Below are 51,061 nucleotides of genomic sequence, written 5' to 3' on the forward strand. Positions count from 1 at the left end.
TGCTGCAAATAACTCATGAGGAAACACTGCTCAAAATAAAGAGATGCTTCATGAGAAAGACCAACAGAAAATACAAAAGGAAGAAATGGATGCAAGCTGAGGAACATCGAGAAACAAATGAAGGCTTGCAAGTAATGCTTGATGAAGCTCTGGAGAGAAATAAAGAGTTTCTTCACAAGAAGACCAACAAATACAAAGAAATGGACTGCAAGCTGAGGTAATCAAGAAACAGAATGAAGCTGCAGTAATGCTTGATGAAGCTCTGGAAGAAATAAAGGTTTTTCACAAGATAGACCACAGAAAATACAAAAGAAGAAATGGATGCAAGCTGAGGAACATCGAGAAGCAAAATGAAGGCTTGCAAGTAATGCTAAGAAGCTCTGGAGGAAATAAGGATCCTCCAAGCAAGAACAACCCGTAGAGCAGAGAGACCTGCAGAGCAAACTCCAAGCCATGGAGGAAAAATACAAAGCTCTGCAGGTGAAGCATGACAAACTCTGCGCAAAGTCAACAGTTGCTTCAAGACAAGAAGCAAATGGAAATGAAACAGAAGAAATGGACTCCAAGCTTGACGAGATGGAGGAAAACACAGATTGCTTCAAGTCAGATAAAAAAGTGCACAGAAATAAAGAGTTCGTTCAAGAGAGAGAGCAACAAGGAATGCTCGAGAAAGAAACGGACCGCAAGTTTGAAGTCTTGGAGGAAAAATGCAAAATGCTCCAAATAACTCTTGAGGAAACACTGCTCAAAAATAAAGAGTTGCTTCACGAGAAAGACCAACAGAAAATACAAAAGGAAGAACAAGCTGAGGAACATCGAGAAACAAAATGAAGGCTTGCAATGCTGAAGAAGCTCTGGAGAAAATAAGAGATCCTCAAGACAAGAAACAAGAGCCCGTAGGCAAGAGACCTGCAGAGCAAACTCCAAGCCATGGAGGAAAAACAAAAGCTCTGCAGGTGAAGCATGACAAAACTCTGCGCAAAAGTCAACAGTTGCTTCAAGACAAGAAGCAAATGGAAATGAAACAGAAAAGGACTCCAAGCTTGACGAGATGGAGGAAAAACACAGATTGCTTCAAGTCAGGCTTGATAAAAAAGTGCACAGAAATAAAGAGTTCGTTCAAGAGAGAGAGCAACAAGGAATGCTCGAGAAAGAAACGGACCGCAAGTTTGAAGTCTTGGAGGAAAAATGCAAAATGCTCCAAATAACTCTTGAGGAAACACTGCTCAAAAATAAAGAGTTGCTTCACGAGAAAGACCAACAGAAAATACAAAAGGAAGAAATGGATTGCAAGCTGAGGAACATCGAGAAGCAAAATGAAGGCTTGCAAGTAATGCTTGAAGAAGCTCTGGAGAGAAATAAGGAGATCCTCCAAGACAAGAAACAAGAGCCCGTAGAGCAGAGAGACCTGCAAGAGCAAACTCCAAGCCATGGAGGAAAAATACAAAGCTCTGCAGGTGAAGCATGACAAAACTCTGCGCAAAAGTCAACAGTTGCTTCAAGACAAGAAGCAAATGGAGATGAAACAGAAAGAAATGGACTCCAAGCTTGACGAGATGGAGGAAAAACACAGATGCTTCAAGTCAGGCTTGATAAAAAAGTGCACAGAAATAAAGAGTTCGTTCAAGAGAGAGAGCAACAAGGAATGCTCGAGAAAGAAACGGACCGCAAATTTGAAGTCTTGGAGGAAAAATGCAAAATGCTCCAAATAACTCTTGAGGAAACACTGCTCAAAAATAAAGAGTCTTCACGAGACCAACAGAAATACAAAAGGAAGAAATGGATTGCAAGCTGAGGAACATCGAGAAACAAAATGAAGGCTTGCAAGTAATACTCGATGAAGCTCTGGAGAAAAATAAAGAGATCCTCCAAGACAAGAAACAAGAGCCCGTAGAGCAGAGACCTGCAGAGCAAACTCCAAGCCATGGAGGAAAATACAAAGCTCTGCAGGTGAAGCATGACAAAACTCTGCACAAAAGTCAACAGTTGCTTCAAGACAAGAAGCAAATGGAAATGAAACAGAAGGGGACTCCAAGCTTGACGAGATGGGAAAACACAGATTGCTCCAAATCAGGCTTGATAAAAAAGTGCACGGAAATAAAGAGGTGCTTCAAGAAAAAGACCAACAGAAAATACAACAGGAAGAAGAAAAACTTAATCTCCAGAAGAAAAATCAAGCACTCCAAGAATTGTATAACGAAACGAAGTACAAACAACTGTACTGGAAGGAGAAAAGAACAACTGGAAAACAATGCTCAGCGATCAGAGTAGCATCAATGAGATGCTGAGAAAAAATAGCGAACTTGAGGAACTTTCTAAGATCTTGAAGTACAAAAACACTGAAATCCAGGTGCAAAAGCAAGAACAACAGAAAACACATAAAGACTGCAGTGTAGACTTCAAGAAATCCAGAAGAGAACCAGCAGCTGGAAGACATGCACACAGATGTGCACAAGGCAAGGGAATAGAGGAGGCAACAGTTAAAGAACTGAAAGACAAGCTTAAAGAAAAACAAGAACAATTAGAAGACATGGTGAAAAGATGCAGCAAACTTGAGAAAGAAAACACAGAAACAATGGTGAGCTGAAAACCTCATCATTGAGAAGAAAGTGCTCGTGAAGAGTATCGAAAAAGAAGAAAAACGCTTCCACTGGTTCTGGAGGAGGAACACTGCTGCTTCTCACCTGATGTAACCTCGTCTTCCTCCACCTCTATTCCATCTTCATTCCCCCCTTCCCCTTCCCCCCTCCTTTTTCACCCTCACCCCCGACCAGTCCCGGCAGTTGACTGCCCCCTCCTGAGCCTGGTTCTGCCATAGGTTTCTCCTTCACTTTAAAAGGAGTTTTTCCTATCCACTGTCGCCTGGTGCTTGCTCAGAGGGGATTGTTGGGGTTTTCTCTCCTCTCTCTCTTTCATTCTTTCTATCCCCCCTTTTCCCCCCTTCCCCTTCCCCTCCCTCCTTTTTCTTTTTTCACCCTCACCCCCCGACCAGTCCCGGCAGTTGACTGCCCCCTCCTGAGCCTGGTTCTGCCATAGGTTTCTCCTTCACTTTAAAAGGAGTTTTTCCTATCCACTGTCGCCTGGTGCTTGCTCAGAGGGGATTGTTGGGGTTTTCTCTTCTCTCTCTCTTTCATTCTTTCTATCCCCCCTTTTCCCCCCTTCTACCTTTTCCTTTACCCAATAAACACAATTGGTCACATTTTACATATGTTTGAAAAATGTCTTCATTCAACAATAATTCATCTTAGGTATAAAACAAGAAATAGGTAATAGGTTCATGTGTGTTTGTGTGTGTGCATAATATACATACTTGTTTCCCAGAAAGAATTAATACTAGATGGATAGAGACAGGTTTTAAAGACTAGAAATGAAAACATGTGAGTCCTGTCTTTAAATAAAAATATATAATTCCCTATATTCCTATCTATTCAAACAACGGTAGTAAGTAACAAAGTTTCAAATTTGTCTTTCACTTTGACTTTCACTAATGAAGAAATTTATTTCTATGATCTTACTCCATGGCCAGGTTCATACATGTGAAAGTCTCCATCCTGTGTCCTTCACTTATCTTTATCCAAGGTGTGAACTGTTCACAAATGTAGGACTCTTAATTTACTAACCATGAACAAGAGGTCAGAGGTCAAATGTGGCACGATACCTTAAATCTTTCTATGATACTTTCTGTATGTGGACCGGAAATGGGCAACACCGCATAGTCTGATTTCTTTTTTCAAGTAAGGAGTAAAGTAAAGGATTACTATTGCAAAAAGGTCATTAGATTACTGTTACTTTCCCGTAAGCAGGCTACATTACTGCGTTACTAATCCTCGTCATTTTCTTCGTGAGAGTGTCTCATGACAATGACGTACGAGCATGCGACGTCCGTGGCAGCAACAGACGTGTGTAGATCAACAAAGGATAATATGGAGTGCAGGAGAGAGTACGACCATGCAGGGTTTAAAGCTTACTTTGAGTTTGATTCCGTAAAAAGAGACAAAAACATTGAAAACATACAGTAGTGAAGTTCTTAGCTCCCTGTTTTAGTTTTGTTGTCGTCCTCCCCGGTGTTCCTCTGACTCTCTTGGTATTTGATGCATGAATGCTTCCTCGGCTCAGCTCCCGTCCCCACACCCTGCCGACACTTTTTAAATACTTCCATCACACCAACAGGCACTTTAGAATCACCAATTGACAAGCATGTCTGTGGACAGGCTCAAACCGGAGAGGTGATCAATGGACCACAGCGCTGCACACCCCTGGCAACTTTGGGGGTAAAGCCACTGGTTTGTGGTGGTTGCCAGGTGAAATCAGGGTCTGCTGCACCAAAAACATAATTGTGATTGCTTTGGTTGCAGTCAGATTGCCATAGTCATCTGCAGTTTGCATGTTGGATGCCAATTACTCACAAAGCGGTGGGAAAAGTTGGGTTTGGTTTAGTTTCGCTCGCCCGGCTCGCTGTCCTGGTCGCTGGCTGACAGCTGCAGCGTGGTCAACTTCTGAAAAATTACATTTTCTTATGTTGCAAGTCTCAAATCTTGATTGCCTGGATCCATTTAGTGTTTTATCATATGTGCTTTAAGCAGTAAATCTCAGGTAAAATGAACTGTTCTATCTGCCGGGAAGGACACAAACACAGACCCAAGATAAACAAAGACTGGATACAGTCTTTATATTATCTGCATGTCGTTTGAAATCTACAAGACATGCTGACTCCATGTCTGTGTAGGTTCCTAGTCAATCAGGTCATGGTTGTCTTAAGAGAGGCAGCTGGACTCCTTTAAAACATTTCACTTCTCATCCAAGAGGTCTGTACAGCTTGAAAAACAAAAAGGTGGAGAGTCCCAGCTATTTAAACCCTAGTGAAGGTTGTTCTCTATGGAGGTGGTAGCTGACCTACCTACTATTAATCATGAGCTAAGGTTTGAAAAACCACATGTGTCATTACCAACAGGGGTTCCAAGTAAAACCACTGGCATCATGGGAGAGTGTCTGCGTCTAAATTTCACTCTTTCATGGATGCCAGCATATGCTTGTCAAATAAAGCCTGATTTTAGTTTAGTTTTCCTTCTATAAATAGAGATATTTCTAAACTGGAAATGTTCAAACTTCAAACTGGCGCAGAAAAACAATTCAAAGGGTATCCGGTCGTTAAGTGATGAGGTGACGAATCCTACTTCCGGGCCTAAAGTAGTCTGCGTGTAATATGGCTTTTGTGTTGTTTACATGTTTAATGTTTTGGATTTTCTTCTATTTAATCTCAAAAAGCTCCTAAAACAGTCAGTGATCACTGTTGACCTCCCTCGGCTTTTATTACCGCTAATCATTTATTTAAGCTCAGTTTTTAAAACCTTACGATATAACTACAGCACAGCCCATGCAGCAGTATATGAATGACTAACCGCGTATTGTGGATGGATTATCTCAGTTGTTCTCCTGGCTGAAGTTTGGTCCGTTTATAGCATCCTGCCATGCGATTACATTTGTTCCTGACCACTGAGAACCCTCATGTTAACTTGTATCGAGTGGAAAAAAAGTTAGCTTGTTTATATTATGCTAACATAGCTGTGTTGCTAGCGGTCACGTAGCACATCATTATATACCAGCTAGCCAAACTTCAGTAACCCTACAAACGTCACTGCTGTTTAGTTTTCTGTCTTCATTTATGTTGGAAGTGATAGCAGAGCTGTACGTTTTAATTTGTTTCCGAAACCCCGCAGTCAGGACATGCTATACTGTATTTAGATGGAAGCTAGCGAGCTAACTTGCTGCTAACTTCTAACTCCGTTAAATCCCATAAATTCCGTTTTCATGGATGCCTGGATGTTAAACTCAATTGTTACACCTGGTAGAGCAGAACGCTGATCATTTTATTAAAGATGAAAGACTTTAGACAGTTTTTCAACTCTCAGTAATGCAATAGTGATTGTTGGATATGCACCTGCAGCGGAGTTTAGGCCCAGACACGGCTAGTGACGTCAGACTTAACGACCGGATTAAGTGTCTGATGGTTCAAATTACCTTGAAGGATGATCATTGCAGTATAGTGCAAAATGAAACACTGCATGTACATATTATACTAGAGAGTACCTGTGTGTAGTATGAATAACATAACCACCGCACCAGAGGTGTAAGCACCTTTTGCAAGGCACTCAAGGAAACCAATGAACAGCCTCAAAAATAAATGAACAGGTGGAGATGCAGACTGTATTTGCCAGGGCTGTGCAGAGACGTTTATAGGGGCGGGTGCTCAAAGCTAAAAAGGGGCAAATTGAACCAGGCTGAATAACAACAACACACATTCATCAAGAATCTAATATGGGATCACATCATATTATATCACTGTTGTGAGGCAAAGCAAACATAGCCTATGTTTTACCTGATGGGTACAATGTTGCTGTTGAGGGGTTGCTGCTGCTCCTGCTGCTGATAGTGCTGGAGGGCAGCGCTGTGTTGATCTGAGACTGTAGACATTAAAAAGTCCATAGGAGAGATGGTAGCTGATTAAATAAGTGTCATTAGATAATAACAAAATGCAAAGATTGGTGACAGCGCTTGGAACCATAAGGCAACAAAAACCTGAGAAATAAACTAGACTCTGCCTGTGAATCACTCTTTGCCTCTCTTCCTCCTTCCATCCCCTCATCTCATCTATCACTCTCCACTTGCTGTCCATCTGAGAACAAGGCACAACTTGCTATTGCAATAAACTATTATTTAATTATCTACACTTAACAACTCTTACACTTAATCTATAATAAAATGATGACAGAAAAATGTTATAGAAGCAAAACATTTCAGTTGTGCTTATTATTATTTTTATACTGGAATACCTCTCCAACAACTGGTACATGTGTTAATGTTACCTGTGCTCTTTGTAATCCAGCTGCTGAGGGATCCACTGCCTTTAGTAGCCTCACACAGCTCCTACTGTTTCCTCCTCATGTCCTTACCAGCCATGTCTGGACAATGTTATATTATGAGTAATAATTTAAAAATCCATATACATAAAACACACACAGTGACATTTTAGACCTTCTTCAGAATACTGTATATACTGTGGGCACAAGTTTCCATCATGGTGCTGATCCAGAATCCTTCCCTTATTATTTATTACTAGAGCTACAATAATAAAGCAATGAGGGGAAAAAAGTAATAAATTTGAAATAATGTATTTACGATGATTCCCATTGTTTCACTATCCACTCTGTGCAGGCAGAAAGCTTATTACATTTTTAAACTGTAGAGATACAATAATTTTGCTGCTGTAAAATCAGCATTTTGTCTTATTTAAAATATAAATCTAATATAATCTGTTTCTTAATGTATGTTCTTTAAAATACAGTGTGTTTTTTAAATATTATAATTATAATAATCCATTATTATGTGGACATGCACATTAGATCGTTTTAAGTGAAATATAAGCCCTCCAGAAAGGCAGGAAAAGCCCTGTAACTTACTTTAAAACTAAATATGTTCCCTAAAACGGTGGACAGAGCTACAGACCCATGACAGCCTTACCCAGTGAGCCAGCAGCTATGACCAGCACTACTTGTGCAGTAAAGGACAGGTAATGTTTGTTGCACTGTTGCACACACAGCACGCTCATTTGTTTCAGTTCGTCAGTTGCCACAAGACAGCTTACCAACGTGTACGTAATAAGCTAATACTCCTGTGTGCTTTAGACTACAGTGTGCGCTGTACACCTGCTTACTGGTTTTGTCGCATCAGTCTGTGTGTCTGAGGTAATTTGTGTTTCTCCTACAGCTCCGGACCGCAAAAAATGCACATGTTCTTTGTGAGCTCGTTCCCGGCTCGTAACCAGTGCGTTCTGCCGTCAAGGGCGATCATTGGTTAATGGTGATCATGTGACTGATGCAAGCCAGATCCTTTTATTTAGCAAAACTGTGATTAATAGTTAAATATTATTGTTGAGGGGCACAGACAGGACTCCGCACGCACACACACATTAAAAAAAAAAAAATTAAAATCTTTTTAAAAAATTGCCTCAACAAAAGGGCACTTTGGGCACCCATCAGGAAAGGGGCGGGTGCTCAAGCCCCTTCTGCCCCCCCTCTGCACGTGCCTGGTATTTGCAGATTACAGCTCCACCACAAATCAAACTTCCATATTACAGCGAGACTGCTCAGCAAGGAAAAATAGTCAATCTCAGTAAGACTGAATGAAGACAGACTAAAAATTAATTGCAGGCCCACTTTAGTGTTTAAGTAGTACAAGAAACAAACAAACAAGAAAACATCCACAAATATTTCTGAAAATGTTTTTTTTTTTAAATTTCAAATATTGTATAGCAAGAAAAAACTGCAAATGTCAACACATTTTTTTCTCACTCTTAACTAACTGAAGCCTGTCATTGACTACCAAAAAAACAAATTGGTACTCTCTTTATGGCCAGACACATGCCAGCACTTTTAATTTTGCTTCTATTTAACAAAATAAAAATGCAGACATAAGTGTACACATTAGTTTTTGACTGCTAGTGAAAATTGTTTTCTTTACAAATAACTCTCTCGCTGAGCTAACACAGCCAATCCCTCGGACACGTCCTGGTGGCTTTTCCTTGTCTGTATTTTACAGTTACACATACTCAGGAGATCCAGTGAGATTAATTCTAGGTAATAATTATACTGTAGTTCACCCTGCAGCAATATCACTTTCAGTTACCTGGTACACCAGGTACAATAAAATATGCTATTTTATAACTAAATCACAGATTTGTACTCTTATGTGGCCTTCCCAAGTTTTACAGCTTCATTAGCAACATCTCACTATCATGACAATCCTTTAACCACTAAACGACAATGAAGAGTGATGAGGAATTGTTTACGTGTTTTATGAAAGTACCTACAATACTAAATTATACTACAAATAAACTGCACAAATTTTAAAATGTATTAAAAAAAAATCCAATTTAAATTTTCAAAATTAAAAGTATTCATTCAAGTGAAAAATTCCCCGCCAGTGTTATTCTGCATTATCATGGGCTCAGCTGAAATACTTACTATGTTTTTGTAAATCCAGCTCATTAAATGTGGGCCTCACAGACAGCAACTAAAAACATATTATTTTATAGAATATGAAGAACAGGCAACAATTTTCCAATCTTCTACAGTGCCCACTCCCAACGTCAGCGCCATGGTGGGGACTTTTGAGAGGTCGCCATCAAAGAATCGGGCATTGGCCATAATGGTGTCCTTCGCCAGCGTCTTCACCCTGGTCCTGGATACCAGACTTGAACCAGGCTCATTAAATGCAATGTGGCCATCAGGTCCAATACCTGACACAGAACAAGAAGAGGGGGTTTAATTGCTTTGCAATCATTTATTACAGGGCAGAAGAAAATAAATGTGTGGCTGACTGGCTGCAGTATTTTCACTCTTATCTGTGTGCCCTCCTGACCTCCAACAAACAGCTGAATCCCCCAGCAGCTGTTATCTTCTTCTCAAAGGCATCACACTCTGCCTGCAGGTCGGCAGCGTTGCCATCGAGGATGTGCGTGTTCTCTGCTTTTATATCTATGTGCTTGAAGAAGTTATTCCACATGAAGGAGTGGTAGCTCTCAGGATGATCTCTGGGAAGTCCTATAAAAGGAGTTTATGACAGGTTCTTATGCAAGACCAGAGCTTGGAAGAGTCCCTCACTCTGTATGCTTAATGGCACAATAGAGAACAATCAGGACCTACCTACATATTCATCCATGTTGAAAGTCTTCACGTACTGGAATGATAGAGCTCCATTTTTGTAGTATTCAATCAGCTTCTTATAACAACCTAAAGGGGTGCCTCCTGAAGACGGGCAGAGAAAGCAACAAAGGAGTGAGAGGAGGAAACGTAGGCTGCACATTAAAATCATGCAAATCTAAATACATGTGCTAAATGCTACATCACAGGGTTGCACGTTGCTCTTACCTGTAGGGAGTCCCAGAGTGAAGTATTTGTTGGGGCCAGGGCTGAACTGCAAAATCTTGTTTCTAATGTACTTTGCTGCCCATTCGCTCGCCTGGTCGTAGTCATTCAGGATGATGAGCTTCATGGTCCTGCAGAAGCCAAAATAGTGAGAAATGAACACGTTGCTTGTCTAAACAACTTCAGAGTCTAAGAAGATCGGCTCAAAACACTCCTTATCAGACTTTAGACTCATCAATAAAAATCAGTCACAAACAGAGCAGTTGGAGCTCCGAGGTTTCCGAGTGTCGGGGGAAATCTCCCAAATAGAAGGCTGCCAAAGTAAAACAGAGACACAGTGAGACAATATAATCAATCACATGTACATGGGTGAACGTCTCAGAAGAGAGTCACACAGTGTACTTCTTTATTCGTGCATTTATAGTCACTGGTGACAACAGTGAATATGTCTATTCATAGGCAGAGGAATGTTAGTGCGTAGGGAGTGAAGATAAGAGTGGTTGAGGTGTATGTGTGTGTGTTGTGAGATTCAGAAGGACGCAGCCCTTCTTCTTGTTAGAGAGCGCAGATAAAAGTATCCAGCTCTCCTCTTCCTGCTTGTTCAGCTATTATCGCTGTGAGAAAGAATTTATAAAACAGTCTTGTAGTGGACAACAGTCTAAGTCATCAAAAGGTCAACATACAGTATTCTATCATATGCAAACTTATATCATTAAAAGCTTATACTGACTACTAAGTACAATTTTCCATTGACATTCCCTCCTGTTGTCAGTATAACTTTCAAGTGAGATATCAGTATGTAACATCTTGTTGTACAGTTTCTACACCATCATTAATCACACAAAGTCTTCATGCTCCAACAGGTCGGGGTCATCATCATCATCATTTGTCACGGCTATGTATGCAGCAACAGTGGAAACAATTATACAGTTAATCATGAGTTTTAGACATGGCAGGATACATGTTACAAAAACACAAAATAAAAGTGAAAATACAAAAAGGGATAAATAGAATAAATAAGAATAAGAATACAAAGGAATTGCAAGTATTTCAAGTATTTCAAGTATTGAAGTCTACTGCACCGTTGGTTTTTAACAAAAAGTATTGCACAGTGAAAAGGGAGTAGTAGTCTTTTTAGCAGTCACTTGTATTATTTACATAATCCTGATTTTGGGCCTGCTGGATCTGTCTCAAGGCGTTCAGGGCATCAGTCATGTTTGATGAGTGTACATTGTCTGATGTGTGTATGTGTCATTTCTCACTCAATCAACAAGTGCACGTCTGATCAGGTGTGTGTTTCTCTTCATTTTGAGTCAGTGTGTGTAGATGTGTATGTTTGTGTATGTTGGCGTGTTTATCACTTTCCTGTTCTGGTGTTTTGGGTAAACCACGGCCTGAAGCGTGCCCTGGGGTCCTGTGGCTCAGGCACGTGCAGAGGGGGGGGCGGAAGGGGCTTGAGCACCCGCCCCTTTCCTGATGGGTGCCCAAAGTGCCCTTTTGTTGAGGCAATTTTTTTAAAAAATTTTAATTATTTTGTTTTTAATGTGTGTGTGCGTGCGGAGTCCTGTCTGTGCCCCTCAACAATAATATTTAACTATTAATCACAGTTTTGCTAAATAAAAGGATCTGGCTTGCATCAGTCACATGATCACCATTAACCAATGATCGCCCTTGACGGCAGAACGCACTGGTTACGAGCCGGGAACGAGCTCACAAAGAACATGTGCATTTTTTGCGGTCCGGAGCTGTAGGAGAAACACAAATTACCTCAGACACACAGACTGATGCGACAAAACCAGTAAGCAGGTGTACAGCGCACACTGTAGTCTAAAGCACACAGGAGTATTAGCTTATTACGTACACGTTGGTAAGCTGTCTTGTGGCAACTGACGAACTGAAACAAATGAGCGTGCTGTGTGTGCAACAGCGCGACAAACATTACCTGTCCTTTACTGCACAAGTAGTGCTGGTCATAGCTGCTGGCTCACTGGGTAAGGCTGTCATGGGTCTGTAGCTCTGTCCACCGTTTTAGGGAACATATTTAGTTTTAAAGTAAGTTACAGGGCTTTTCCTGCCTTTCTGGAGGGCTTATATTTCACTTAAAACGATCTAATGTGCATGTCCACATAATAATGGATTATTATAATTATAATATTTAAAAAACACACTGTATTTTAAAGAACATACATTAAGAAACAGATTATATTAGATTTATATTTTAAATAAGACAAAATGCTGATTTTACAGCAGCAAAAGTATTGTATCTCTACAGTTTAAAAATGTAATAAGCTTTCTGCCTGCACAGAGTGGATAGTGAAACAATGGGAATCATCGTAAATACATTATTTCAAATTTATTACTTTTTTCCCCTCATTGCTTTATTATTGTAGCTCTAGTAATAAATAATAAGGGAAGGATTCTGGATCAGCACCATGATGGAAACTTGTGCCCACAGTATATACAGTATTCTGAAGAAGGTCTAAAATGTCACTGTGTGTGTTTTATGTATATGGATTTTTAAATTATTACTCATAATATAACATTGTCCAGACATGGCTGGTAAGGACATGAGGAGGAAACAGTAGGAGCTGTGTGAGGCTACTAAAGGCAGTGGATCCCTCAGCAGCTGGATTACAAAGAGCACAGGTAACATTAACACATGTACCAGTTGTTGGAGAGGTATTCCAGTATAAAAATAATAATAAGCACAACTGAAATGTTTTGCTTCTATAACATTTTTCTGTCATCATTTTATTATAGATTAAGTGTAAGAGTTGTTAAGTGTAGATAATTAAAGAATAGTTTATTGCAATAGCAAGTTGTGCCTTGTTCTCAGATGGACAGCAAGTGGAGAGTGATAGATGAGATGAGGGGATGGAAGGAGGAAGAGAGGCAAAGAGTGATTCACAGGCAGAGTCTAGTTTATTTCTCAGTTTTTTGTTGCCTTATGGTTCCAAGCGATGTCACCAATCTTTGCATTTTGTTATTATCTAATGACACTTATTTAATCAGCTACCATCTCTCCTATGGACTTTTTAATGTCTACAGTCTCAGATCAACACAGCGCTGCCCTCCAGCACTATCAGCAGCAGGAGCAGCAGCAACCCCTCAACAGCAACATTGTACCCATCAGGTAAAACATAGGCTATGTTTGCTTTGCCTCACAACAGTGATATAGTATGATGTGATCCCATATTAGATTCTTGATGAATGTGTGTTGTTGTTATTCAGCCTGGTTCAATTTGCCCCTTTTTAGCTTTGAGCACCCGCCCCTATAAACGTCTCTGCACGGCCCTGGCAAATACAGTCTGCATCTCCACCTGTTCATTTATTTTTGAGGCTGTTCATTGGTTTCCTTGAGTGCCTTGCAAAAGGTGCTTACACCTCTGGTGCGGTGGTTATGTTATTCATACTACACACAGGTACTCTCTAGTATAATATGTACATGCAGTGTTTCATTTTGCACTATACTGCAATGATCATCCTTCAAGGTAATTTGAACCATCAGACACTTAATCCGGTCGTTAAGTCTGACGTCACTAGCCGTGTCTGGGCCTAAACTCCGCTGCAGGTGCATATATCCAACAATCACTATTGCATTACTGAGAGTTGAAAAACTGTCTAAAGTCTTTCATCTTTAATAAAATGATCAGCGTTCTGCTCTACCAGGTGTAACAATTGAGTTTAACATCCAGGCATCCATGAAAACGGAATTTATGGGATTTAACGGAGTTAGAAGTTAGCAGCAAGTTAGCTCGCTAGCTTCCATCTAAATACAGTATAGCATGTCCTGACTGCGGGGTTTCGGAAACAAATTAAAACGTACAGCTCTGCTATCACTTCCAACATAAATGAAGACAGAAAACTAAACAGCAGTGACGTTTGTAGGGTTACTGAAGTTTGGCTAGCTGGTATATAATGATGTGCTACGTGACCGCTAGCAACACAGCTATGTTAGCATAATATAAACAAGCTAACTTTTTTTCCACTCGATACAAGTTAACATGAGGGTTCTCAGTGGTCAGGAACAAATGTAATCGCATGGCAGGATGCTATAAACGGACCAAACTTCAGCCAGGAGAACAACTGAGATAATCCATCCACAATACGCGGTTAGTCATTCATATACTGCTGCATGGGCTGTGCTGTAGTTATATCGTAAGGTTTTAAAAACTGAGCTTAAATAAATGATTAGCGGTAATAAAAGCCGAGGGAGGTCAACAGTGATCACTGACTGTTTTAGGAGCTTTTTGAGATTAAATAGAAGAAAATCCAAAACATTAAACATGTAAACAACACAAAAGCCATATTACACGCAGACTACTTTAGGCCCGGAAGTAGGATTCGTCACCTCATCACTTAACGACCGGATACCCTTTGAATTGTTTTTCTGCGCCAGTTTGAAGTTTGAACATTTCCAGTTTAGAAATATCTCTATTTATAGAAGGAAAACTAAACTAAAATCAGGCTTTATTTGACAAGCATATGCTGGCATCCATGAAAGAGTGAAATTTAGACGCAGACACTCTCCCATGATGCCAGTGGTTTTACTTGGAACCCCTGTTGGTAATGACACATGTGGTTTTTCAAACCTTAGCTCATGATTAATAGTAGGTAGGTCAGCTACCACCTCCATAGAGAACAACCTTCACTAGGGTTTAAATAGCTGGGACTCTCCACCTTTTTGTTTTTCAAGCTGTACAAACCTCTTGGATGAGAAGTGAAATGTTTTAAAGGAGTCCAGCTGCCTCTCTTAAGACAACCATGACCTGATTGACTAGGAACCTACACAGACATGGAGTCAGCATGTCTTGTAGATTTCAAACGACATGCAGATAATATAAAGACTGTATCCAGTCTTTGTTTATCTTGGGTCTGTGTTTGTGTCCTTCCCGGCAGATAGAACAGTTCATTTTACCTGAGATTTACTGCTTAAAGCACATATGATAAAACACTAAATGGATCCAGGCAATCAAGATTTGAGACTTGCAACATAAGAAAATGTAATTTTTCAGAAGTTGACCACGCTGCAGCTGTCAGCCAGCGACCAGGACAGCGAGCCGGGCGAGCGAAACTAAACCAAACCCAACTTTTCCCACCGCTTTGTGAGTAATTGGCATCCAACATGCAAACTGCAGATGACTATGGCAATCTGACTGCAACCAAAGCAATCACAATTATGTTTTTGGTGCAGCAGACCCTGATTTCACCTGGCAACCACCACAAACCAGTGGCTTTACCCCCAAAGTTGCCAGGGGTGTGCAGCGCTGTGGTCCATTGATCACCTCTCCGGTTTGAGCCTGTCCACAGACATGCTTGTCAATTGGTGATTCTAAAGTGCCTGTTGGTGTGATGGAAGTATTTAAAAAAGTGTCGGCAGGGTGTGGGGACGGGAGCTGAGCCGAGGAAGCATTCATGCATCAAATACCAAGAGAGTCAGAGGAACACCGGGGAGGACGACAACAAAACTAAAACAGGGAGCTAAGAACTTCACTACTGTATGTTTTCAATGTTTTTGTCTCTTTTTACGGAATCAAACTCAAAGTAAGCTTTAAACCCTGCATGGTCGTACTCTCTCCTGCACTCCATATTATCCTTTGTTGATCTACACACGTCTGTTGCTGCCACGGACGTCGCATGCTCGTACGTCATTGTCATGAGACACTCTCACGAAGAAAATGACGAGGATTAGTAACGCAGTAATGTAGCCTGCTTACGGGAAAGTAACAGTAATCTAATGACCTTTTTTGCAATAGTAATCCTTTACTTTACTCCTTACTTGAAAAAAGAAATCAGACTATGCGGTGTTGCCCATTTCCGGTCCACATACAGAAAGTATCATAGAAAGATTTAAGGTATCGTGCCACATTTGACCTCTGACCTCTTGTTCATGGTTAGTAAATTAAGAGTCCTACATTTGTGAACAGTTCACACCTTGGATAAAGATAAGTGAAGGACACAGGATGGAGACTTTCACATGTATGAACCTGGCCATGGAGTAAGATCATAGAAATAAATTTCTTCATTAGTGAAAGTCAAAGTGAAAGACAAATTTGAAACTTTGTTACTTACTACCGTTGTTTGGAATAGATAGGAATATAGGGAATTATATATTTTTATTTAAAGACAGGACTCACATGTTTTCATTTCTAGTCTTTAAAACCTGTCTCTATCCATCTAGTATTAATTCTTTCTGGGAAACAAGTATGTATATTATGCACACACACAAACACACATGAACCTATTACCTATTTCTTGTTTTTATACCTAAGATGAATTATTGTTGAATGAAGACATTTTTCAAACATATGTAAAATGTGACCAATTGTGTTTATTGGGTAAAGGAAAAGGTAGAAGGGGGGAAAAGGGGGGATAGAAAGAATGAAAGAGAGAGAGAAGAGAAAACCCCAACAATCCCCTCTGAGCAAGCACCAGGCGACAGTGGATAGGAAAAACTCCTTTTAAAGTGAAGGAGAAACCTATGGCAGAACCAGGCTCAGGAGGGGGCAGTCAACTGCCGGGACTGGTCGGGGGGTGAGGGTGAAAAAAGAAAAAGGAGGGAGGGAAGGGGAAGGGGGGAAAAGGGGGGATAGAAAGAATGAAAGAGAGAGAGGAGAGAAAACCCCAACAATCCCCTCTGAGCAAGCACCAGGCGACAGTGGATAGGAAAAACTCCTTTTAAAGTGAAGGAGAAACCTATGGCAGAACCAGGCTCAGGAGGGGCAGTCAACTGCCGGGACTGGTCGGGGGTGAGGGTGAAAAAGGAGGGAGGGGAAGGGGAAGGGGGGAAATGAAGATGGAATAGAGGTGGAGGAAGACGAGGTTACATCAGGTGAGAAGCAGCAGTGTTCCTCCTCCAGAACCAGTGGAAGCGTTTTTTCTTCTTTTTCAGATACTCTTCCACGAGCACTTTCTTCTCAATGATGAGGGTTTTCAGCTCATCCATTGTTTCTGTGTTTTCTTTCTCAAGTTTGCTGCATCTTTTCACCATGTCTTCTAATTGTTCTTGTTTTTCTTTAAGCTTGTCTTTCAGTTCTTTAACTGTTGCCTCCTCTATTCCCTTTGCCTTGTGCACATCTGTGTGCATGTCTTCCAGCTGCTGGTTTCTCTTCTGGATTTCTTGAAGTCTACACTGCAGGTCTTTATGTGTTTTCTGTTGTTCTTGCTTTTGCACCTGGATTTCAGTGTTTTTGTACTTCAAGATCTTAGAAAGTTCCTCAAGTTCGCTATTTTTCTCAGCATCTCATTGATGCTACTCTGCATCGCTGAGCATTGTTTTTCCAGTTGTTTCTTTTCTCCTTCCAGTACAGTTGTTTTGTACTTCGTTTCGTTATACAATTCTTGGAGTGCTTGATTTTTCTTCTGGAGATTAAGTTTTTCTTCTTCCTGTTGTATTTTCTGTTGGTCTTTTTCTTGAAGCACCTCTTTATTTCCGTGCACTTTTTTATCAAGCCTGATTTGGAGCAATCTGTGTTTTTCCTCCATCTCGTCAAGCTTGGAGTCCATTTCCTTCTGTTTCATTTCCATTTGCTTCTTGTCTTGAAGCAACTGTTGACTTTTGCGCAGAGTTTTGTCATGCTTCACCTGCAGAGCTTTGTATTTTTCCTCCATGGCTTGGAGTTTGCTCTGCAGGTCTCTCTGCTCTACGGGCTCTTGTTTCTTGTCTTGGAGGATCTCTTTATTTTTCTCCAGAGCTTCATCGAGTATTACTTGCAAGCCTTCATTTTGTTTCTCGATGTTCCTCAGCTTGCAATCCATTTCTTCCTTTTGTATTTTCTGTTGGTCTTTCTCGTGAAGCAACTCTTTATTTTTGAGCAGTGTTTCCTCAAGAGTTATTTGGAGCATTTTGCATTTTTCCTCCAAGACTTCAAACTTGCGGTCCGTTTCTTTCTCGAGCATTCCTTGTTGCTCTCTCTCTTGAACGAACTCTTTATTTCTGTGCACTTTTTTATCAAGCCTGACTTGAAGCAATCTGTGTTTTTCCTCCATCTCGTCAAGCTTGGAGTCCATTTCCTTCTGTTTCATTTCCATTTGCTTCTTGTCTTGAAGCAACTGTTGACTTTTGTGCAGAGTTTGTCATGCTTCACCTGCAGAGCTTTGTATTTTTCCTCCATGGCTTGGAGTTTGCTCTGCAGGTCTCTCTGCTCTACGGGCTCTTGTTTCTTGTCTTGGAGGATCTCTTTATTTTTCTCTAGAGCTTCATCGAGTATTACTTGCAAGCCTTCATTTTGTTTCTCGATGTTCCTCAGCTTGCAATCCATTTCTTCCTTTTGTATTTTCTGTTGGTCTTTCTCGTGAAGCAACTCTTTATTTTTGAGCAGTGTTTCCTCAAGAGTTATTTGGAGCATTTTGCATTTTTCCTCCAAGACTTCAAACTTGCGGTCCGTTTCTTTCTCGAGCATTCCTTGTTGCTCTCTCTCTTGAACGAACTCTTTATTTCTGTGCACTTTTTTATCGAGCCTGACTTGAAGCAATCTGTGTTTTTCCTCCATCTCGTCAAGCTTGGAGTCCATTTCTTTCTGTTTCATTTCCATTTGCTTCTTGTCTTGAAGCAACTGTTGACTTTTGCGCAGAGTTTTGTCATGCTTCACCTGCAGAGCTTTGTATTTTTCCTCCATGGCTTGGAGTTTGCTCTGCAGGTCTCTCTGCTCTACGGGCTCTTGTTTCTTGTCTTGGAGGATCTCCTTATTTCTCTCCAGAGCTTCTTCAAGCATTACTTGCAAGCCTTCATTTTGCTTCTCGATGTTCCTCAGCTTGCAATCCATTTCTTCCTTTTGTATTTTCTGTTGGTCTATCTTGTGAAGAAACTCTTTATTTCTCTCCAGAGCTTCATCAAGCATTACTTGCAAGCCTTCATTCTGTTTCTTGATGTACCTCAGCTTGCAGTCCATTTCTTCCTTTTGTATTTTCTGTTGGTCTTTCTTGTGAAGAAACTCTTTATTTCTCTCCAGAGCTTCATCAAGCATTACTTGCAAGCCTTCATTTTGTTTCTCGATGTTCCTCAGCTTGCAATCCATTTCTTCCTTTTGTATTTTCTGTTGGTCTTTCTCATGAAGCATCTCTTTATTTTTGAGCAGTGTTTCCTCATGAGTTATTTGCAGCATTTTCAGTTTTTCCTCCAAGACTTCAAGCTTGGAGTCTGTTTCTTTCTCGAGCATTTCTTGTTGCTCTCTCTCTTGAATGAACTCTTTGTTTTTGTGCACTGTTTTCTCAAGCTTGATTTGGAGCAATCTGTGTTTTTCCTCCATCTCGTCAAGCTTGGAGTCCATTTCTTTCTGTTTCATTTCCATTTGCTTCTTGTCTTGAAGCAACTGTTGACTTTTGTGCAGAGTTTTATCACGTTTCACCTGCAGCGCTTTGTATTTTTCCTCCATGGCTTGGAGTTTGCTCTGCAGGTCTCTCTGCTGTGTGGACTGTTGCTTCTCTTCTTGGTGGATTTCTTCCAGTTTTTCCAGAGCTTCGTCAAGCTTCTCTTGGAGCTCCTGATTCTTCTTGACCATGTTTTCCTGTTTTATGCTCTCTTTTTCTCCTTTTGGAGCAGATCTTGAATTTTTTCCAGAGCTCCATCAAGCTTTTCTTGGAGCTCCTGATTCTTCTTGAGCATTTTATCCCCTTTAATGCTCTCTTTTTTCTCCTTTTGGAGCAGATCTTGAATTTTTTCCAGAGCTCCATCAAGCTTTTCTTGGAGCTTGTGATTCTTCTTATCTTGGAGAGCCCATTGTTTCTCCTCAATAATACTTTTCCTTTCCTGAAGCTGGTAGGATAATTTTTCTAATTCAGCGCTCTTTCTCTCATTTTCTTCTGTCAGGATCTTAATCTTTTCTCTGTTCATAAGATTTTCATTCTCCATTTCTTCCAATCGCTTTTCCTCTAATTCTACCTGTTCATCCCAAGGAAGAGAGCTCATATAAGGGTCTAGGGACTCATACCATGGAATAGAGCTGGGGTCAGCTTCTTGTCTTTCTTGCTTTTTCTGAGACATGTTGGAGTCTGTATACCGTGACTACGAAAGGGATCCAAATGTTTCGAAATGCTTTACTGGTGAACGTTTGAGCGCTGCTAACATAAGTGCTGCAAATAACGGACTAAAGTTGTACATCCTCACCCCTATTTAAGGATTCATGAGGATCAAAGCTTCAAAGGATCAAAGCTTTAGAAGCCCGTGACATCAGAATTCCATAAGCCAATGAGGTTGTCACATGACATTTTTGAATGAGGTCATGTTTTTGTATGAATTTTTAAATAACATCAACATTCCTAAGCCAGTGAGGTTCTTGCATGACTTTTGAATGAGGATAATTCTTTTGTGTTAAAAAAAAAAAGTGTAAAAGTATTATTGCAATAACATAAAAGTGAGTAAAGAAAGTAAATAAAAGTACAGTTTTATTTATATAGCACCTTTCAAGACAAATTCATTGTGTCTGAGTTGTATTGGTAACTCGTTGAAGTGTTACTGGGTATCATAACTAGACAGTTTGCGCATACAGTGAGTAAAGCATTGGGTGGACTGAATCAGGTTAAATTGAATCGATAGAACTTAGAAAAACTAAGTAAGCTGGAAGTTTTGCTTCTCAGTGCGGAAGGATGAAAGATGTGTTTTGAAAATGCCGCGTCACTACCGTCCTCCTCCCTCTCGGATCAGTCCGCATGTTCACGGTGCATTTTTTATGGAATATGTTGAGCAAACCTGGAGAAGCGTCAGCTCAAGATATTATTGTTGTCATTGCTGTGGATTTTTACCTGATACACTGACTTGGTGAGTAAATGTTTACTCTTATTCAAAGTGATTTTGTGGCTTCTCTTAGTTTAGCACCAGGTTTAAAATCTTGCTAGCTAGTTAGTGTTAGCCTAGCATTGCTGCTGCCGCTGGGCTCATGTTACTTAAAATTAACACCACAGCCTTAAAAACCTTACATAAAACTATGTGGTGAAATTTTCTGTTGATTGTTTGAAATAAATAAGTGAGATAAGAGCCCAGACAAAATTCTTCGGGAGGTGCAGCCGTTAGGGGTGGGGTAGGTAGGTGTGGGATGTGGGGGGTGGATAACAGAGCTCTTCGAAAATGTGGAAGCACTTTTGCAAATATGTGATATTTTGATAAATTAAGTAGATATTTGAGCATTACATAGCTACATTGTCTCCTGAAAATATCTTAAAAGGTTATTTTGTGACCCAGAAAGGGTAGTCTGGGGAAAAGGAGGATCGCATTTGTCGCTGCGGTTGTCGGAGCCTGTGCGTACTTGTAAGCGCGGCAATGGCGGAGGAGCGCCGCTGAAAAACTTATTACTTTTTCTGGGTCACAAAATATACTTTTAAGATATTTTCAGGCGACAATGCAGCTATGTAATGCTCAAATATCTGCTCGATTTATCAAGACATCACATATTTGCAAAAATGCTCCGACGTTTTCGGAGACGTCTATTTTCTTTCATGCTTTGTGGCAGCTTTAGAACATCTGTGGCATCTATTAATGTCAAATCTAGCCTTTATTTAACAACATAAGCAAACTCTATGTTACAATGATTGCACAGCCATTAAGGATCAAATCAGTTTCTGAAAAATGTTCTGTTTTTTCTCCCTCTGCTGGCTTCTTACTGTCTTTGAGGCTCGGGACCAGCACTCCTGCTGTTGGACAGAAAGACATCAACTCAGTGGTAAGTGTTTTGGTTTTCCAATATATTAGCAACTGTCAGTGACATTTATATTAATCAGGCTGAACTTTAATCATACTTTAGATCAGCCTGTTTTACTTATTGTTTTATTTGTGCTTTGGTTTGGGGAAGTTGTTTCTTTACTGATTTTTTCCTGTCTTCTGTTATTAGACTTGAGAAAATCTGTTTTGTGCCCAAATCCTTTTGCACATCATTAGAATGAAAGTTATTGGCCATGTTTGCATAGCCCTTTAGTCATGATGCTTTCATGACATTATTGTGTGTTGGGTGGTGGTCACGGCTATCCAGACTGACAATTTGGGACATTGAATGTCACCTCTCCGGTGGGGAGGGAGCCTGAGATTGTCTAAATTGGAGTCTGTTCTATACCAAATGCAGAAAAAAATGTTTTAAGAAAGCAATTAAGTTCATGTTCCAAAAAATATGATTGTTTGCTTGCAGGACAACAGGAGAGATGAGTCCTCCGTCACAGATGGTGTGGTCAGTGAAGATGGTCGCCTGCAGGTTCAAGCTCATTGCATCTCCAACCCACATCCACTGCCACTGTACTTAAGGGAAGTTAAAGACTTTCTTCTGCACCTACATTTGGATCACCTCGATCCATGACAGTCATTCAGGCAGTAATGCCTGGACTGGAAACGAGCCATTCTTAAAATAATACAACATTCCAGCTCATGTGTTGGAATGGAAAACAAATGTGTTGTTTAAATTGGAGACTGCACTTGTGACAGAACAATAAATATTTTATTTTGATTATATAAGTAATGTAAGTACAAAACAAACTGTGGTAGACCTAAACTTATTTTCAGAATAATTACATCTGAGACTTTGTTTCATTGTAAGATTATAACAGTGATGGCAATATAATTGTTTGTTGTTCAGCAGAACAGTGTCCAGTATGTTGGCTGTTGTACTTTGTTGTGTTTGAAAATAAAAGTTGGGCTCATTTTAACATCATTACAAAAATTGTTGTTAATTATTTTTAATCATATTCAGGTTACCACAAATTGTTTTTTCATTTAGTTGAACTTAACATGTTTGTCAGTAGGTAAACAATTAGTATTGTACAGTCAGAAATATCAAGTTATTGTTAATACTGCAGACTTGCAATGTATAAGTTGTCCTAACAGTCATCTTAAGTAAGCTTTACTTAGTTTTTTTGAGGCAACGAGTTTCCATAATTTTTTTGAGTTCTGGGAACTAACAAGGCTGTACAGTGTACTCAAAATGAGTAAGTTGCCCTAACTTGGTCATCTTACGTAAACTTGATCCAATTTTTTTGAGTTCTGGGAACAAATGAGCTTGTACAGAGTACTCAAAGTAAATAAGTTGTCCTAACTTAGTCATTTTTAGCTAAGCTTTACTCAAGTTTTTTGAGGCAACGAGTTTCCATAATTTGAGTTCTGGGAACTAATTAGATTTTACAGTGTGGAGTTCTATCGATTGTATTGATCAGAGAGTTAGAACAACAACTAAAGGAAACTTTCATTAATCTGAAAGGAACTAATATAGGTTAACAGGTAGCTGATACAAATCTGGATTTAAAACCATTTTTGGTTTGTTTGTTTTTCGTTTGACTCCTTGTTTTATTCAATATTGCAGTTTATATGATAGTATTATGGGTTTGTTAAACTGTTCCACGTGAAAATGTTGGGAAATGAAATATCACGGGTGGAAATCAATGAAAGTGGAAATTCAGAAGAAATTCTGTCCTTTTCCTCATTACTGCACATCATAAATAACTATGTAATGTGTCTGTTGCACACTTTGTATGTCAGGAATAACCATAAATGTGTTGTCTTACAAACGGCTGTATCAGGTCTTTGCATCCACAATAAGCGAGGATAACAGAACTCCTGGAAAGCAAAAAAATCTGGTTCTTGTTTTTAAGACAGTCACCTTTAGTTTCACGCTGAGTGATGCTGGATTGTTGCAGATGAACCTGATTATGTTTCCCACTGGGTTTTATACTTCAGAGGCAACACAGAGTAAAGAGAAGCATTGTTATTTCAGTTTAACTTTAGTCTCAGTTTAGTTTTATCCCCTTGTAAATTTGATAAGAGCCAAATTGAGGAAACAAACTCAGTGTGTGGCCAGAAAATGCCATGGTGGCTTACAAACACATGTCAGAACAAAATATGAAGGATAAGACATCACACGTATAACGGAAAGAGACGCAGAAGAATTCATCTCTGAAATTTCTCACTTTATTGAACTGGCATTTGCCCGAGACCACCGGAATTGGTGGGATGGACACAAAGAAAATCAGAGGTAGACAAAAATCCGTCAGGAGGGATCAGGAGAGAACAACGGTCTGCCAAGCCATTCCCTGCTTCAGAGTTTTGTAATTTTGCACCTGCTGTCGCTTTAATATTAAACTAACGAGGTTGAAATAGACTCACAGTGGTTTCTGCTTCTTAATTAGACAGATTCATATCCCTTCATGTGCTTCTGTCTTCTGTGCTTCACTGTCTGTGATCATGCTCGAGCTCATCTTCAGTCAGTTATCTTCTGTTTGTTTCCTGTTTAAAGGTCAAGGATCCCACCTTGACCTTGCCACCTGCCTGCGTGCCATGGACGCCCAGGTTTGCAAATACAATAACTTGAAAACGAAGCAATGTTGTATTTTCAAATTGATACCATAGATACATCTAGTACAAGTCTCGAAAAAGTTTGCATCTTCGTAACCTTGACCTCAAGGTCTGATGCCAAGTCTTGTCACTTGAGACTGAGGTGATGCAGGATTTTGAATTTTTTTCTATATGTGCAGCTACTAAGAGGCTGAAGGATAACACTGATATTTTTATATTTTCATGGAGCTGCTCTCAAAGCTTTGTCATCTCACCTCAGTTCCTATAATTCAGTCCTGGTCCTGCATCACAGTGTGTGGTGTGGAATAAAACTGTGACAGTGTCAGAAATTTAGCTTGATCATCTGAGCGTAGCTGCTGCTGCTACTAACCAGCAAACCGAAATGCAGCATGTAGTGATGCACTGACGCTGGCCCCTCTGTGAAAACCCGGCACACAACCAAACAAATTTGGACAGCAGGAGCCGGCGATGTGTGCTCTAACTTCTGACTGAAGCAAGGAGAACACTGGATGGACAGACACAGCCAAAGATTTAGATTTCAGGTAGTAGGCATTTGGTACACTACATGCATAAAACCTGGTGTCCTTCCCATATTTATTAAATCCAGGTCTCACAGTGTGGTGATAATAAATTCTGTAGAAAGTGAGTAGGCATTTAGGAAACAAATATAATTAAACTATTTGTGATGTTTAATAGCCATAAAGTGAGAACAGCGGACACTGAAGAGAACGTTTTCTAATTTATTACCTTTAATTGGACCCCAGCAGAGGGCTGAAACATCAGGATAATTCAGGTGTGTTTAAATGAGCTGCGTGTTTGCTCAGCAGAACTCTGGTCGAGCAAATTATGTTTTAAAAAGTGGCAGCACATCCTGCTCTGCCTGAATATTCTCCAGCAGAGTAAATGTGTCTGTGTGAAGTGCGAAGGAGAAGCTCCATCAATGTTTGTTCCGAAATTAGCCACTCCACCTGCACCTGCTGGCTTGCACACCTCATCGCAGTGCAGTGCTCAGGTTTGTTTGGTAGGCACTGAAAATATGTCACATCGTTCATTTATTCTCAACCTGTGCTGTGTTTGCGCTGCAGGTAATTAAGTCCTGGGTGTTTTATCACTGAGCCAAATTATCATACTGTTACACTCCTGTATCTTCTCCTGAGTGCTGGAGGGGAAAGCAAAGCCTGACCATTACCATCTTTTGGGGAAACCTGCAGTCAGCTGAGACTGAAGAAGTCACTTGGATGAGTGACGAAACGTTTCTCCCACTGAAAACGCTACGTCCAGATGAACAGAATTAACTTTTGGAGATTGACCATTACCAGTTTATCATATAGGCAGGAGACCTTTGGCCCAAGAAAAGTATTAATCCATCTGAACTCATTAATATTTGTAGGTACAGCTGTGTTCTGGGATATCCTACACTTCCATGTGCAAACATGGATAGCCTGAGATTAAGAAAGGATCAAGAAGGTGGTCCCATGATAGTGCAGTTTTTGTTATGACCTGCAGGGGGAGGCAATTTCCAGACAATTTCTTACTGAGTTTCATTTAATACAACACTATGTGTCAGTTACTAATTGTGGCCCTCTTTATTTATTTAGGTAAAGCGGGCCATGCTTTACAGCATCATTACCCTGCCTCTAACTTAGCAGTGTGCAGTCAAAATGTGGCAAGTGTTCAGTGTTATAAATATCTCCCTTTTGATTCAAAGCTGAATTTCAAAGCAAACACTGAAGCTGTGTGCAGAAAGGGGCTCCTGTGTTTAAGAAGGCTTTTTTGTTTCCACGTTGATGAAACCATGATGGTTTTATTTCACCGTGCTTTTAATGAATCTGTTTTGTCCTTTTCCTTGGTGTTGTGATTTGGATAGTTATCTGAAAAGAGCAGAAACTATCTCAGATCGTTAAGTGGTCTAAAAGGCTGATTTGAGGACCACAGCTGAAATTTTCTGTACACCAGACAGTTACAGCGGTCAGCTGGTTTAATTTTTCTTGATGATCCTTCACACATTAAAAATCGTTTTCTTCCTCCCGGACAAAGGTTTCTGGTCCCAAACTGTAAAACGACAAGATTTAAAAAGTCACATTTGTGGATAATATGATGGCCAAAATTAATGTTAAGTTTTGTTGTCAGTATTTTTTGCTGTACTTTTTTGTTTTCTGTTGTTTCTTCAATTCATGAGAACAAATCTAACTACCGTTACAAATTAAATACCTGAACCTTAAAATGTTCAAATCAAGGATTCCCAGCACTTTAATTCCGAACTCAGCGTCCACATAGAAGTAATTGGCAAATTGAAAAAGAAGGTTGGTTGCAAAGTGGTTTGCAGAAGAAACGGCTTAAAAAACACAGCTGATATGAACTTTGTTTGAAATCGTTTATTATATATCTGGCATTAGAGGTGAACATAAACACTTATCTAATGTCATTTCAGCTCTCAATGCCACCGTGGCTGTTCAGAGAGGAAACATCAGTCCTGGTTTCTCAGGTTCTTAATCCTGATCCGCCTCAGAGCACGTCAGGTAATATCTGCAAGGGATAGATTTTCTCCAAAATGAAATACTCTGTTTGAAGATGAGATCATGTCAGAAAATCAGTGTTGTTCTTCTTTTATATGCTGAACAGACTGGATCGGTAATCACACCAGCAGAGCCAGGAAGTGTGGTTCCCAGGGTTCAGAGCTGGACGGCTCCCCTGTTGCCTCTCTCAGCGGGGATCAGTCCAGTCTGGGCCTGCTGCAGGCCATGTTGGGTCAGGTGGAGCTGGATTTGGTTGCACTGAGCCCTGATACAGCAGCAACATCTGCACAGAGTCCCAAAAAGCACAGGACACAAAGTCTCACTGGATTTTCTGTGGCCTTGGTCTCTACACTGGGACGTTTGGTGCACATCCTTAAAAAGGTACTGCCGGATATCAAAAAAGGTTTTGTCACACAAGCTTTTGGAAATTATTATTCAAACTAAAGATAATCCATGCAGGCTTTACTCACATAAACAAAAAATAAGAGCGTGTTATCATTGTCACTGCATCTTTTAGCTTATATCCTATAAGATAAGGTTATCTTATCTTATCTTATAGGATATAGGATACACTCATTTCTTATTAAATGTTGGTTTTATTTAAAAAGTCATGTCATTGATGGGGATGCAAGGAGACATGAATTCCAAGTTTCAAATCTTTAGATAGCAGCAAAAGCACATTTTAGAAATGCTTGATCTGTAAAATGTTTGTTACTATTACTGATTTAGCATCACTAATGCTGAAAGTCTCATGTAAATATGCTGAAGCACAGTTCTTATCTTTTTCAGGGGGTCTTCACATTTGTAAATAAATAGAATCAGTTTTTAAATTTTAGCGCAGGTTTACTTTGTTGCAAATATTTGCAGTCTGCTATATGTGTTTAAATCACTGTCTGCCTGTAATGTGTTAGAGGGAAGATGAAGCTCAGAAGGAGGCACAGGAGAAGAGAAAACTGGAGGAGGAGCTGAAAGAGCAGCAGAGGCTCATTGATGCTCTCACTGCTGAAACCATGACTCTGAGAGAGGAGGCTACAGCCCTGCAGGTGGGACTGGGCTTAAGTTATTGTTAGTCCAGCTATGCTGATAAATCATGAGTTGGTGACGATGTGCCTCTCAGGCAGGGTTACAGCAGCGGACGGCAGAGCTGGAGCGGAAGTTGGACACAGTGGTGTTGGCGATGGGAGGGCTCGGACTGCTGAGTGAACACAGTGGCCAAACCCCACACTCTGAGGTTAAAGTTGCAGGTTTGTGCAGTCTGTCTGTGTATATTCTGTCCTGAGGAATTTGGTAAATGGTGAACATGGTTTATATTATATTATACAGGCTGTCAGTCTGCGACGGGTGCTGAGCGAGTACCTGTTTCCTCTGCTGTCCTCCTCTCACCACCTCAACAGCGGGACCACTTTCAGCATGTTCCTGGTAACTTTCTCACTTCCAAAATTATTATCTGATTTCAAATATTCACCCCAGAAATGATTCACCTTGAGGCGGCTAACTTTTGTTTCTCGTTCTTCCACAGCAACTTATCCTGCGCCACCGCACCAGCAGCTTCCTGCTGTCGATCTCCTGCACTCCTATGGGGACCTCCGCGCTCACAGCTCAGACTCTAGTCTCAACAGTCTGCCCCTAGTTCAGCTTCCCTCTGCTTCCTCGCTATCGCTGACCCCTGACCCTCTTCGCTCACAGAGGTCTCCGGGCACAGTGCTAGCTGAGATTGCTCAGCTGAGCAGAGAGACCGATCTTATCAGGGCTCAACTCAGCCAGGCAAAGGGCCTCGGGTCAGGGGTCAGAGAATCGCTCGACAGTGGCAATGAGAGAAGAGGGTTGAGCTGCAGCAGCACCGGGAGAGTAACACCTCAGAGCGCTGCAGAGAGCAGGATGTCTGGGTCCAGCTGTAAAGAGAGGTGTAGCCAGCATGTGTGGACTCCTGAAGAACAACAGCTGACTCAACAGGTGAGATTTAAGGTGTTGTTTGAAGCTCTCTGAGAGGAGCTCACCTTTTAGAAGTGGAGTAGTGGCTGCTCTTATCCTGCCTTCATAGCGTGATGCGACAGGTGTGTCGAGGAATGAACTGCGCTGAGCCTTTAGGTGGCCTACTCATTCAGATATAGTAATGATTCAAATACAGTGTGTGTCTTGTTTTTTGTTGGGGTTTTTTTTTTTTTTTGCTTAGGCAACATCACTCAACACTTTCAGTGCAAACAGTGTGGAGCAACGCCTCCTGGAGCTGAACAGGCAGAGCGCTGCAGCCCGAGGTCGACTACTGGAAATAATCGAGCAACAGAAGCAAAGTGTTTCAGCCAGAGTCTCACCCTCTGTCTCCCTGATCCCAGCTTCTACCTTCAGCCCGAATCCAGAATCCAGTGGGTAAAAGCAACATGTCGCTGTCTGTCTGGAGCACACATGACAGTTTAAAATCATTACACCTCATCTTTTGCAGCGGAACGCCTGGAGGCATCAGAGCTGCTGCCTGAGCGGGAGCTCCGGTCACACAGTGGTGGCGGTGAGGGTGAGAGGAGGTGAGTATCAGATCGACTCAGAGAGGGATGTTATGACAAAGAACAGCAAGGTTCTTTTTCCCATTTCTTTTCCAGCACCTTAAACAGACACAAGGTGATGATGTCAGGAAGAAGAACTGACTGAAGATCACATGATGTAGAGGATTAATTATCTTTGCTGCAGGTTTGCTGGCTCTGATGCATCTTCTTACAGTTTTGGAAGATAAACTAGGGATGGCAAAACACAGGTACACACACGCACAGATATCAGTATTTGATGAAAGGTCTGCCCCTCACAAACTCCTCCCAGCTGACCCAGTTATAATGAGTTTGGTGGTAAAGATGTGTCGATAAAATTATGAACCAAAATTTTTATCCATATTCTGTTTACATTTAAAAAATATTGCTTATAGCACCATTTAATCTATTTAATAGCAGTATTTCAAAGCCTGAACTTATTTCAACATGAAATACTATCACATATAGATTGTCTGCAGTCAAAAATCCAGTGTAACCTAAATTTGTTCCAGTATTATTCTTGAAGTGGTTTTAGCTGCGACACAAACAGTAAAGGCTTTAGAGTGAAAGTTGCTTATTTTTCTGGAATTGAAAACTCATTTTCTATCTTTAGGGTTAAGACTGGAGTAAAGCCGTATCCACGCTGTACTGTTTTTAATCAATGCTTGTCTTGGGCACTTCAATCAGGCCGGTGTGAGAACACTCCTTCCACATCACTACAAACACACGGACTTTGCAACAAAAAAGTTTTGTTGCTCTGCTCCTCCCAAACTCCTCCGATCTGCTCCCAATAACTGAGATGTCATATAAGATGTATAAGGAGTGTACATGAGTTTCAAATGAGTAATAAAAAAAACAAAAGTCAAAGTAGAATGGCTACACCACATGATTTCCCAGAAACCATGTGACTTAAGTTTCACCTTACTGATAAGCTCATTTATACACAGCCTACGATGGATTGAACAGCTGTTTCCAACAAATCTGTACAGCTGTGGACAAAAGTTGTCAGTGACACAAAGTTTGTTTTGCAGTTGTTTTTCTTTTGTTTTTTGTTTTTTTGTTTTTTACACCTAGTAAATTAGTTCCCAGAACTTTAAATAAATTATTCAAACTTGTTGCCAAAAAAAACTAAGTAAAGCTCATTTAAGATAACTAAGTTAGGGCAACTTATGATGTTGCAAAGAACAAACATGGGAAATTCAAAAGTTTCAAAACCTTTGTTTGTTTGTTTTTAGCAAATAAATGTTAAAAATTGTTTTAACAGTGGTGCCAGTACTTTGGTCACAACTGTACTCACTGTAATCAAGTGTTAAAAGGTGCAGTACAGACTCTACTATTACCTGAGTAATTAATAAATCTCACTTTAGAAGACCAAAATCTTTCATAGAAAGATCAGCCATTGTTTCATGTTGAAGATGTTTGAAATAAACATTCTAGGTTCGAGACCATATTGCCATTGTCATATAAATTTACCTGTTATTATAATAAGTTAGATAGGAGATAACATTTCAGACATAGATATCAGGTATGCGTACATGAATGTCCATGTTAATTAAATGTACAGAACTGTGTGGAGAAACGAGAGAAAATCCATCCTAACTAAAGTGAGTGAGGGATGTTTCTGTGTTTGCAGGATGGTAAATAAGGTGTGACACTTTGGAACATTTTTATTCAGAAATAAGATACCAGCACCCCACATAGCAAAACTGGTATTGCCCGGATCTGGCCCACACAATGTGCCTACACATGGCCCACATACCGCAAAGAATGATGGCCCTTTGGTGGCCCACACATGGGCCAGCTGCAGACACACTGGTGGTCCTGTGCTGGTCCAGCTTCAGCTCTGGCTCCAGATGTCAGCCTAATGTGTACCTTAATCAAGCCATGTAATAACAACATGTGCCGGAACATAATAGTGCAAAAGGAACATGACGAAATGACAAGACGTGCTTCCTAACTACATTCGTACTCTTGACATGCAAACTGGAGGAGCCAGGGATCGAACCACTAGCCTTCCAATTAGTAGGTGACCTGCTGTACCTCCTGATCTACAGCCAGCCTGTGGTAGATGTGCGTAAACCCTCACTAGGTTTTGGATAAAGTGTACACTCACAAACCTGTCAAATCTGCATTTAAAACGTTGGCTACCATAGCAGTATAGTATTGCAACATGGCATTTGGGTCTTCTAACTAAAATAAGAAAATAGGAACATAAATAGTGCCTCATTGCCAGACCTGGCCCACATCTGGTTGACATACACCCAGCCATAACACCAGTCAGTCAGAAGTGACAGCTTGACACCAGATCCGTGCCAGACCTGCATGCAATATGGGACCCTTTATCACAGCTCCCAACATTAATGTGACAGCATATTTAACCTCCCAAGACCTGAACTCTTTCATGGCATGCATTTTTAACTTTTCTTTGCTATTTGGGCTGATTGGGACCTGATGAGTGCAAAACAAAGAATAACCAGATTTTTGTTAATCTGATTTTTGTTTTGAGACAAATGAGATCCACATAAGAGGACATTTGTTATAAATTTTGATAGAACAGTATAAAGTCCTCGTAAGTGGCTATCAGGCCCTTGTAGAGCAAAATTTAGTATTTTGGTCTAGACAACCCAAAATGTGATGTCCACATATGTGGACGCCAGGTCCTAGGAGGATAAATATAGTTTCATATCATATCAAATTGTTACACTAGTACAACTTTAGCATCATTGCTCTTCACAAATAATAATAATAAAAACAAATAAAATTTCAATTATTTCCTAAAAAACTGACCTTAAACAAAAAAAAAGAAAACAAAAAGAGAAATTGTAAAAAAAAAAAATTAAAACTAAAAACAAGAAGAAAGCTACAGAGGAGTCGAAAGACACCTGTGTGTTTAATTCCTCCACATTGGTGTCACAATAAATGACTCTGTCTCATTTAGAAATTAAAATATTCTCTTCGCAAAACAACTTGTTCCTCCATCATCGCCATCATTTCATCTCTTCTTCCTTGGCACTGCTGCCCTCTTCTGGTTACAGTAGGTCAGTGGTCACTGAGAGGAGCTGTGAGCTGTTAGTCTGCTGACTAAAGATTCGTCTGTGTTAAACCATTAATCACATTCTAAAATAATCAACCATACTTTAAATGCTGTTTAATGTGGCACCTCGTATTGTCCATTATCAACTTTGCACATTATACTCTGTAGAAGAAGAGTGTGATGTAATGTGAAGTGGGCAATGAAGAGTGTTCTACAGTTCATATCAACCATGTCAATGAAAGTTAAATTCTAAAATAAAAACAAAACAATAAACCATGAATGTATTTTCTACCACTTCTTCTAGGATCCTAAGCACAGAAGCCCAGCTCCTCACAAATATATAGACCAAATTCAATTCAATTCAATTCAATTCAAATTCTTTATTGTCCCACAGGGGGAAATTTGTTTAGTTTAGCAGCAGGCAACAATAAGAGTAAACAAATCAATAATATTTAAATAATAAGGACAATAATAGTAATAAAGAACAGATGTCTGTACAGAAAACAGGTGTCTGTACTGGTCACCCTACAGAGAAACAAGAAGATAAGGACAAAGATGCAGACTGTTTGCTTCATGTAGCATTCCTATTAATCTTGACCAGCTTTTTATAAACCTCTCTGTCTTTTTTGCCCTCCTATGTTATTGAGCTTCTCTATTGTCATCCTGCCTGGTGATGGACGAGTTCATGCCTATCTCCTATCTTATTCTGAGCCCATGGATGCAGCCATACCACACAGGACACATGACCAGCACACACTCTGAGTGTGTTTCTATACCCAGTTTACTGAAAAAATGGAAATACCCAACAGTGTGTCTGTATAAAAGTCAGTTCATATCCAACATCTACACCCACTTATACTTGTAAAGCTGCAGAGAGCACAGCACATGCTGAATCTAAATGTAGTTCGTTTCAACGGTCTTTAAGGATATTTAAGGACAAATAAAAGGCCTGGAATGGATTCAAAAGCTCAAAAAATGTTTCAAAAATTAAAGAGATCAACATTTTGATCTTACTCCTCTGTTTTTCACACCAGTACTCCTTACTGGGTAGGTAGATTGGGTCTATGATCATGCTGAATAAATCGATTATTACAATTCAAAAAACGCGGAAAATTGGTAAAACAACAATAGATAAGTAAACGGGACTTCGTATTCCAAAATCATTTTATTTTCATCAGCTTTTTTAATCAATGACGCCTTTTAGCAGCACTTTTTATACATGAACATTTATAAGATTAATTTAATGAGTGTCTGAGCCTTAAAATGAACCCTCACCATAAAGATGCAGAGCTTATTATTTTAACATTAATATCAGAAACGTAATTGGTTATTTTAAAAACTGCAAACAATCTTAGTTTTTCGAATATTTCAAAAGCTTCTTTCACCCATCGGCAGCTGTTGTTTGGTCGGGAATGTATTTTGGGCAATGATGAAAGGTTGGAGTGGACATAATGTGCAGATGCTACTGTTTAGACTTTTAGATCCTGGGAAGCTGAGAGGGCGTTTGTGCAACAGCAGACTCATTCTTTTTGTTAAAAGCTCACAATAATCGTTCAAAACTCTCGCGTAAAAGTAAAAAAAGGACTGGCCTTTGGGACACAGCTTTTTTTTGGTCATTAAAGGGCGCTGTGGAGCAACCCGGTGCCTTTTGTTTTCTCAGCTCTTGGACTTGAAGTTCAGTTTTCGTCTCTTCCGCGGTGCGCGCTGTTCGCCTCCAGCAGAAGTCACATGATCCATCCAGATCCGTGTGCTCGGACTGAAATCTGGAAACAGTGGAAGGTAACGCTGGCTGCATTAACTAAAGACTTTTTTTAGGTCAGTAAATGTGAGGTTTTGGTGACACTGCGCGGGTGGGTAAAAACTGTGAGTGATTTGCGAGTTTGCTCGGTGTCAATGGAAAATTGTACTTAGTAGTCAGTATAAGCTTTTAATGATATAAGTTTGCATATGATAGAATACTGTATGTTGACCTTTTGATGACTTAGACTGTTGTCCACTACAAGACTGTTTTATAAATTCTTTCTCACAGCGATAATAGCTGAACAAGCAGGAAGAGGAGAGCTGGATACTTTTATCTGCGCTCTCTAACAAGAAGAAGGGCTGCGTCCTTCTGAATCTCACAACACACACACATACACCTCAACCACTCTTATCTTCACTCCCTACGCACTAACATTCCTCTGCCTATGAATAGACGTATTCACTGTTGTCACCAGTGACTATAAATGCACGAATAAAGAAGTACACTGTGTGACTCTCTTCTGAGACGTTCACCCATGTACATGTGATTGATTATATTGTCTCACTGTGTCTCTGTTTTACTTTGGCAGCCTTCTATTTGGGAGATTTCCCCCGACATTTCTTGGTCCTTCGAGCCAGATGAGACAGCCTATTTAAAGCAGCTCTCACAGAAGGCGCCTCACCAGGTCCCGTCGGTGCGAGAAGCCCACGTTGAAGTCTGCCGGCAGCTCACGCACTAGGTGTGTGATAAAACCCAAGAGCGTGAATTCGGGTCTTGGTCAACGTTTTACAAGCGGTCCGCACCATCGGGGGCTGATCAGGTGCATCTGAAGAAACCAGCGCCAAGGTAAGACAGACTACTTTGAGATAATAAAGGTTTGCGCAAAAACGAAACTTAAAAGAAAATAGACTCGTCCAAGAGAGACTGGAAGCATTAAGCTCGTCTTGAGGACTGGTAGTCAGCTCGCCCGCAGAGGGTTGGAAGCACTAAAATAAAGATTGAGCTCGTCATAAGTGATTGGTAGCTCCCCGAAAGGGTAAAATAGGCCTAGCTCGCCCACAGTGGCTGGAAGCAGTACGCTCGCCTTAAGAGGCTGGTAGCGTGAACGCGCGTTGAAACTGTCTGTCTTTTATTGTCTATTTTTGTAGTGGAATAAGTTGATTTTTACAGCACAATAAGGAGGCTGAACTATTCCACTGATTTGTTTACTGTTGGTCGCTGAAGTACTGGTGAACTGAGAGGAAGGTCGTGTTTTATCACATAAAGTCGACACTGCTTTGAGAATAGCTCAAAAGTAGAAGGGCGTGTCAGCCACCTCTCTCTGTTCTCGTGCCAGTGAAAGCGCCGCAGGTGTGTGTGTGTATTACTAAGCGCTAAAAGAAGCATAAACTAATAATGGGTAATAAAACAACAAAACTCACTGCTGACGAGCAGTGGTTAGAAAGAAATGTCCAGGCGCCGGACAAATTAGTGCATGTAGATGGAGAAATCCTAAGAAAACAAAATGCCCGACATGGGAGGGAAAGTGTAGCCCCTCCGCTTTAACAAACTAAAAGAAACCTTACAGGCAGAAATAAATACTGAAAAAGATCCAAAAAAGAAAATAAAACGGCTCTCAAGAGCTACAATATTTTTAAGGCAATAAAAGAAGGAGAAATGTAGATTTTAAGGAAGAAAGAAGGGACAGGAATGATAGAGATAACCGTTGTTATAACTGCCGAAAAGAAGGGCATTTTGCAAGAGATTGCAGGAATAGAAGTGAAGACCAGAGTAAGTGACTAGAACGGGAAGGGGAGGGAGAAACTGAAATCTTCAATATAGAACAGTTACTCCTAGGATCTGAGCATAAGCCCACAGTAACCATCCATGTCAACGGTCAACCAGTGACCATGCTTTGTGATACTGGAGCATGCAAAACAGTATTAAACCAAAAGCCCAAAAGCTTAAAGTACTCAAGTGATACCTTGATAGTTAAATCTGCATCAGGGCACACCAGTGTGAAATCATTAACAGAAGGTTTAACAATGAAACATAGTTAGGATGAAGACCATGCCCAGAATGAATAGAATGAAAGAAAATACATAACTCACACAAACACATATTAAATGAAATAGAGAGATGTATAAGGTATATTAAGGTTTTGTCATTGTTCAGCCAAGGAAAGTGTGTGAAAAGGAAAATGTCTCCAGCTTGGGAGGGGGTGAAACTGCAGATCACCCCCATCCCTCGATGGATGCAAAATAAAATATAAATAAAATATTGTAATATACTATTGCTGTTATATAAAAAGATAATAACATTAATAATAACATAATATTAATATGAAGAGGCACCTCAGTCAGTTATGATGTGAGGTGGAAGATTGTTAAAAGTAGTCTGATTCAAGCTTAAGGTTTGCTCAAACTCAGTACAATGATATAGGAGATGAAGAAAATAAGGAAATAACTACACTAATCAGGTGCATAGAGACACTTGACCTGCTTGTAAACCTGTCATCTTAGATGAGACTTTGTTAAGATGAAGAGCAAACCTATACTAACAACTAATGAGCCAAACCCTGTATACAACAGCTAAAGCTACAAGATTGAGAAGCTGAATTAAATATGTGGACACTACCAAGCTAATGAGGAGCGGTGACGTGCATGGAGATGCTGGTTTTGCTCACTACAATTGTATAAATAGAGTTTGAATTCATTACTGTGGATGTACAGTGAGTGACCTCTATATATCTTGAAAAGCATGTCTGAAATACTCGTATGAAAGCATATTTTGAGTGATTTTAACTGTGTGAATGCTGTGAGTAGTAGGTTTTGAGTGATTGGGTGTGATTTGTACAAAAATAATAAAACATAAATAATAATAACACTACAAAGGTTCATAGTAGAGTGTGTGAACAAGTGGAAGTTTGAGAGAAAAGGCAGTGTGTGTGATGATTCCTGATGTCTGAAAGAGCTCAATTTAAAAGTGTGTGTGAAATAAAGGTGTATCGTTTTTAGATCAAGGGATTTAGATTGTTTTTAGTAGAATTAAAGAGGGTTTTTAGACTATAAATACAATGAAAGACAGAGTCTGCAGAAACAGGAAATGTGTGCCTGTCGGTGACAGGAAACCGTGTGTGTGTGAGGAGATAGGTTGAATTTAGAACTCAGTGATAAGATGCATGAATTAAACCGTATTGTAATAAATACTTGCAATGAAGAAAGCAGCTTACACTCAATTAATATGAACGCAAAACCTTGATGCCATAGGCAATTTGTTTTTGTTTTTGTTTGTTTGTTTTGTTGGGTTGAAAAATGAATAAATTTGTGATCATACTTGTGGATCACAGTGACACATAATGATTAGGCATATGATTTACTAATGCAGATGTAATAACTTTATTCTAAAATTCAAGGAGAACAAACAAGAACAACACCTTCAGTTGTGTATTGTTGTTGTTCTCTGTGTAGTGTGCTGAGTTTTGTTTTTTGTTCCTTTTTTTGAAATGTTGCTTGAGTGATGAGCACTGTAACTTCTGAAGTAGCTCTCACCATGTGTCCTTGATGATGATAAGTCCAGAGCCAGCTGAGAGCTGGGTTGTCTGTTTTGTTTTATGTGACAAGGATGAAAATTAAAACTTAGTTTCTTGTTTTGAAAAAAAAAAAGAAGAAAAAAAAAAAAAGAGAGAGGTTTGTGTTTCTCAGCCAAGAACAACTACAATTTCATTTTCTGTTTTGAGACAGGATAATAATAATAATAATAATAATAATAATAATGATAATAAAACAAGAGTGATGTTTTGTTTAAGTGGTGAAGACAGCTAATACTGCAAAATACCATTTAGTGCATGATCTGCGAGCAATATATGAAATCATCTTATTTATCTTTAATAAACTCCAATTATGGAGACCGGAAGTCACATGCTTAGGGCACACCCTCAGGTGAAGGCAGAAAGCTACTAAACAAAGAAAAGAAGCCATACAAAATGCGCCACAGCCACAAAACTAAGTATTCACATTCTTTCTGACTCTTTGTGAGCCTGAGTTATGACCTTGGCTCCCTGTTTTTCTGCTTCCACCAAGGTGGGGGTGACGCTCCCGTGGCATGTGCTCTGTTCTCTTTACTATCACAAAGAAGAAAAAAAGAGAGAGAGGCCCCTACTCTCTGAATACAATATTCTCTTCATAACTCGGCAGTATGAAATGTCATGAAACAGTGTAACTCACTCACAGTAAATCAGCAGTATAGGATAATACAAACCTATCTAATAATCTAATGATCTTCAAATTCTTTTAACTAAGAAGTGTGATGCAAACTAAAACTACATACTGATTACACAAGAAGTATGATGTGGCCTACAGCAGTATCATGATTCACTCATTTTGATTACAGGTATAATGTAATATATGACAGCATAATAATCTCACAACTGCTACAAGCACATTTGCCTTTCTTAACACACGCGAGTGAAAGGCAACTGTTAAGAAAATGCCCTTTTGGGTGAGACAGGCCCAGAGGCCCTGCATGCAAGCGTACTAACACACATACATGCAATGAAGAGCAGCTTACACTAGAGCACACACTATATGTGCGCCTCTATATCTCACATTGGTGCTAAAACAGGAAAAACTTAATAGTTTTGTTATCAACTGCTGAATTTACCCACTACTGACATTTAACTCTCCAGCTTGCAGGACAATAGGTGAAACGTTTGTGAAAACAGAGAAGGAAAAATAAAGACACAGCTGAGAGTCTGGTATGACCAAGCAGTAATCAGACAATAAATTTAGTTGGTAATACAATAAATTGTGAGATGCTTTCTGCTTGATTGATGCAACACAAGTAATTTACTGTATGGAGGAAATTCTCTTTTGTGATAATCTTTTGAACGTGCATTTCTGTTGACCTGTCAACTTAGCGCATTATAAGCTGATATGCAAATTAGTTGATTGATATTAGATTTGAAAAAATAACTGTATTATAAAATAAGTGAATAAGATGTAACAACGGTTGAAATTAGTTTTTGTTTCTAGTGTGTGGAGAAGGTTTTATCATGGCACACATCTGTTTACATGGGAGGAAACTCCTCATGTGATGCGACATTTAGCAGTTTGCAAGTGTGCAGCACATCAGAAGAATGACTATGAAATTACAAAGGGAAACAATTTTACTGACAAAGGATGAACAAAAAGCAGCTCCCACAGCTGAGCAAAAGAAATGGCTGAAATGCGGAGCGCAACTAAGAGATGACTTGATGATTTGTGAAGGAAAACCAATACTTCCAAAATCTCTACACAAAACAGCAGCCTTAGTGACACATGGAGTTACTCTCCATGCGTCAACAGGAGGGATAGGAGATATAATCTCCAAAACAGTTTTACACTCTAAATTTCGAAACTTCAGCAAAATGCTTATGTAACCATTTTATTCCAACATATGGCATCCCCACTCTGATAAGATCAGATAATGGGACACACTTTGTCAATGAGGTAATCAGCAAAGTCTCTGAAGCACTAGGATTCAGCATCAAAATCACTGTGCTTATCACCCGCAAAGTGCAGGATTAGCGGAAAGAACTAACGGCACAATAAAACAGAGACTTTGAAATGTATGGAAGAAACAGGAAGGCCGTGGCCAGAGTGCATAGGCCTAGTAAAAATGTGGATGAGATTAACACAAGGTTCACAAAAACTTACGCCTTTTGAAATCATTTATGGCAGACCATTTCCACTGCCAATCACAAGTGAACCTTTAGATAAATCAATCAGAGAGACCACACTAGCAGAATGGATGTCGAAGCTACTAGAAAACAAAGATATTGTTTTGAACAATAAACTGCCTTCTGAATCTTCTCCAGTATCTTGCAGGTTGAAGCCAGGTGATTGGGTCCTGATTCGAGTTCTCCAGAGAAAGAATTGGAGCTCGCCCCGCTGGGAAGGCCATACCAAGTGCTTATCACCACACCAACCGCCTGTAAGATAGCAGAGAGACCATCTTGGATTCACCAAAGTCACTGCAAGAAAGTGGTGACAGCCCAGACTCATAGACTCCAGCACCCCTACCTTCTGGTGATCTACCTGGTGAAGAGAGGGCTGATTGGGTATATCCCGCCCTCTACTTCTCGCCAGTAGTCTACTCACCGAGGATCTAGGTGTGTTTGGCTGTCATGAAGACACTCGCCGTCCTAGCAGTTGTCCTCCTGCTCCTAGCAGGACTCCTCGCACTTTTCGAGGACAATAAAGAATAAAACACAAGCCAAACGTGCCGCCAGCTTTTCGGGTGTTGGCTATCAGCATAATAAAATCATCATCAACGAGACAAGCTCATCTACCATCTACTCGCTTAACTTCCTTAGTATCTTTCAGGGACCACCCCAACACGAGATAATCACCATTGAAGACGCTGGACTTGACAATGGAACGTGTGATCAACTTTTCTGGATCAACTTCAACGTGACGAACCGGAACACATCCATTCACTTCCCAGTGTTCTTGGACCAAACCCCAGGAAGAACCACTCCATGTGCTACCGACAAGACAACGGTAACAGACCGCTGGGAAACACACTAATTGTAATCGGACCGCTGGAAACGGAGAAGGTGCCCCTGTGAACACAGCCACCCCTCTAATGGCACCTACTGGGTGCAAGGAATGGCCTGGCTGTGTGGACGACGTGCCTATTTCATACTGCCCCAGGATGGACTGGCATCTGCGCCCCAATCTTCATCTCTGACCACACCTTCAGAATAACTACGGGAAACGCCACGAGGACTCGACGACGAAGAGATGTCTCTGCAGTGCAGCCACAGGACCCCAGGGCACGCTTCAGGCCGTGGTTTACCCAAAACACCAGAACAGGAAAGTGATAAACACGCCAACATACACAAACATACACATCTACACACACTGACTCAAAATGAAGAGAAACACACACCTGAACAGACGTGCACTTGTTGATTGAGTGAGAAATGACACATACACACATCAGACAATGTACACTCATCAAACATGACTGATGCCCTGAACGCCTTGAGACAGATCCAGCAGGCCAAAATCAGGATTATGTAATAATACAAGTGACTGCTAAAAGACTACTACTCCCTTTTCACTGTGCAATACTTTTTGTTAAAACCAACGGTGCAGTAGACTTCAATACTTGAAATACTTGAAATACTTGTAATTCCTTTGTATTCTTATTCTTATTTATTCTATTTATCCCTTTTGTATTTTCACTTTTATTTTGTGTTTTTGTAACATGTATCCTGCCATGTCTAAAACTCATGATTAACTGTATAATTGTTTCCACTGTTGCTGCATACATAGCCGTGACAAATGATGATGATGATGACCCCGACCTGTTGGAGCATGAAGACTTTGTGTGATTAATGATGGTGTAGAAACTGTACAACAAGATGTTACATACTGATATCTCACTTGAAGTTATACTGACAACAGGAGGGAATGTCAATGGAAATTTACTTAGTAGTCAGTATAAGCTTTTAATGATATAAGTTTGCATATGATAGAATACTGTATGTTGACCTTTTGATGACTTAGACTGTTGTCCACTACAAGACTGTGTTATAAATTCTTTCTCACAGCGATAATAGCTGAACAAGCAGGAAGAGGAGAGCTGGATACTTTTATCTGCGCTCTCTAACAAGAAGAGGGCTGCGTCCTTCTGAATCTCACAACACACACACATACACCTCAACCACTCTTATCTTCACTCCCTACGCACTAACATTCCTCTGCCTATGAATAGACATATTCACTGTTGTCACCAGTGACTATGAATGCACGAATAAAGAAGTACACTGTGTGACTCTCTTCTGAGACGTTCACCCATGTACATGTGATTGATTATATTGTCTCACTGTGTCTCTGTTTTACTTTGGCAGCCTTCTATTTGGGAGATTTCCCCGACACTCGGAAACCTCGGAGCTCCAACTGCTCTGTTTGTGACTGATTTTTATTGATGAGTCTAAAGTCTGATAAGGAGTGTTTTGAGCCGATCTTCTTAGACTCTGAAGTTGTTGACAAGCAACGTGTTCATTTCTCACTATTTTGGCTTCTGCAGGACCATGAAGTCATCATCCTGAATGACTACGACCAGGCAAGCGAATGGGCAGCAAAGTACATTAGAACAAGATTTTGCAGTTCAGCCCTGGCCCCAACAAATACTTCACTCTGGGACTCCCTACAGGTAAGAGCAACGTGCAACCCTGTGATGTAGCATTTAGCACATGTATTTAGATTTGCATGATTTTAATGTGCAGCCTACGTTTCCTCCTCTCACTCCTTTGTTGCTTTCTCTGCCGTCTTCAGGAGGCACCCCTTTAGGTTGTTATAAGAAGCTGATTGAATACTACAAAATGGAGCTCTATCATTCCAGTACGTGAAGACTTTCACATGGATGAATATGTAGGTAGTCTGATTGTTCTCTATTGTGCCATTAAGCATACAGAGTGAGGACTCTTCCAAGCTCTGGTCTTGCATAAGAACCTGTCATAAACTCCTTTTATAGGACTTCCCAGAGATCATCCTGAGAGCTACCACTCCTTCATGTGGAATAACTTCTTCAAGCACATAGATATAAAGCAGAGAACACGCACATCCTCGATGGCACGCTGCCGACCTGCAGCAGAGTGTGATGCCTTTGAGAAGAAGATAACAGCTGCTGGGGGGATTCAGCTGTTTGTTGGAGGTCAGGAGGGCACACAGATAAGAGTGAAATACTGCAGCCAGTCAGCCACACATTTATTTTCTTCTGCCCTGTAATAAATGATTGCAAAGCAATTAAACCCCCTCTTCTTGTTCTGTGTCAGGTATTGGACCTGATGGCCACATTGCATTTAATGAGCCTGGTTCAAGTCTGGTATCCAGGACCAGGGTGAAGACGCTGGCGAAGGACACCATTATGGCCAATGCCCGATTCTTTGATGGCGACCTCTCAAAAGTCCCCACCATGCGCTGACGTTGGGAGTGGGCACTGTAGAAGATTGGAAAATTGTTGCCTGTTCTTCATATTCTATAAATAATATGTTTTTAGTTGCTGTCTGTGAGGCCCACATTTAATGAGCTGGATTTACAAAAACATAGTAGTATTTCAGCTGAGCCATGATAATGCAGAATAACACTGGCGGGGAATTTTTCACTTGAATGAATACTTTAATTTTGAAATTTAAATTGGATTTTTTTTTAATACATTTTAAAATTTGTGCAGTTTATTTGTAGTATAATTTAGTATTGTAGGTACTTTCATAAACACGTAAACAATTCCTCATCACTCTTCATTGTCGTTTAGTGGTTAAAGGATTGTCATGATAGTGAGATGTTGCTAATGAAGCTGTAAAACTTGGGAAGGCCACATAAGAGTACAAATCTGTGATTTAGTTATAAATAGCATATTTTATTGTACCTGGTGTACCAGGTAACTGAAAGTGATATGCTGCAGGGTGAACTACAGTATAATTATTACCTAGAATTATCTCACTGGATCTCCTGAGTATGTGTAACTGTAAATACAGACAAGGAAAAGCCACCAGGACGTGTCCGAGGGATTGGCTGTGGTTAGCTCAGCGAGAGAGTTATTTGTAAAGAAAACAATTTTCACTAGCAGTCAAAACTAATGTGTACACTATGTCTGCATTTTTATTTTGTTAAATAGAAGCAAAATTAAAAGTGCTGGCATGTGTCTGGCCATAAAGAGAGTACCAATTTGTTTTTTTTGGTAGTCAATGACAGGCTTCAGTTAGTTAAGAGTGAGAAAAAATGTGTTGACATTTGCAGTTTTTCTTGCTATACAATATTTGAAATTTAAAAAAAAAAACATTTTCAGAAATATTTGTGGATGTTTTCTTGTTTGTTTGTTTCTTGTACTACTTAAACACTAAAGTGGGCCTGCAATTAATTTTTAGTCTGTCTTCATCAGTCTTACTGAGATTGACTATTTTTCCTTGCTGAGCAGTCTCGCTGTAATATGGAAGTTTGATTTGTGGTGGAGCTGTAATCTGCAAATACCAGGCACGTGCAGAGGGGGGGCAGAAGGGGCTTGAGCACCCGCCCCTTTCCTGATGGGTGCCCAAGTGCCCTTTTGTTGAGGCAATTTTTAAAAAGATTTTAATTTTTTTTTTTAATGTGTGTGTGCGTGCGGAGTCCTGTCTGTGCCCTCAACAATAATATTTAACTATTAATCACGTTTTGCTAAATAAAAGGATCTGGCTTGCATCACATGATCACCATTAACCAATGATCGCCCTTGACGGCAGAACGCACTGGTTACGAGCCGGGAACGAGCTCACAAAGACATGTGCATTTTTTGCGGTCCGGAGCTGTAGGAGAAACAAAATTACCTCAGACACACAGACTGATGCGACAAAACCAGTAAGCAGGTGTACAGCGCACACTGTAGTCTAAAGCACACAGGAGTATTAGCTTATTACGTACACGTTGGTAAGCTGTCTTGTGGCAACTGACGAACTGAAACAATGAGCGTGCTGTGTGTGCAACAGCGCAACAAACATTACCTGTCCTTTACTGCACAAGTAGTGCTGGTCATAGCTGCTGGCTCACTGGGTAAGGCTGTCATGGGTCTGTAGCTCTGTCCACCGTTTTAGGGAACATATTTAGTTTTAAAGTAAGTTACAGGGCTTTTCCTGCCTTTCTGGAGGGCTTATATTTCACTTAAAACGATCTAATGTGCATGTCCACATAATAATGGATTATTATAATTATAATATTTAAAAAACACACTGTATTTTAAGACATACATTAAGAAACAGATTATATTAGATTTATATTTTAAATAAGACAAAATGCTGATTTTACAGCAGCAAATTATTGTATCTCTACAGTTTAAAAATGTAATAAGCTTTCTGCCTGCACAGAGTGGATAGTGAAACAATGGGAATCATCGTAAATACATTATTTCAAATTTATTACTTTTTTCCCCTCATTGCTTTATTATTGTAGCTCTAGTAATAAATATAGGGAAGGATTCTGGATCAGCACCATGATGGAAACTTGTGCCCACAGTATATACAGTATTCTGAAGAAGGTCTAAAATGTCACTGTGTGTGTTTTATGTATATGGATTTTAATTATTACTCATAATATAACATTGTCCAGACATGGCTGGTAAGACATGAGGAGGAACAGTAGGAGCTGTGTGGGCTACTAAAGGCAGTGGATCCCTCAGCAGCTGGATTAAAAGAGCACAGGTAACATTAACACATGTACCAGTTGTTGAGAGGTATTCCAGTATAAAATAATATAAGCACAACTGAAATGTTTTGCTTCTATAACATTTTTCTGTCATCATTTTATTATAGATTAAGTGTAAGAGTGTTAAGTGTAGATAATTAAATAATAGTTATTGCATAGCAAGTTGTGCCTTGTTCTCAGATGGACAGCAAGTGGAGAGTGATAGATGAGATGAGGGGATGGAAGGAGGAGAGAGGCAAGAGTGATTCACAGGCAGAGTCTAGTTTATTTCTCAGGTTTTTGTTGCCTTATGGTTCCAAGCGCTGTCACCAATCTTTGCATTTTGTTATTATCTAATGACACTTATTTAATCAGCTACCATCTCTCCTATGGACTTTTTAATGTCTACAGTCTCAGATCAACACAGCGCTGCCCTCCAGCACTATCAGCAGCAGGAGCAGCAGCAACCCCTCAACAGCAACATTGTACCCATCAGGTAAAAACATAGGCTATGTTTGCTTTGCCTCACAACAGTGATATAATATGATGTGATCCCATATTAGATTCTTGATGAATGTGTGTTGTTGTTATTCAGCCTGGTTCAATTTGCCCCTTTTTAGCTTTGAGCACCCGCCCCTATAAACGTCTCTGCACAGCCCTGGCAAATACAGTCTGCATCTCCACCTGTTCATTTATTTTTGAGGCTGTTCATTGGTTTCCTTGAGTGCCTTGCAAAAGGTGCTTACACCTCTGGTGCGGTGGTTATGTTATTCATACTACACACAGGTACTCTCTAGTATAATATGTACATGCAGTGTTTCATTTTGCACTATACTGCAATGATCATCCTTCAAGGTAATTTGAACCATCAGACACTTAATCCGGTCGTTAAGTCTGACGTCACTAGCCGTGTCTGGGCCTAAACTCCGCTGCAGGTGCATATATCCAACAATCACTATTGCATTACTGAGAGTTGAAAAACTGTCTAAAGTCTTTCATCTTTAATAAAATGATCAGCGTTCTGCTCTACCAGGTGTAACAATTGAGTTTAACATCCAGCATCCATGAAACGGAATTTATGGGATTTAACGGAGTTAGAAGTTAGCAGCAAGTTAGCTCGCTAGCTTCCATCTAAATACAGTATAGCATGTCCTGACTGCGGGGTTTCGGAAACAAATTAAAACGTACAGCTCTGCTATCACTTCCACATAAATGAGACAGAAAACTAAACAGCAGTGACGTTTGTAGGGTTACTGAAGTTTGGCTAGCTGGTATATAATGATGTCTACGTGACCGCTAGCAACACAGCTATGTTAGCATAATATAAACAAGCTAACTTTTTTTTCCACTCGATACAAGTTAACATGAGGGTTCTCAGTGGTCAGGAACAAATGTAATTGCATGGCAGGATGCTATAAACGGACCAAACTTCAGCCAGGAGAACAACTGAGATAATCCATCCACAATACGCGGTTAGTCATCATATACTGCTGCATGGGCTGTGCTGTAGTTATATCGTAAGGTTTTAAAACTGAGCTTAATAAATGATTAGCGGTAATAAAAGCCGAGGGAGGTCAACAGTGATCACTGACTGTTTTAGGAGCTTTTTGAGATTAAATAGAAAATACAAACATTAAACATGTAAACAACACAAAAGCCATATTACACGCAGACTACTTTAGGCCCGGAAGTAGGATTCGTCACCTCATCACTTAACGACGGATACCCTTGAATTGTTTTCTGCGCCAGTTTGAAGTTTGAACATTTCCAGTTTAGAAATATCTCTATTTATAGAAGGAAAACTAAACTAAATCAGGCTTTATTTGACAAGCATATGCTGGCATCCATGAAAGAGTGAAATTTAGACGCAGACACTCTCCCATGATGCCAGTGGTTTTACTTGGAACCCCTGTTGGTAATGACACATGTGGTTTTTCAAACCTTAGCTCATGATTAATAGTAGGTAGGTCAGCTACCACCTCCATAGAGAACAACCTTCACTAGGGTTTAAATAGCTGGGACTCTCCACCTTTTGTTTTTCAAGCTGTACAAACCTCTTGGATGAGAAGTGAAATGTTTTAAAGGAGTCCAGCTGCCTCTCTTAAGACAACCATGACCTGATTGACTAGGAACCTACACAGACATGGAGTCAGCATGTCTTGTAGATTTCAAACGACATGCAGATAATATAAAGACTGTATCCAGTCTTTGTTTATCTTGGGTCTGTGTTTGTGTCCTTCCCGGCAGATAGAACAGTTCATTTTACCTGAGATTTACTGCTTAAAGCACATATGATAAAACACTAAATGGATCCAGGCAATCAAGATTTGAGACTTGCAACATAAGAAAATGTAATTTTTCAGAATGACCACGCTGCAGCTGTCAGCCAGCGACCAGGACAGCGAGCCGGGCGAGCGAAACTAAACCAAACCCAACTTTTCCCACCGCTTTGTGAGTAATTGGCATCCAACATGCAAACTGCAGATGACTATGGCAATCTGATTGCAACCAAAGCAATCACAATTATGTTTTGGTGCAGCAGACCCTGATTTCACCTGGCAACCACCACAACCAGTGGCTTTACCCCCAAAGTTGCCAGGGGTGTGCAGCGCTGTGGTCCATTGATCACCTCTCCGGTTTGAGCCTGTCCACAGACATGCTTGTCAATTGGTGATTCTAAAGTGCCTGTTGGTGTGATGGAAGTATTTAAAAAAGTGTCGGCAGGGTGTGGGGACGGGAGCTGAGCCGAGGAAGCATTCATGCATCAAATACCAAGAGAGTCAGAGGAAACCGGGGAGGACGACAACAAAACTAAACAGGGAGCTAAGAACTTCACTACTGTATGTTTTCAATGTTTTTGTCTCTTTTTACGGAATCAAACTCAAAGTAAGCTTTAAACCTGCATGGTCGTACTCTCTCCTGCACTCCATATTATCCTTTGTTGATCTACACACGTCTGTTGCTGCACGGACGTCGCATGCTCGTACGTCATTGTCATGAGACACTCTCACGAGAAAATGACGAGGATTAGTAACGCAGTAATGTAGCCTGCTTACGGGAAAGTAACAGTAATCTAATTACCTTTTTTGCAATAGTAATCCTTTACTTTACTCCTTACTTGAAAAAAGAAATCAGACTATGCGGTGTTGCCCATTTCCGGTCCACATACAGAAAGTATCATAGAAAGATTTAAGGTATCGTGCCACATTTGACCTCTGACCTCTTGTTCATGGTTAGTAAATTAAGAGTCCTACATTTGTGAACAGTTCACACCTTGGATAAAGATAAGTGAAGGACACAGGATGGAGACTTTCACATGTATGAACCTGGCCATGGAGTAAGATCATAGAAATAAATTTCTTCATTAGTGAAAGTCAAAGTGAAAGACAAATTTGAAACTTTGTTACTTACTACCGTTGTTTGGAATAGATAGGAATATAGGGAATTATATATTTTTATTTAAAGACAGGACTCACATGTTTTCATTTCTAGTCTTTAAAACCTGTCTCTATCCATCTAGTATTAATTCTTTCTGGGAAACAAGTATGTATATTATGCACACACAAACACACATGAACTATTACCTATTTCTTGTTTTTATACCTAAGATGAATTATTGTTGAATGAAGACATTTTTCAAACATATGTAAAATGTGACCAATTGTGTTTATTGGGTAAAGGAAAAGGTAGAAGGGGGGAAAAGGGGGATAGAAAGAATGAAAGAGAGAGAGAAGAGAAAACCCCAACAATCCCTCTGAGCAAGCACCAGGCGACAGTGGATAGGAAAAACTCCTTTTAAAGTGAAGGAGAAACCTATGGCAGAACCAGGCTCAGGAGGGGGCAGTCAACTGCCGGGACTGGTCGGGGGGTGAGGGTGAAAAAGAAAAGGAGGGAGGGGAAGGGAAGGGGGAAAAGGGGGGATAGAAAGAATGAAAGAGAGAGAGGAGAGAAAACCCAACAATCCCCTCTGAGCAAGCACCAGGCGACAGTGGATAGGAAAAACTCCTTTTAAAGTGAAGGAGAAACCTATGGCAGAACCAGGCTCAGGAGGGGGCAGTCAACTGCCGGGACTGGTCGGGGGTGAGGGTGAAAAAGGAGGGAGGGAAGGGAAGGGGAAATGAAGATGGAATAGAGGTGGAGGAAGACGAGGTTACATCAGGTGAGAAGCAGCAGTGTTCCTCCTCCAGAACCAGTGGAAGCGTTTTTTCTTCTTTTTCAGATACTCTTCCACGAGCACTTTCTTCTCAATGATGAGGGTTTTCAGCTCATCCATTGTTTCTGTGTTTTCTTTCTCAAGTTTGCTGCATCTTTTCACCATGTCTTCTAATTGTTCTTGTTTTTCTTTAAGCTTGTCTTTCAGTTCTTTAACTGTTGCCTCCTCTATTCCCTTTGCCTTGTGCACATCTGTGTGCATGTCTTCCAGCTGCTGGTTTCTCTTCTGGATTTCTTGAAGTCTACACTGCAGGTCTTTATGTGTTTTCTGTTGTTCTTGCTTTTGCACCTGGATTTCAGTGTTTTTGTACTTCAAGATCTTAGAAAGTTCCTCAAGTTCGCTATTTTTTCTCAGCATCTCATTGATGCTACTCTGCATCGCTGAGCATTGTTTTTCCAGTTGTTTCTTTTCTCCTTCCAGTACAGTTGTGTTTGTACTTCGTTTCGTTATACAATTCTTGGAGTGCTTGATTTTTCTTCTGGAGATTAAGTTTTTCTTCTTCCTGTTGTATTTTCTGTTGGTCTTTTTCTTGAAGCACCTCTTTATTTCCGTGCACTTTTTTATCAAGCCTGATTTGGAGCAATCTGTGTTTTTCCTCCATCTCGTCAAGCTTGGAGTCCATTTCCTTCTGTTTCATTTCCATTTGCTTCTTGTCTTGAAGCAACTGTTGACTTTTGTGCAGAGTTTTGTCATGCTTCACCTGCAGAGCTTTGTATTTTTCCTCCATGGCTTGGAGTTTGCTCTGCAGGTCTCTCTGCTCTACGGGCTCTTGTTTCTTGTCTTGGAGGATCTCTTTATTTTTCTCCAGAGCTTCATCGAGTATTACTTGCAAGCCTTCATTTTGTTTCTCGATGTTCCTCAGCTTGCAATCCATTTCTTCCTTTTGTATTTTCTGTTGGTCTTTCTCGTGAAGCAACTCTTTATTTTTGAGCAGTGTTTCCTCAAGAGTTATTTGGAGCATTTTGCATTTTTCCTCCAAGACTTCAAATTTGCGGTCCGTTTCTTTCTCGAGCATTCCTTGTTGCTCTCTCTCTTGAACGAACTCTTTATTTCTGTGCACTTTTTTATCAAGCCTGACTTGAAGCAATCTGTGTTTTTCCTCCATCTCGTCAAGCTTGGAGTCCATTTCTTTCTGTTTCATCTCCATTTGCTTCTTGTCTTGAAGCAACTGTTGACTTTTGCGCAGAGTTTTGTCATGCTTCACCTGCAGAGCTTTGTATTTTTCCTCCATGGCTTGGAGTTTGCTCTGCAGGTCTCTCTGCTCTACGGGCTCTTGTTTCTTGTCTTGGAGGATCTCTTTTTTTCTCCAGAGCTTCTTCAAGCATTACTTGCAAGCCTTCATTTTGCTTCTCGATGTTCCTCAGCTTGCAATCCATTTTTCCTTTTGTATTTTCTGTTGGTCTTTCTCGTGAAGCAACTCTTTATTTTTGAGCAGTGTTTCCTCAAGAGTTATTTGGAGCATTTTGCATTTTTCCTCCAAGACTTCAAACTTGCGGTCCGTTTCTTTCTCGAGCATTCCTTGTTGCTCTCTCTCTTGAACGAACTCTTTATTTCTGTGCACTTTTTTATCAAGCCTGACTTGAAGCAATCTGTGTTTTTCCTCCATCTCGTCAAGCTTGGAGTCCATTTCTTTCTGTTTCATTTCCATTTGCTTCTTGTCTTGAAGCAACTG

General features: G+C 40.3%; 2 protein-coding genes, 1 long non-coding RNA gene and 2 pseudogenes across 16 annotated transcripts; 2 read left to right on the plus strand and 3 right to left on the minus strand.

Annotated features, from left to right (window-relative positions):
- Positions 1–4,148: 4,148 nt before the first annotated feature.
- LOC112845639 (uncharacterized) lies at positions 4,149–5,456 on the minus strand. The gene is made up of 3 exons (XR_003218506.1): positions 5,400–5,456; positions 4,407–4,496; positions 4,149–4,317 (listed from the first exon to the last, which is right to left on the minus strand). It is a non-coding gene; the product is annotated as an uncharacterized LOC112845639 (long non-coding RNA).
- A 2,943-nt stretch (positions 5,457–8,399) lies between these two features.
- Positions 8,400–11,309, minus strand: LOC109200952 (glucosamine-6-phosphate isomerase 1-like; annotated as a pseudogene).
- A 1,701-nt stretch (positions 11,310–13,010) lies between these two features.
- LOC109200953 (spindle and centriole-associated protein 1) lies at positions 13,011–34,252 on the plus strand. 14 transcript variants are annotated; one of them, XM_025905060.1, is made up of 12 exons: positions 13,014–13,056; positions 14,939–15,028; positions 15,118–15,421; positions 26,618–26,705; positions 26,809–27,083; positions 27,614–27,745; positions 27,820–27,946; positions 28,026–28,121; positions 28,222–28,655; positions 28,876–29,065; positions 29,143–29,221; positions 29,297–29,448. In XM_025905060.1, exons 4-12 carry the CDS (start codon positions 26,624–26,626, stop codon positions 29,343–29,345), a joined length of 1,464 nt encoding a protein of 487 aa, XP_025760845.1. In that variant the 5' UTR covers positions 13,014–13,056; positions 14,939–15,028; positions 15,118–15,421; positions 26,618–26,623; the 3' UTR covers positions 29,346–29,448. The 14 variants fall into 14 exon arrangements, 11 of the variants coding, with proteins under 11 accessions (XP_025760847.1, XP_025760845.1, XP_025760844.1 ...); XM_025905057.1 differs by lacking the exon at positions 13,014–13,056 and adding an exon at positions 13,979–14,035; XM_025905058.1 differs by lacking the exon at positions 13,014–13,056 and adding an exon at positions 13,979–14,035 and having other exon boundaries at positions 15,121–15,421.
- On the minus strand, positions 17,942–19,443 carry LOC109200955 (trichohyalin-like). Its single transcript, XM_019356537.2, has one exon. The coding sequence runs from the start codon at positions 19,421–19,423 to the stop codon at positions 17,945–17,947; it is 1,479 nt and encodes a 492-aa protein (XP_019212082.1). The 5' UTR covers positions 19,424–19,443; the 3' UTR covers positions 17,942–17,944.
- A 1,430-nt stretch (positions 34,253–35,682) lies between the features above and the next one.
- Positions 35,683–43,326, plus strand: LOC109200951 (glucosamine-6-phosphate isomerase 1-like; annotated as a pseudogene).
- The last annotated feature ends 7,735 nt before the right edge of the window (positions 43,327–51,061 follow it).

Source organism: Oreochromis niloticus, unplaced genomic scaffold, assembly GCF_001858045.2.
Source record: "Oreochromis niloticus isolate F11D_XX unplaced genomic scaffold, O_niloticus_UMD_NMBU tig00008310_pilon, whole genome shotgun sequence".
NCBI lineage: Eukaryota > Metazoa > Chordata > Actinopteri > Cichliformes > Cichlidae > Oreochromis > Oreochromis niloticus.

Excerpts from the sequence above, each read along its gene's own strand:
- LOC109200955 (XM_019356537.2), bottom strand. The coding sequence starts at position 19,423 with ATGGTCAAGAAGAATCAGGAGCTCCAAGAGAAGCTTGACGAAGCTCTG.
- LOC109200953 (XM_025905055.1), top strand. The coding sequence starts at position 24,076 with ATGCTCGAGCTCATCTTCAGTCAGTTATCTTCTGTTTGTTTCCTGTTT. Across the intron at positions 29,066-29,142 it reads CAGCCCGAATCCAGAATCCA|CGGAACGCCTGGAGGCATCA; the intron begins GTGGGTAAAAGC and ends CATCTTTTGCAG. Across the intron at positions 29,222-29,296 it reads GGCGGTGAGGGTGAGAGGAG|CACCTTAAACAGACACAAGG; the intron begins GTGAGTATCAGA and ends TTTCTTTTCCAG.